At 41.3% G+C, this 72089-nt stretch overlaps 1 long non-coding RNA gene across 2 annotated transcripts; it reads right to left on the bottom strand.

Moving 5' to 3' along the window:
* Positions 1 to 25423: 25423 nt before the first annotated feature.
* Positions 25424 to 55259, bottom strand: LOC109143604. Of its 2 annotated transcripts, none has more exons than XR_005602081.1 (3): positions 55180 to 55259; positions 42763 to 42904; positions 25424 to 26059 (listed from the first exon to the last, which is right to left on the bottom strand). It is a non-coding gene; the product is annotated as an uncharacterized LOC109143604 (long non-coding RNA). The 2 variants fall into 2 exon arrangements; XR_002043877.2 differs by lacking the exon at positions 55180 to 55259 and adding an exon at positions 42996 to 43212.
* Positions 55260 to 72089: the final 16830 nt, after the last annotated feature.

The following is a 72089-nucleotide window of genomic DNA, read 5'->3' as shown; positions in this document are numbered from 1 at the left end:
TACTTTTTGAAGCTCCTGTAGTGCTGACCTCCTGAGCCAGTTCCACAGAGTGCAATTCAGTAGACTACAATGCCAAGGACAGAAGTCAGAAGTTGGGAGAAAAGCAGGGAGAAAAATTACTGAGCATGCTTTAAAACAGACTGCAGTTATATTTAGATATTGCAAAGATCTCTTATATTTTTGTTTGAAATTTAACTGTAGCAGTAATCAAATCTGCTACAGCATAGTTTCTTCATTTCCCTTTCCTTGACCCTTTAGGACTTTCTTTGGGCCATTGGGAGCCACTTTCCTGGAGCTGCCTTGCAAGCACCTGCTTTGCTGCAGTTCAGCCAACAACCTCACCCTTGAAAAATAAAGGAGCAGAAGGGAAGAGCTGTCAAAGATAAAGCTACACTTAATTGTAACTATTGTTTGCAGCTGCTCCTGCAAAGCTAAATAGCATTACTGTTCTGAGGGTGGATACAAAATATAATGTAAAATGCATCCCTTTTTATAGCTGGTTCAAAATTCCCACTGATACTGAGATTCAAATGAAGGAAAGGAGAGAAACTTACTATACATACTCGTTAGTACAGGAGCTGGCAAAATGCCATCATATATTTTAAAAGGAGAAGTCAGAAACACTTAAAAAAGCACGGAGTCAACGTAACACCTCAGAAAACAAGGAGATGACTGTTTGTGAGAGAATGCCAAGTTAGCACACTTGTCCTGAAAAACTCCCCCTGCCCTGCTAAAAACAGCTTCATTCCAGGGTGAACGTGCCATCTTCTCATACAAGAACACAAAGAAAGAGCACAGCAAAGCAAAATAAGAATGCACATTATTTCTAGTCCATGAGAACAAATGTTAAAAGGCAAGAGTTGTGCCAAAAGTCCCTCTTACTGTCACGTAAAGACTTAATGAACAAAGACTGTTTGTCTCCATTAAACTTTTTTTCCTATACCTCGTACTTGGCATGTCAAAAGTTGTTTGGCAGAAAAAAAAACCAAAGCAAAATCATTCAAAGCTTTGGGTTTTTTCTGCTTCCTTTTCATCTTTAGGATGTTGAAAACTCAGGTACTATCTTTGCATACAGCACTATTCATCTTTAATTTAATAAATGATCTCTTCAATGTATTAATGGTTAGCAGCGCATATAAATTAGCATTTATAAAAATCAATTACATTGTCTCATAAGACAGAGGAGAAACCAAGACCTTCATCACTGGATCATTTGTATTTATCTGTTAATTATAAACCTTAATTGTCTCTTCTTATCAGATTCATTTGCATAAATTGCATAAGTTTAACGTTTAACAGGTTTTAATACCAGAATACAATTATTCTTTAAACATTCTTTGTTGAAATATTCATTATTAATTATAGCATTAAAATTAGAAGTTCTGATAATTGACCTTGTCTTCTCCTTGGCTCATCATCATCTGTCCATTGAGGTCATTTATCTCATGATTATGCATGCTTTGTGGCTCCTTATTACTGAGGTACTCAGTTTTAATTGTACTTTATAGCCTGTCAGATTTCTCTGAATTTTGACTTAAAGCAGACTATTATGCAGAGTTCCTCAAAAGTGGACTTTTTATAGTATATTCACCTTCTTAGCATACCTACACGTAATGACATAGTGGGTGGAAGGACTTTTTCTATATCTGGACTATTAGGTACAACTATTTCTGTCCTGGTGAGGAAAGGCTTCTTTTCATCAGACGACTTATGAAGTAAGAGAGACATTTAAGCTCCCAGCTAGCCTTGGAAAAAAAAAGAATTAGCCAGGTATTACATTTGGCAGGGTCATCTTGTTCTTCATAACTGACCAGAAATCTCTAGCTGCCCTTTCCACTTTAAATATTGTCAGGGCTTGAGCCCAGGAAATAATGAAGTAAGAGAAAAGATGACCAAGACCAAATGTTGACAGATGTATTCACCTGAATTTGACTGACTTGAATGCAAAGATTTTTTGAAAAATCATGCAGTGGGTTTTCTCCTCTGTCAGATTATCCACTAAGTTTCACATACAGGGATTTACTGTACTAGATTTTTCTTCCAGTAAAAAGTATTCATGCTATTCACTTAAGTAAATATTTTAGATATCATCAGTAATATGTCCAAGGAGAGAGACTAATATTTAAAAAATATTAAACAATGCTTTTTTATATTGCCCACAGTTGCTATTATTAAAATGCTAGAGGTGCCTCAGATCAATAGCTTATAGTGTATTCTTAAGTGAGTCTAGTAAGGAAACACTGAGTCCAGTCTACTCGAAATTTTCAGTATTTCCTTTGACTTACCTGTGCTCCTTAGTTCAAAGATTCAAAGCTACTGCACTCTTGCCTGAAAAGCATCACCAACATATTTCCAGCCAGTTGGTGGCATCAGGGTTTCCCAATTTCAGTTTTCAAATTCAAGTGAAACCTGAGAGTTACTCTGTGCAAACCATCTTTTTTTTCTTCTGCTGAGATTTCCTATGCAAAAGTGTATCCATGAATCAATGGAAAACAAAAAATCAATAATGGATGTTAGCGTTATTACAAGTGATTTGGTGTATCTTCATCACAACTTACCTGTCCAAGAGGACACAGGTTATGACTTCTACTGATGGGGAGGCTAAGGAGAACTGGTCAGGTTATTATTAGGTCATGCAAAGTAGAAGTAATAGGAAATTGTCGATGCTTCCCCACAGAGTCTTACAGGTGACTAACTGAAGGAATGCACTGATCAATTGTTAGTCAAGTCCATCATCTTTGTAATAACTTGAGGCTGCTACTTGATCCCTAGAAGGAGACCAATATGTGGTACTAATTTGGAGAGCATTACCATTTTTTTTCCTGCTTGAAGGTCAGCTACAATTATCTATTTCATCTCAAAGCCAAGTTCCTAGAAAATGCTTCACTTGATCAACACCTTGATGTCTGATTAACTAGGTGGACATCTTCTATGCAACTACATTAACCACCTTGATTTGCATTTAAAGGAAGGATGGTGGTATCTTGAACATGTTATTCTTCTTCTTGGGAGAAGAGCCTGAAGCAAGAAGTAGACCCCTCTGTTGCCTAAGACATTTTGCAGAAATTCTGCAGGAGAGAGTGCTCAGTGTATGGCAACCAGAAATACCGCAGGGAAGCAGTGCCTTGCATGTGTGCTGGACCCTCTCCAGCCAGGGACTGCAGCTGGGCTCTTGCCACACTTGAGATTTCCTGTTCCTCCACATCTCCTGGCCCAGCTCTCCCCAGGAGCATGATAGCAGCATTTCCTTATGCCAGAGAAGTGGGAACAAACAATATACAGATACCTGCACCTTAAGCATCTGCTGCATCACAGAACAAGAGCTAAAACCCTTAACAATAGTTCCTCCCACATTAATAACTATAAAGTACATCCTTTATTGTGCAGTGGGAACATAAGGATGTCACAGAAATCCGCAGACTGTCAGAGGTTATTTCAAAGAGCAGTTTTCTGTTACTCTCACCCTCTATTTAGTTTTCTTCTGAGGAAACCGATCTAACCACAAGATGATTGTATTCCAGGCAGATCCATTACCACTGCCCAGGACTGCCAAGCATGTGGCAATTCACCATTGTAACATCCACATACTATGGAATTACGGTCAGCCTAGTGGCTGCTGATCTACAGCAGATCTAATCCTACCTCAAATCACATGCTGCAAGATGACAGCCACTCTCTTCAGCTGCAGGCAGCATAAGCAGTTTCAGGTAATCAAGTGTGATATTTCTAGGCTTTTCTATACAAAGTTCACCTAGCAGAAAATCTTTATATGGAGTTTTTTGTTGGGGGGGGAGGGGTTGGGGGGTTTTTTTGTGATTCTGCATAGTGGCTGGCCAGGAATAAGGCAGTTAGTGGTAACAAAATGAAGGTGGGCTGACAGGATAACCCAAGTGCTATATTCTGTTCATGTTCCCTGCGATTTCATGAGCCCTCTGTCAAAGATGTCACGTATAATGGTTTTTTTTCAGACTACAGATTTTTCCTTCTATCTACAAAGAAACTCATTCAGCGGACATTTCAGCTGCTGGGTTCAATGCCTGTAATTTCATTTTAAAAAATGAAGGGGAGAATCCGACACTGGAATGTTTGGCTCTTTTTGTGTTCAGATCAGTCAAATCTAGGTCGCCCAGACTGTCTCCCCTGGGTATGGAATGAGGGTCCAGCCTCTTCCCCTCTGCCAAATACCTCCCTTTAAGTCTGCTGTCCAAGTCCCTCTGCAGCCATTGTGCAGTTCGTGCCAAGGAGTTGCAAATGTACCTCACTTCTACTGAGCTATTTATCTCTCTCTGTATAGTCCCACTTCGTGTGAGTCATATAAGGAGCAGATGAGGGATCTGGGGTTGTTTAGCCAGGAGAAAAGGAGGCTCAGGGGTGACCTTATCACTCTCCACAAGTACCTGAAAGGATGGTGTAGCCAGGTGGGGCTTGGGCTCTTCTCCCAGGCAACCAGTGACAGGACAAGAGGAAATGGCCTCCTGCTGTGACAGGAGAGCTTCAGGTTGGACATTAGGAAGAACTTCTTTACTGAAGGGCTGGACAGACATTGGAATGGGCTGCCCAGGGAAGTGGAGTCACCATCCCTGCAAGGGTTCAAGAAATGACTGGACACAGCACTTAGTGCCATGGTTTAGTTGGTGTGGTGGCGTTTGGTCAAAGGTTGGTCTCCGAGATCTTGGGAGTCTTTTCCAGCCTCAGTGATCTGTCTTTTCTGACTCTACCTCCAGGGTCAGCTGAAACTGAAAGAATCCTTCCAGTCAAATTGCAAACATTTTTTGCTTCCCTTTTCCACTTCGAGGGACCCCTTTCTGCATACCCCTTTAGGCCAGCCTGCCAGAGCTGTTGCCAAGATATTAAAACTACATCATCATTGTAACTTTACACCCACTTGTCAATGCTGCCGGAAACACCAGCTACCAAAATCATTTCCTTTCATCATTGCATCAATTATGTCATCCCCAACCTCATTACTCTGTCCTTCTGCTAGTTTTCTTTCTTAATGGTCTTCAGTTGTGAACATGTCATTCCTACTTGGAGCAGTCAGGAAGATAGAAGGCTACTTTATGCATAGAGCTATCACAGAAGAAAACATGGCCACAATCACATAGCTTTTTTCCTCCCAAAACCTGTACAATGTCATTAATCAGAAATGTAATGTCTTTGAAGCAAGAACTGCACCACACCGTGTATAGTTGTCAGGTCAACCCATGTGGGATATTTCCAAGAACAATCACTGACACCATGATGATCATGCTGACAATGAAGGATAATTCCTCCTGATTTCTTAAGGTTACCATTCACAAATAATCCATCAAAGAGTACACCAATATTAGATCTGCTGCAAAGAAGTCTGGTGTTTTTCTCAGCTGCCACTTTGCAGGAAAAAGCCTCTCACCATGACAATCAAAACTTTGGAGAGGCCTGTTTCAAGAGGTAGAGCAGGTTAAGTCTCCAAACAAACTAGACCCAGGTGACTTTGGCTCTAGACTGTGGAAAACTGAGGTTTACTCCATTGCCAAATCTGAAACACTAGTTCTCAAATTTCCTTGCAGACAAGCAGATGGCATTCATCCCAGTACAACACAGGATGAACAGCATATCTTACTATCCTCAATACTAAGAAGCTTTCCCTCTTTGCCTCTAGAACATACTGACAAATATTAAATCCTTTTTTGTGACTATGTAGAGTCCCATTCATTACGTTTATGGAGGAAAAATCCTGTGCTGACCTCTAAGAAAACTGAGGCCAAGTTTGTTTTCTTAGTATTACATCTATATGACAGAATACTCTGATCCCTTTCTTTTCCTAGAATACAAGCAGGTTTCATGTTTCCCCTGTGTATAATGAAAGTAGTTACCCTTTGGCCGACTCAGATTGTTGTTTCTGAAAATTGTTTTTCTCTCTGGTTTTATTGGGCAATGTAATTATTTGAATTGCAAGAGAACTGTCTGAACAAAATCAGGGATATCAAGCCCATCAATTCACAGACTTCCTAGACAGTCAGGGGCAAATAACAAATCTTGCTATCTTTTTCTTTGCATAACAAGACAATAAAAGTGCAGTTATTTAAAGAACCAGTTTGCAATTTTGAGAGGCGCAATTTAAAACCCAGTAACCCAGTTATGAGGAACTTCAATATTTATTGTGCAGATTAAGTGCACATTTAAAAACTTGTGAATGCATGCAACTCATGCAAGCTGCAGAACATACTTTGCTTTAACACAAGGTCTCTGGCACTTCAGAAGGATGTGAAAGCAGTTTTCTTCAGAAGCAAAGAAAACAGCACTCCTTGGTGACTTTACAATCCTTGCAGCTGACAGGGCTATCAGATTCTTGCTACATCACAAGGTAAGTTTACATTCACCTCCTATAATAGGCTTACCCCTCATTGAGACCCCTAACAAAGAAAACTGTCATCAAGAGAATTATGGACAAAAATGCTTACCAATGAGCAATGGCAGCACTGTCCCCTGCAGCATGTAAAACAGACAACCAGTCTGCATCCTGGTCTAGAAAAGCAGGCAAAGGAAAAAAAAAAAAAAAAAAAAAACAGGTAGAGGAAGGTCCAGAAAAGCCATTAGGTCTTGTTTAAAAGCAGATAATAAATACATCAACGAAACTGGGGCAATGAAGTCACACCCTGCAGCAGGGACAGATATGATATTTGTTTTGCAACAAGGGTCACTGTAAGATATTTATGGGGCACTGATTATTTTGAGCTTCTCTGGTTCCCCCTCAGCTGCCCCTATGCAGAGCTCCTCTACTTAGCAGGAGGCAAAAAAGTCACCTTGTTCCTACTCTTAGCAGTTCCATGTCTAACTAAAGCTTTGATCATTGTGCTCCAGAATACATCACACCTGTGCTGGTTCTTTATACTCACAGCCTGAGTTGAGAACTTGCATAAAACTTCTGAATAAGAAAGGCTAAGAGCTAAATGATGCTGCCCACAGTTTCTGTTCTTAAGTCACTAAGAAATAATTGGTCTAACATTTCCAGGAATCCCACTCCAGGCTCCAGAGAAAGATGAATCTTGTGCATTGTCTTTTTTAATTTAAGAAACAGCTCTTGATTGAGTTAGCTCTGCTTTTTGGTTAAAGTAAAAAAGCAAGTGGAGCAGAGCTTCTCAACAATACTGAACTTTACAATGCATGCAATAATCTAAGAGTGTGCTCAGCATGCATGAAGTAACAAGCATTTCATATTAATGCTGTATCTGAAGTGCACAAATAAAAGATAATTGAGTCAAAAATTTAAAATAAACCCCACAATTCTCCATAGTGCAGAGTTCAAATAGAAGTATTAAAAAGGGGTTGAAAGTTGATTGACATAGCCCTGTCTTTGCAAGTATTGGGTAATAAGCCCCATGAAAGTTAGAATCATGCCAGTGGCTTCGAAGAGGTTACACTGGTTCTAAGCACCCCACAACATTCATGTTTTGACACCCTGTAATAAATATTTGGACTTTGTTGTCCTTCTTAACGCATGAACACTTAGGTCCAGATTAAGAGTATTAAAGTTCCTAATACTTCTGAAATTTTATTGATTTCAGTGGACCCTCAGACACAAGGGTGGAAATCACATGTGCAAATGAGCCTTAGCCAGTTACTACTACATGGCACCTAAAATCCCATTTACAACCAAATGGAATATAAGAAAATGTTACATAAAATGCAGGATGAGAAGAATAGAAAAGGCAATAAGTTGTGTGGCTTTCGTTTAGACTTTTTGTTTGCTTTTAACTAAAAAATTCTAGGGTCCCAGAATGAAGATTACTTTTCCCAAGGATGTCGATATGAGGAAAAGACATTAAATTACATGATGGGACTCTGAAGTCAAGATAGAAATTAGGTTTTCCACAGGCAACCTTTTAAGCAACTATCAGCAACATGGTCCTAGCACCAAGGGTCAGTAATTTTGTATTTAACACACAAGAAAACAAGAGACCATGAAAGAATATTTGCACATCCCATTTCAGTGTGAGACAACTGAAGACACTGAAATCTCTATCAAAATTAGTGACACCCTAGAAGTGGAATTTTCCATTAGCTGCAGGAAAAACCTTTCAGCCGTATTGAATGGCAATAGCTATTATACATGCTTGGATGAGGCAGCTTCATTTCTCCTTTATCAAGCTGGTTTTGTCTTTACTAACAGCCCTCTATCCAAGTGCTCAGAAAGCTACTTTTAAATACTCTTATATTTTCAGAGGCTCATGCTAAGTTTGCCATTTTCATCCAAGACAGTAATTTCAAACTGATGAACCTTTAGCTATGAGGATCTAAAGGTCATTTAGGGAGTGCTGCTTTCCACGTAGCTGATTCTCAACATATACTCAACTTCTATGCAGCTGATTTACTTCTGCACATAACCAATCCGTTCCTTCCTGTCAGAAAACATTTTTATTTTACTCCAATCATTCTCACACCTCACTGACTGCTTGGGCTAAAAATTATTTTTTTAGATGTATTCAGTCTTTCCTTTCTCTGCTGTTACTACTTCAAGTGGAAGAAGATTCCAGTATCTGGGTACTTTAGCACATTCCTAGGGATTCCTCCAGATCACCGCCATCTAGTAGAAACACCAAGGAGGGTGTTGATACAAGTACCACAAGCCACCTGAATTTATCACCACTCTTTCTGAATTCACTAGAGATGTTTTAGCTCTTCCTGCTAGTCTTGAGAATCACGAAGAATTTACTGCCTTAGTGCCATGTTGTAGCTTAAAAGATCTGGAGAGCAAATTAGTTGTTTCAGAAACATTTGTTCCGCTGTTTTCTGAAGCCTAAATGATCTAAGTTCTGTATTTTCACTACTCACATCATTGAAACATAATTCTAACTCTGTAAAAGTGTCTATTAGTCAAATCCCAGGAAAAAAAAAACCCAAACAGAACAAAAAAGAAGTCCCTGAAGTCTCAATTTCTAAACTTCTTATCAGCTTCAAACCATAACTTGTGTTTGGTCTTCATTTTGCAGACTAGAGTTTGTCAAGCACAGTGTTGCTTATGTCATTTCCATGTTCGCATCAGTCATTAACATTTTAAACAATGAAAATATGAGTTTATTATGGGTGTGTTTTGGAAATGAAATGAGTTCTTGTGCTCTCAAAGGAAGGCGTTCTTGGGCTCTCACTCAGCTGGCTGGGCCTTGGAGCCTCTGCTCACGCATACATGGCAATCACCTTACTTGGGTTTAGAGACTTATTCTGATGCTGCAATCCTGCAAATTCTGCTGCTTCTAGTGACATCCAGCAATAGGAGCTGTCAGTGAAGCTGGGAATGCTCCCAGTCACAGAGCAGGAGGTGTAAATGCTCTTCTACCCCAACTCACTAAATACCTTAGGACTTGAGGAAATGAGGGTAAAAGAAAGAGAATCAGATTATTTATTGCATTCCTGACTGAAGTACATCCTCAAGTTCCAGCAGCCAGAAGACTCTATCCATTCTTCTGTGTTCCTTATGGGCACAGGCACCGCTGCCAGAGGCAAGATCTTCCCCTCTCTAAATATTAAATTATAAAGCAACTTGAACCCCAAATCTCAGACTTGCCAGGAAAGTATCCATACCAAATGTTGATGCAAGAGCCTTCCATGTGCCTAACTTGCTGTTTTTAACACACAGGACAGCCTATGCCAATTAAAACTAAATGAAGTCTCTGAGTTTCCTACTAGCTGCGTTTCAGGCCCAAGCAGCTTGACACCCCTCACAGAGTACCAAACCCTTCCATACACACAGAGCACAATTTTGGTATGTTGACTGAATGCAGCACAGTGCTTTTTGCTTTCTCTCTCCAGCTTAAAAATAAATCCCAGAGAAAATCTGGCAAATTTGGTGGACTTCATTTCTACCACTCTTTACATTGAAATCTGCACAGAGTGATAAAATATTTCTCTTCCCAGTGCTGTATGGGGACTTGGGCTAAGGAGCAATTTCTGTTAAGCGCATTTATCCCATTCTTTCCTCTTTTGCTCAGTGGAATTCTTGATAATATGTAACTATTTGGAGGTCATATCAATTATTACAATCTAAGATGCCATTTCTGGACTGAAAGTGAGAGCACCTTCAGTTTATCAAGATTTAATAGAGGTTGTTAAGGGTGTCTGACATTTTTTGACCTTTGCTCTACTCCTTCAGAGTTTGAATAGGTCTGATTTAATTAGGAAGAAACAGTTTAAGAATGAATGCAAATGTAAAGGCTCAGAAGGAAGGATACACGTATAAGAAAAATCACCAATTCAGTATCTTCAAACTGCAACCAAACAAATCACGGTTCACACTGATGAGGACAGAGACAACAGGAGAAATTTTACTGGTTGGAAATTAGGAAGAGATCACAACAGCACCACATTATGGTTCAGGAAAATCTAAACATGAACTCAGCTCATGATTTTTTTTTAGCTGGAAACATAGACAGCCTTTCAAAGTGTCCACACAGAAGCACGAGAATTTTTTCTGCTAGCCACCTCATCCCCCTACACTGGCGGTTGTTTTCCCTCTGAAGGAACGAACCTTTCTCTAAGTGAGCAGGACAAATAACAGATAAATTCAAATAACCAGAAACTCCCAGACTAGCAAAAAGCCTTGGGGTACCACATGTAATCTTTCTCCAGTTTGGTTAGGAACCTGGAAAACGGGCACTGACATCAAGTTAAAAAGCATTTTCTGAAGCTGATAATTTGTGTAAGTGAGCTAAGAGCCAGCTGGGGGTGAGGGGTTCAGAAAACATGTCCTTTTCTCATTGGGTTCATTGTTCCTTACTGGAGTGTTAAGAGGGTAGTTTAGTCCCAAACATGACATTTAGCTTCTGCTTCAAACTGGTACACTCTGTCATGACCCTGGCTTTTATTCTTGTCACCTGGCCTTCTTCCACATATTATTACTACTTCCATTGTCTCATCTCCTAAAAATAAAGAGAAACTGACATAAAAATATTCCTGCTCTGTGCCTAATGGAAACATACAGCACACAGAGTGTCCCCAAAGCTCCATAATGTCAAAGCTTTGAGAGGAAAATTATATTATATCCCAGATCTAGGTTATTCCAACTAATGTAAACAAAACATTACAACTTCTAAAGTTAACTGAGCAGCAGCCCACATCCCACTATCAAATGGCTTATTTATCTGCATTACTTACAATACATCCTTTATCAGAACAGTCATTATAAAACAAGGTCATTCATTATCTTGGGAAAGAAAAAGACATCAGAGTACAGTTGTATAGTTATTTTCAAAAGCTTTATGGAAATCATAACATCATTTAGGCTGTAGAATTGAATCTCCTGAACTAATGACACTCCTGTCTCCAGAGCTGATATGTAGGTCTGCTGATTTACAACATCAATCTGATCTTGTGCAGGTGGGAACAGATGCACATATATGCACATATCTACAGGTAAAGATGGAGTTGATGTAATCGATGGTGGCAGGAATATTTTTTTTTAAAGTAGTTTATATATTAGGGTATTATCTTAAAAGGAAAACCAAAGTATATTTAGACAATGGATAGGGAAAATTTACAAAACAGACAAAGGTAAAAAATATTTCTCTGTAAATTAAGATAGGTGAGAGGCAGGGGAGGGAAGAATAGGAAGCCAGTTACCACAAAACCTCAGCAGATAACAGTGTGGAACTGAAGGATGAAATCTTAGGTAAAGGTAATTAAAATATTTTCTATGGTACATTAGATTTGGACTTCATTATAGTTGGTGTTTTGGAGTCTATATTGATACAAGCTAAAACATACTAGAGATATCCAAAGCAATCAGAATTATCTTTATAACTAAGAAAACAGGTAGTCTAGCTCACATCCACATTCTGAGGCTTTTGCTCTTTTCCACCCTCAACCACACTGGGGTGAGCAGAGAATAACCTGAGAAGAGAAGCCAAGCAAACTGCATACCTGGGAAATGAAGGACTTCTATGATGAAATTAAAATCTATATTAGAAAATGTGAATTACAGTCAAATGAAAAGGTGGGCTTTCTGAAATGAGTAAGGCACATGACATGGATAATGCACCACAGTGCTAGACACTACATAAAATATTTATCATGGGTTCTTCCACACAGATACCCAGGACAAAAGTCGAGCAGAAAACTTTCAATGAGAGTTGTAATGAAAAGTTTACTGCATAACTGAAGAAAATAAGACTGAAAGATAAATAGAGGAGCTTGGCAATAAATCATAATTTGAAAACCAAATGATAGACTTTTGGCCAATAACAAAAAAATGGGGAGTTTATCTTGAACAAGTGGTATGGAATGAGTGCAGTTAAAGTAAAAGAAAGATTCAGGTGCCTTTTGCATGGCTTTGTGCCAAGAGCCAAAAATTCCTGCTGTTCTTTTTATGATACGATATACAGACTTGATTTATTGCAATTCAGCCCACATTTTTTGACAGGAAGTAAAATACTCAAGATATTTGCATTGCTGTCTGCCAGGAACAAAAGTGAGTTTTAGGCAAACTTTTCCTTACCTCTTCTGAGGAAACATCAAAGTGTTGCTGCCAGCAAATTACAGCTCAGGGAACTGGGACTGTGCTTGGTGCACACAGAAGAAAGTGCACTAAAGCTACTGAAACCAAATATTTGGTTTCTTCCAACAGTCATAGGAAGCTGAGACCCTTCAAAGGAAGTGTTGGTCTCAGATGCATCTTCAGCACTGTTTGAAAATTCAGAATTTCTCAAGACCAACAGTTGCCAAGAACGCAGTTTGATATGCTAAAGAATTTTTTTATCATCCATGACCAACTTCTGAAAACTCATGGCTGAAACCAAGTTTCTCCCGGTTTTTTTTTTTCATGCTTTGTCTGAATATTTTCACTGTTTTCCTATTGTAGTAATGAATACAATGCTAATACTTTCCATCTCCCAAAATCCTGCATCAGAGCCATGCAGTAAATATAGACCTTAATTCGTAGTTCTCCGGATGGGTCTCAAGAGCAACAGTTTTCACTTCAGGGGAATTTGATGATCCAGCAGGAAAACCTAACAGAAATTTTGGCTTTATAGCTTCCATAGCTCTAAGGCGTCTTGCAATAGTTTATTTCTGTTCACCACAAGCTCAGTTATTAGCCAAACCCTCTGGCTATTGACCAAATTATCTTGTGCTCCTGGGAAACATGGACATTCACCTCCATTTAATCTTTAGGTGGAAATTAATGAACTAATTTCAGCAATTGAGCACCTACACCACTGCTTATTCCTTCTGAAGAGGCCAATATAGCAATAATGAAACTAAAACTGAAATTTTTGATGCCACGACACAAAGGAGGAAAGCAGAGCTGCTATATGGCAAGTTCTTGGATTCTGAAAGCATCCTGAGAGCTGAAATCGCACAGGATATGGGTGAAAGACCAAAGCAGCAAGCTTCAAAAAGAAAAGTAAACTGCAACTTCAGGCCTTAATCTGCTACCTTTCAGCCATGCAGATAACATTCACTACAAATAACTACTTCATTATGTTGGCTGTATTTTATTTCAGACCAAAAAATGCCCCTCAAATATACCACAACAATTCATACTCCAAAGGAGCCATAGAAGTGGAAGTCAGTATTTGAAAAATAGCATTTCACAACTTAACCAGAGAGTTATCTAGGATGCCCAGTCTGCAAGCCAGTTATTTTGACAAACATGGAAAGGTTTTCTGACCCCTTGAGACAGGCAATATCTCCTATTTTACTCTTTGGCCTTTTGATTTACATATGGAACGAACAAAATACTAAGTGTTACGACCTCCAGGCACAACATTGGAGGGAAAAAGCTACCAAAAACACATTCTGCATCCTGATAGATCTCACAGCTTGGCTTTTAGGTCACCACAGGATTTAGCACTTTGGCACATTTATACATATGAATTGTGCCCAGGATAGACAGCAAGCAACTGACAGTCAAAGGTGATACCATACATACCATACGTAGCTGGGTTCATTGTGTGTTTTTACAGAGGTTTGACATAAAACACCTTAAAGATGTCACTGCTTTTCCTAACATGTCTTAACTTAATCTATATGAACATTTGATGCTAGTGTTCTCCTTACCAAAAGCTATTCCATTTACCTGGAGTCACACCTCATCCAATTTCATTCTCACCCTTCCTGAGAAACAAGATTTCCTCCCTCAGGCTTCACATATAGCAACCATAGGCCAACTTTGCCACATCCACCAGCACAGCATCAAAGGAGGTAAGTGTCTGTTGAAATATTTATAAACTTGACTTCCATGCCACAACACAAACACGATCTTTAAGAAACTTCCTCCTTATACATGAGTTAGATAAGCACCTATTTGAAGAAAAACACCACTAAGCTGTTCTGTGAGGTAGAAGAAGCAAAGTAAATTATTCAGGCCCAATTCAGTCACTCTGAAGCTATTACAAAGGCCAGGACAAGAACATAGGTGTGACAATAGCAGTCAGGAAATTCCCTATCTCGATGGAAACTTCAACAGGCTGATGACTGATCCATCTGGAGGGCTGATCTAAACAAGACCTCTAAAACAAGGGCATTCCTACAGAGGAAGCAAAGAAGTTGGTACTGACACTGTTCACACTCTATAGAAAATGCACCAGTTCCCAGCAGTGCCACACTGGGACTTTTCAGTAACCCTTAGGTAAATATCTATGTATTCAACTACTGCAGGATAGTTTTGCACTTCAGTGCAGGCAGGAATTAAAGGAGTCTCTGTCAGGACACACTGGCATTGTCAGGAGATAGACCAGTATGAAAGGTCTGCTCAGGAGACCCTTACAGGCATTCAGCTGGAGGAATTTCAAATCCAGATTTAGTGAAGAGTGTGTAACAACTAGCATCTTACACAGAGAACCTGTGTTCATCTTGGCAGTGTCCTGCCACCCCTCATGTCTGTCAACACTGCAGCTACATCCATCCTTACCTGACACTGAGTTCCAGAAGACCACGTACACTGACAGAGTTTGGCTTCACGTTAGCTCAAGGCCTTTATCACACCCTTTTGCCACAAACCCTCTGCTCAGATTATGAGGATGTGGCACCTGCAAGAAGCCAGGGATGAGCTCAAGAAGCAGCCTTAGTACAGCAGAGCAACACTCCTGTCAGCTTCTGTTGCCACAACACACAGAATCCTTTGCTGCATTGTGCCAGTTTCAGAGCCAGTTTAATCAAGTAAAAATGGGACTACCAGCATGAGTAATTCCTTTTTCCAGATACTTTTCCCTGTGCTGATTACATCTAGCACAATGAGTACATTCACTTTTCTAGGAGCAAAACAATCTGGGCTAGAACAATTTTAACCCACTGGAATAACAGAAAACCATGAGACAAAAACCTAGACCATCTGAAACCTACACAGTTAGACTAAAAAAACCGCCTGAAGGCATATACTAGCTTTCACACCCTTATGCTTCTTCTGCCTCTCCCCTTTTGGCAAACTCACAGGCACAGATACTCACCATTTAACAATTATTCTTACTCCATTTTCTTTGCTGCTAAAAAAACATTACTTAAGAAAAGACAATTTATGAGCCATTACACAATTAGAAATCCACCCTGGAAAAAAAATGGCTTGATTAAAATAGCTAAAATTCCCTAGTGAGATCAGAGCTTCCTACATGGGATGGGAATCCAGTTTTTAAATGCAGTACTTTGATGAGAGAAATCAGAATGGCACCCACTAAGATACATGTAAAGAAAAATCCAAGTAAGTATTATCCATTCTCTTGGTCAAACTAAACTGAGCTCTAGCAAAGCTTTCAGAAGTGCCTCGTGCAAATTTCAGTGTGTTTTAAGACAGAGTTATAAATTTAGCATAGGTATCAAAGAAAAAGGTACCCACCAATGTCATAGTAAACAGAAACCCCTATTTTTAGCAGTAAATATAGAACAGAATTATGGAATCATCCAGGTTGGAAAAGACCTCTAAAATCATCAAGTCCAACTATTCCAGTAGTGTTAAAGTCCCACAGCTGGGTAAGAGAAACCACCCCCAAAGGTAATCTTATTACTGACGGCAAAATGGATATCCAGATATTTGTATCAGGCACAGAAGCAGTGATGTTCTCATAATATTTATCTAACAAACATAAAATTTAATAATAGCATGGCCACGTATCATCTTATTAATGTGTATAAAAATATGCCACAGCACCTACAGGCTGAAGCCAATATGCCTCAAGAAAGCCATGGAAGTGGTAAAGGATCTAGTGGGATGAGATGACAGCCTGAGAGAAGGAAAAAATACTACAGATGCATACACAATACCTAAAGTCTCCATATGGAAGCTATTTATCTTTCATCATTCTGTCCAGCTGTTAGAAAGACTTTTGCACATCTAGTTAGAAAGGAGTCTGGAAAATATCTGAGGTATAGTGTTGTAGTGCTAGGTTTAGTTCAGCAAGCTGCAGCTTTCCCTGAGAGCTCAGCGGAGCTGCTTAGGGCAGTGTGACCATTATCGCCCTCCCGTAGTCCATTTCGGACGGCTCCGCAGTTTTGCTCCAGCAGCTGTCAGCGCTACAACCAGTGATGGCAAAGGAGGCGAGAAGGGTCCCTCCATGACGGTTTCAGAGGATCTCTAACCTTACATCCTGTCCCGGCGATCCCCAGAGGCAGAGAGACCTCGTAATCCCGGCACAGGGGAGTTTTCTCAGGGGCTCAGGGGTGGTCCATGGGCGGAGCTGGGGTACAGGAACCAGTAGGGAGAGCCCGAGGGAGTGGCCAGGGCTAGGGGCAGGGGAAAACCAGGGGGGAACAATGTGGGATAGGAAAAACAGTGGGTAAACAGATCACCACAGTATAGAGCTGCTCCTTGATTTTATGAGAGTAAGTGTGCAGAAGCGAGGAGAAAGGTGCTGGTGGTAGGAAGGAAGAGTTTAAAAACCAAAACCAAACAAACCACCAACAAGGAAATGACTACTCAAATAGCTTCAGATGAAAAATTTGGGGGAGTGATATCACTGGAGCTTTGTCCTACAAAGTCTCTCAATACAGGTCTTAAAGATGCCTTCTCATTTGGAGCTGCTGTTATTTTAGACCTTTCACAGCAGGGACTCAAGACAGAAAACAAAGAACAAGTTAAGGAAAGACAGACTCCATATGCTTAAGGAAGGTGATCAGAAGTAAAAAATCACTTTAAGAGGCAGTAAAATTCTCAGCTCAGGAGAATAATTTGTTTGGGGAGACCATTCCTAAAGTCTCCACTTGAATCCTCTGAGTCCTCTTCTAGAATGATTTGCAGATGTTTTCCCCACTCACAAAAGCATTATTTTAGATGCATTTTATTGAGGCAACACAGACAGCATGGGTAGGTTTACCATGACAATTTTACAGGAATGACTACATTTGAAGCCAAGTTTCAATGTTTCTGCACTTTAAAAGTTGGTACAGTTGCCTAAATAACAAAAGCAAAATACCCCTCCAGGGAGAAGGAAAAAAAAATGACTACTTATTATCTAGAGAATTGTTTACACTACAGTATTTGTGCTACAAAGGTTGATTAAGTGATGTGAATAGAAGTGGTAAAGGGAATTAATTTTCGGCCATGGACTGCATTAGAGCTTAGGGCAGTCCCTCTCCTTCGCCAAGTGAGAATGCAGATTGGAGGGGATATGGTGCAGAAGCCATGCAAACAACTACTTTTGATCTATGCAGTCACTCAATGTGATTTATTTGCTCAGAAACACAGTAGGTGCAAGACTTCAGGTCCCTTAAGCACAGGTGATAGACACACACACACACAGAGACCTTTAGAAGTTTCATTTCTCAGTCCTCAAAATTTCTCTGAGCTGCTCTGCCAGAGTGAGAATGCCACCAGGTTTCTAGAATAGAACTACTAGTACAGAGCAAGGGGGAATCTTTTCTTCATTAAGAAGATTTCCGACAATACAAATCCCTCTCACATAATTTAAGAATCCCAAAAATAATTCAAAATAACTTTTCACATAGTAATCCTGAAGTAGATTGCTTCAATGCTTCTGCCACAGCTCTGCTTTGGGCACTCTTCTGTGCAATCCTGAACGCTTTTGTTTTCTGCTGCATAATACACCTGAAACTTAATAGAGTGGAAGGCATAAATGTAATTAACACTTTTAAAAGTTAACAGAAGTGTTTTAAGGGGCAAGAATCTAGTTAAATGCATTTCACATCGGCAGACAATTCTAAATATTTATCTCCTTAAAATTACATCACATTCATATGACTTGTGTTAGTAGTATACACAGGAAATATAATTTTAAATAAATACTGTAAGGCTCATGTAGGAAATTTTATAGATACACATCACAACAGAGAAGGAGGAATACCTTACTGGAAGAAGTTAGGAAAGCCTGTTCTCCACACTCCAGTCTAGCTGATTTTTAAGGGGAAAAAAAACAAACAAAAGCCCAGATGTTAACATGTAGCTGCTTTACTGAAAGATCCAACTCCTACAGGGACTGGCCAGTGTAAAGGTCCCACATTGCGTAACAGAATCTCTCCAAGCTGAACTCGGGCAACCCCTGAGGAGAAGGCATGTCAGTCCCTTTTTTCAGTTAATCCTTGGCTTTTTTCCAAAGACCGCTCCAGAAAGGATAATTAATGCTAATTACAGGGTTTGGGGTTTTTTAAATGAAGTACACAAACCTCTGTCTCTATAAAACGGGCCCCTATTAGATACTGAAATAAAGAAATTAAAGACTTCAAAGATTTTTTTTTTACTAATTCTCTGAGCCATTCAGTGCATCTTGCATCAAAAATAAGTTGTATTAATACTAAATTGCTTTTAAAACAGCAGTGGTCTCTTGCTTGTGAGCCAGTCTACAGCTTTGAACTTCTATCAGGGTTCTTAAAGATGGGCAGGAGAAAAAATTGCAAGAGAAATACATTTTTCTAAAAAAAAAATAATAAAAAATGCATTTGTGGAGTTCCTGTTGAATTGCTCTAAACCAGGGATTAAAACAACATAAAACATATGAATGTTCTCTCTTTAAATAAAAAGTCAAAGTCTCGAAGTAGAATCAATTGATAACTTTTGTTTGTACAAGATTGTTCCGGTTTGGCCAAATTTAGAAATATATATATACTCTGAGAGAAGGCACAACCACCCCTCCCCCCACCAGGTTCGGGAAAAAAAAAAAAAAATTTTCCTCGAAGGAAAGTGAAGAAGATAAAACTATTTATTTAACAAGCACACGGGAAAGGAAAATAATGTTAAATGGTAAAATCTTTCGCTGTAGAGGAAAAACCTGGGAAAGTGTTAGAGTCCTCCCTTTGGTCTCCTCAGAGCTGGGGCTTGGGCCGGGGCCAGGCCCTCTGTGCCCGGTGGAAAGTCCTCCCGATGTGCTCTGATGTTACAGCAATCAGGCAGTCCAGTAGAAAAGGGAGAAAATCCGAAATTCCAGAGAAGGAAAAGTTCAGCTCTCAGCCTCTCTCCAGAGAACAAGGAACTGCCGAAAAAAAACTGGCCAAAAGCTGACTGGAAAAAACTGCCAGCCTGGGTGCTTCCTCGCTCCCCTGCCCCAGCTGGAAAAAAAAACCTGCTATCTTTATGTGACCTTGAACAAGTTTCAAACTGCTTTGAGAAAGTTTTGCTCAGTTTTTTCTTCCCCCTCTCAGGCTCAGTTCAGAGGCATAGAAAGGCCAATAATTAATTTCTGGGCATAGGTAGCGATATGGGATACACATCATAAGGTCACCCCAAGACAAAGATGCACAAATATAGCAATGTATTTACTTATTCTAATGCTGTACCCCACCTTAATTTTTTCTTTTTATTTATACAACAGTCATAAACATTTCATCTCATTCTCCCTTTCTTCCTTTCTGACAGATGACTCGTGTATTAAGCTTTCCTTTGCACTGTGCAAAAGGAAAAATGTTCTGGCATCAATGATGGTATCCTGGGGTTGCCCAAGGTGAGGATTTGGTACATCCTGGCCATATTTTCAAGAGTTCCTTTAGGTAGCAACAGTGGATAAATGAGTATGGCGGTTCCTGCTACTACATTTTATTTGCACCGTTGTAGCTGCTGGATACCTGTCAGGTGGAAGCATCCTATTGTGACACACACTTAAGGGCACATGAGTAAAAGTTGTTCCTTCCTCAAAATGTCTACATCCAGGCAAGACTGTAATGGGAGAAAGAGTTGGATGTAAGGAAGCCAGAATCCCCAACAGAGCTGTCTTCAGTCAAAGGGATGAGAGAAGTACAACGTGCAATACTGTAAAGAGTTGGAAAAGTCAGGGGGAAAAGGTCAACTCAAACAATTTCTGCCACTTTATATAATTTTTCAAGTCCACTACAGAAGAGAATGCAAGAGTTCTGCTCTGAATTATTAGCAATCCTTTTGTTTCAATTTCTTGTCCTGAAAATGCAGTCCACAGGAAGGTCAAAGCAGCAGGGTGGTGGATTTTCCCCTCCCAATAGTCCAATCTCCTCTTCAACTAAACGGATTTGGGTAACAAAACAACTTGAACATAAAGCTCAGATCACTTCTTGCATACATTGTGCATGAGGAAAACCAGCAACTGATGTCAGTGGAAGCAAACTGAAGCAGTGCCAGGTTAAGTTGCACCAAAAGCCCATGTACCATATTGCAGAGAGGGTTTTTGCTAAACCTTCCTCAAATCTTGTCCAATCTCTTCCAATGCCAAACCCAGCATCTGAGTCATAGAGAACCATCAGAAATAAATCAAACTAGTCCTCGGGCTATCCACAGCAGAAGTAGGTCAGGTTCTGATGTGCATTTGAAACATGGAGACTTAGACATCCTTTCAAAACAGCAGCTCTTCTCTCATAAAATGATCAGTAAAAAGAGAGACAACATGTTTATTTTCACTTTTTCCTTCTACTTCATCCATTGAAGAAGACACCTGAGCAAACAATTCTGTCTTTTTTTAATGAAATTCACCCAAAAAATGTAAATATGCATTTTTGATGACCTACACCTGAGCACTCATTTAAAAGCTCATATTATATTTCTTTTTTCATATAATGTTCATATAAAATGCATTATGCATTTTCCTGACTCACTTCCAAATACTCTGAGAACAAAGAGGAATCTTTCACATCACTCAAACAGCCAGAAATTTACTACATGACGCTGCTTCAGAGGTTAAGAAAAGCCTTTTAGCTTCAGCTGAATGCTATTCATTTCTGAAGGCAGAATTACTACTCTTGGTAATCTTTGTTACTTTATCTTTGAGGAAACCTTGTAATGAGATTATAATGCAATATTACTAATTTCATAGATTGCATGGTACTCAGGGTCAAAAGCAAACAATTCATTCAATTCTTAATGTAGACTTTATCTTTCTCCTTCTCATAAGCTCTTGAACATCCCTAAGTTATCTACATTTACTCCCAGTTCCCCATCACAGCTGTTTGCACTTACACCAAGTGAAGCTGATGCGCATGGAAAATTTAACCACTGTGTATGGCAAACATGTTTATTTTGGCACCTATACGTGACATGAGGGACAAAGGCAAATACTGAAAAATTACTGCTTCTCCCCACCACATCTCTGTGTGCTTCCACAGCCTCTTGACTATCTCCTGTGCTTCCCTGTGAGCAAGATCAGCTCCTCTTTCTAATCCTGGCAACTACCTTGTCTTCTTCAGCTTGAGTAAGCTTAGACCTCCTTGAGCTGCTTTCCTGACAGAGTTCACATAAATTGCAGAGACAGCAAGGGTAAGATTTATACCTTTCCTCCTAAGGAAATTATTTGCTTTTCACATTTGTACTCATAGCTCAAGAGGCCAACCTAATCCTGCTTTCTATCTTGGTTCTCCAAATGAATGCAAAAATAAGATAATCTACTACTGCTATTTTAGCATAGAGTATTTTTCTGCATGACACTTACCACCACTTGCATTCATAAAGTTTCTTCTCTGTTCCCCACACTGCACACCTGACCCCTGATCAGATCATTTCCTCAACATTATGAAACCTTTTTATTATGTACAAATTAATCTTTACTCCTGTCCAAAGGTTTACTAATATTGTATTTTAAAATGTTGGTTCTTCTCTGCTCTTTATTATAATCCACTTTAGGAAGTGACTCCATGAACTTAGATAACTTTGTTACTTGCCAAGATGATTAATGAGGTGATCTTAAGTATCAATAGAGCAACCACCAGCATTTTGAAAAACTATTTATATTACACAGCAAAAAAGCGATTTGTAACTTCCAGATAAAACAACTCCAGAATGGAGATGTTTCCTTCAGTTAAGTCTTTATTTATCTTAACCATGACAAAAGCAGACCCTGTTACTCTAGGTTGCATGCACTCCAACATGGAGTGGTTTATATTCACTGGTTTCAGCACATAAACACAGAATGTTATCCTGTGAAATGAAGATGTGGCTCTGTGGAACTAACTTCTGTATTTATAAATTAAGCTTGTAAATGAAGAAACATTCCTGGAAGAGATCAAGACACTGGAGTGTTCCTTTCCTAAACATGGTTCGGTATTGTACAAATCAAAGCTGGAATGTTAATGGGTTGCATATAAAGCTTAAGACAAGCTGATTACAATGAAGTCTGCTTTCAACAGCTACCATCCTAACACTGACAACACATTGTACTCCACCACCAGGTTTCTTCCTCCAGCAGTTTGTATTTCTACTAAACACATAAGGAAATTTCTTCATATAAAGAGGGAATTAAGCTGTAGCTTCACCTGTCCAAAACACTAAAAGAATAAAGCTGGCAGAAATAAAAAGCTAGGGTAAGAAAGAGGGGTTTATAGCTTCACCTGTCTGTTTTGCAGCTTCTGTTCTTCTGTCCTTCCAGGGCAAGCTATGGTCAGAAATAGAAAATTACATGCCACAAAGAATGTCTTATCAGAAATCCAAGCTATGCTGAAAGTAGCAAGTGTCAAAACCACAGCAAAAGCCTTTCTTGTGAGATGTCTCAGCTTAAACACCTTGAGCAGTTCAGATAAGGTTTACCAAAGCCTCTGGATATGATTTTCCAAGCTTCTCTAACTGTCCATTCTCAACCATGTGGATTACACTAGCTTGTTCAGCAGTCATTTTCCATCCTTTCTGCTGGGAGTTGACAGTTATATGAACATTCAGCTTTCCCAAAAGCAATCCTCAGCTTGCCAGGAGTAGCCAAGCCTCCTAAGTATGGCACCCAGGGCAGCCTCACCTTCCTACTTGACCAAGGAGGTTGGGGAGGGCAGTGCCAGGAGGCCTGAACAGCCCTGGATGTGAGCAAAAGCAAGCCAGCAAGAGCACTAGGGAGCAGACAGACGGACAGTAACACGCAGGATTCCTGTTAGCCCAGACACTGCTGAGCTGCTGGCACAGCTACCCCAATGCTCCCCCATTCTTGTGGCACTGCCAACACCTATGTATGACAGGGGCCAACCCAGACCTTCTATCACATCACAAAAAAGACTTGATGGTAGAGACTATTTAAGATGCACCAGGATACAAATATTGCAAACTGATGAGCTCTTCAGCATTCATTGCCTCTTCTTCATTAATAGCTACAGTACTTGCATGCCTTCTCTTACCCCCTCCTGCAGCAAAGTCCCAGCAATCACAGAAAAGAAATACAATCTATACACACTGGTCATTAGTATCCAGACCACATTTTGGATAAAAAATATTCCTTCCTAAAACATGCACATCTATTTCACTAATATCAACAGCAACTTTCAAATTTGAAGTGTTAAGAAAGACTGTACAAGTTCACCAGAGGAACAGATGAGAGGTGCAATGAATAGAATTTTAGTGATGTTCTTTGTCCTAATTACAGTGAATAATACTTTGGCAGAAAGACCAGAGTCCTGATTTTTCCAGGAACTTCCAACAATCAACAGACTATTACCTCACTTATTTACACCAGAGACCTGATCTTCCAGTCACATGAAGCACGTAGCATGGGCTTTAAACACATGAACAGCCTAATTGACTTGTTTGGCACAACTGCAGTGCTGAGGAATGAACCTGAGACTGTAGCACAGGTTCTCCTGCTAAAGGCTTTCTCACTGCTCTGCATACTGAAATCACTCCAGCCTCCATTTCTTTTCCCCTCTAAAACATCTGTGATATAATCCCTGATGTCCTGCCACCCACCACATTGGCACAATTTGATTTGAACATTCAGTTTACTGATGGCTTACTTGCACAAGAGCCCAGTGGAGTTAAAAGGCACAAGCGAGTACCCCAGTCACTGAGGAATGGCTGGAGAAGATTGAAAGGTTTGGCTTTGTTTGCTGCAGTTACAAAGGTGGTAGCTACATGAAAGCAGACTCATGAAGTTCAACCCCCTGCTTTCGCCTGCACTGAGAACATACATCCAAATGCAAGACTTTAAAAAGGGTAGGAAATTTTTTAATTCCAGGTCTCCAAAAATAAATTTCCTTTGATTCATGGGTTGTCTAGGGCAGTGAAAGCTAACAAGGAATAAACCTAGAATTGGAAATCAATTAATCCTATTTAATTTTATGGTTGTTGACACAACTTGTTACATGTGTTTCCTACCAGAATAAATGAAATCATAGTCATCTGATTTCCAAATTACCATATCTATTGTTTCAGAAATACAGGGTGTAAATAATTGCAGTGCAATCGCCTATGTCTGGACCTCTCTCATCCGGAACCGTTATCAGGATTAGCATAAATTACGGTGCCATCTAATAATGAAATCACTGAACACTGATTGTGCCAGCTATTTAAACCTGTAATTATTGCTCATTAGAAACGTGTTTCACATTATTTGCCCCTTGCAGGCCCAAAGTTGTTGTCTAAAGGCTTCTGCAAAGAATTCTACAGAGAAGACTGTGGAGAAATTTGAAACAATGGGCACGAATTTCAGCTGCAAATACTGTCTGTTGGAAGAAACACGTTGTGGGCACCATTCATCCAGCCTGAAAGACATTTGGATCTGTTACTGCAAAGGAAAGTTGCAACAGGTAAGAAAGGAACACTCTGGTATCATTCAGATAGGTATGAAGAATATGTCGTTTTCTGCTTAAGTGGACTGCTCATAGTGTTTGTTATCATAGTACACAATTAGCATAACACAGACTCTAAATGCAATAAGCTCCTGACCTAGCCAGAGGGAAGGCCTTTTGGCAGCTCTTGTCATGGCTAGGTAAGGATAGACAGCTACCTGGGACACCACACCAAAGGCAGTTAAGGACAGATGCCAGAACTAAAGCAAAAATTACTATAACCTTTGCATGCTCCTCTGTAAAGGGTTTGCAGAAGACAGTTGATTAAGACCTGTCAGTTGCCCTTCTGGATCAAGCTGTTTAGAAGATGAAATGGCTAAGAGGCTCAGATAAGTGCTCTTCAGTCCTAATACATATTTTTAATCCATTTTCCTTGACAGAGTGAAACCAATTTATTTTTTTGCCATCTTCTTCCCACTGCACATGCAAAAACTTTTACAGAAGATAAAATAATAGCTGTTACCACTTTCAGAAGCAAAATGGTACAAAAGCAAGAGAGGACAGACAAGTATATATCATTTTGAAAGACACACCTTAGTGCAAAGATCTCAGCTGACAGTGAGCCTATTCACCTTCACTGATGACTTCTTCCTCCAACAGCTGATTCAAGCCACAGTTTAGAGTTCCATTCCTGTGGTGAGTGGGTTCCATAGACACACAAACAACTCAGCTGCCAAGGTACACATCCCCTGCAGGCTGCAGACCCTCATAGCAACTGCAAGCACACCTATGAAGGCTTGAGCACTCTTAAAAGTTTAGCATGTATTAGTGCTTCACAGAATTGTAGGAACCCATCTCCACTTCAGCCAGGATGCAGAAGGCTCAGAGTCTGCCCATTCTCTGAACAGAAGGCCCTTATTTTACTTACCATGGGCTCTGCAACAGGGAGAGTCTCCAGCCTTCTAATAATTGAGTGATTCTGCCCAGCTTCCAGCCACTTGCACCAACATATTGCCATGATGCAAGGTCAACAAACCTAATGATTGGATGGGGCATTTAACTAATGGGTTCTGTATCTTTAAATTTCCTACCATCACCTGGCAGGCCTTACCAGAGGCTGTAACTTGATATATGCAGAATATAAGAGAAACTGTATCCTTACATGGTGAGAGTGCAGCTCTTTGTTTTCACATTCAACAACTGGCAGCTTCTGAAAAAGAAGAAAATGTTTTGTTGAATCTGTGAGACATAACATGTTCAAAAAGTAAGCCACAACTGTTCTGTTGACAGGTGTTTGCAAATAAAATGAAATATTCCGGGCAAAGCCAATCTAAGCTTTTTGTACCAATGTGATGCTACCTGCAGGTATTTGCCCTCAGATAAAGCTTTGCATTAACTGAATATTGCCTTACTTACACCTGTAGTCTGTGATGTTACTACTGCAAATATTTGAAATTCAATGTCTGATGGAAATAATAAGCTGACTTGGGTAAAAAAAATATTTTAGGCAGTTCTTTTGTACCACTATTAGCTCTAGTTGTCTGCATCAGTACTCACTATGGTGAATATCCTTGGAGAACTGTTAGTTAACACTCCCCCTTTCAAAAAAAAAGAGCCATTCTTGGCTGTTCCGATCTGTATCTGTGAATGATGTAGAGCCCAAGGGTATTTTCTTTTTTATTACCAAATAGTCTTCTCCAATAATTTGCTGGGCACTAAGCCAGATTCCGTTTTTTGGTCCTTCTCTACAACTTTTTGGCTTTGTCAGATCTTGCAGGTTTATTATTTATGTTTCTGGAGAGAAATATCTCTAGGAGATTGTTTATTAAAAAGAAAATAAGCAGTTTGATAATTTGTCAGTCAGTAGCCTTCAACCTAGACTGTGTGGACAGCACTGGTTTCTATTGCACAGGATGATGGATACACCAAATGGAGGAAAAAAACCCCATCTTACACAGAATTTTTAAACTTCATTAAAACTGTTGAAATCTTTAAATGACTTGCAGTTTATAAAATAAATTGGTATTCTTTAACACCAAACAGGATAAACTGCAATTCTATTCAAATTATTGTTCTGCTTTTTCATTTTGACAGTAGAAACCAGGAATTTTCTTTCCATTTGACTGTAATATTACATTTGGTGCATTTATTCTGTTTTCTTCAAATAGAAGTGGTGATGTGTGGTGACAAGAAGACAGACCTCATACTACCATATATTTATACTCTGGAGAAGGAATGATGGTACATTAATAGGTTTATTAAAGAACGCTGCTGTCCTTTAGGCACTTAAAAGGACAAGGCATCAACCAGTTTCACAATTATCAACCCACTACCTATTTGTTTACCCAATTTAACATACCGAGAAGTAATCAAAGAGGAGAGATTGGGGAAAGAGGAGAGTTTAAAATAGCAGCAGTTAGCAAATACATCATTGGAGAGCTGAGAGATTTGTACACCTTGGACAAGATACCACAGCTCTGAAGTGATTTCACCATCTTAATATGGATTAATTGGTTTGGTCATATTTCATTGCAAGGTTGTGTTAAAGCTTTGATTATCTTAGCATAGCTCTGACCAAGGGAGAAAAAGGAGCACTGCTACTTCTGTTGGTACAAGAGCAAACCAACAGTCAGTCATTCAGAGGAACTGTGTTAATGATACAAAACATATGGTTTGTACTATTTTGTGTATTTCATACCTGCTTTCATCTCCTTACCATCTCATACAAGATAATAGCTAAAGAAAACTCTAAAGAAAAATTAGGTAAAAATTTCCCAATTCCCTACTCGTACGATTACATATAAAAGTAAGGTTACTGGGAAACATTATTATAAATATGAAGGGAAAACCAGTAAGTCATAAAATACCTGAGATACTAGATCTTAAATGAATCACTTCTCAATGGCCTGAAATAGCAGAAAGAGCCTCAGAGGAGGTAGAATATGGAGTCAAATGCCTCTGGGTAGTCAGTAGTATACACTGAACACAGTTTGGCATAGGTCAGATAAAAATGCTATTATCACATTTAATAAGTGTGAGTATATAGGGTTTGTTGAGAGATGTATAAATATTTTCCCATTACAACGTGCATGTGTTCACATGCAGGTATGTTTAAATATGATATAATGTACTGGTAGAAAGAAAATTGGGAGTTGAAATCTTAGTGTGGTTATGTCTCCCTAAAAGCCTGCCTAATAGCTCCAGGTCAGCGAGCCCTCAGCAACAGATGGCCTAGCTCCAAGCTGTAAGCAAAGCAGTATGGTTCTAAACTGAAAAAAAAACCACTAAAAAATTGCACCCTGAGAACTGGCTTTATAAATAAAGGAGATGATAGCCTGGTTGCTGAGAAGTCATTTCTCTCCACACAAGAGGGTAAGATCTTTCTGGTATTTCTACATGTAAATTCTGAGTCTTAACCTCTCTGGGAGAGATAAATGTGATACCAGACTCTGGAGCATTACATATTCTCTCTGTCTCTGTCCCTTTCTCTCTGTATATATTAATTTTATAGATCTTTTTATTGTCTCAACTATACTGGTTGCGTGAGAAGCAGAACAATAGGCCAAGTACTTCCATTTCACACATGCCACCTCCATAATTCAACAAAGAATAGTAAAGAAGATCTATAAACTTGTTATAAATCAGTGCCCTAAACTAAATTAACCATTGAAATAGATTACCATAAAAATAATGTCATAAAAATATTCTTCACCTTTCTAGCCCATGTATGTGTGTGTGTGCTTGTGTGTGCCCACACTCGGGCCACTATCCCAGCACCAAGGCCAGTGGTCATACTAACCATGTGGCAGGATGCCTTCCACAGCCTTGGAGGAGATACCAGGCAGGCCTGTGAGGATGAGCTTTAATATCTCTGTGTCTGGGAAAGTAACTCATAAACAGATCTCCTAAAATCTAATTACTCTACATAACTCACCTTTAGTAGTAGTGAGTCAGCCCTGCTTTCTTATTAGCAGTGAAGCACTAGTCTTTTTGGCTATATTTCCGTATAACCAAAGGAGCACTTTTGGAAAAAAGATAAAACCCAATTAAGCTGCAGGCTAAAGGATACGGCAATTTACACAATACACAGCCTCTTCCAAGACTGGGTCCTGCTGTCCCTACACACCCACTCCCCCAGTATTTGACCTTTATGTACATCAAGCTGCATGAGAAAGGCATGTGTAAATACATGAAGAGTTTACAGAGATGACTGGATGAAGTTCATTACTGGACTGATAAGGCAGTAGTTCAAGAGCTGGTAGGAGTTTTTCTGTCCAGCTGACAATCACTCTTTAAAAAGACACAAGAACAGCAAAGCCCAAGGTGGTTCTCCTGCAGTTGGCGCTTTCCTTACCCACCTCCAGCAGTGTTTTCTCCCGAGCTCACTTGTTGCTATCATTTAGTTCAGTCATAACATGGGAGCACACCTGTATGACTCAGTTATTGTCTAACTTTAGCAATCAAAACGGCTTTTTAAAATCTGGAAGTGCCACACTTCCAGACACAGCAACAACCACCCCTGAGAACCAGCGGCACCAAGGTAAGAGGAACTTAGCCCCTACACTGGCCTCCCTCTACAGCCGGCCATTCCTGATAGATTTTCTCAATCTGTACTTTGACAAGGCGATTCTCTCAACAAAAGTGAACTGTGAAATCTTCCAGTAAGGCAATTCAGCTGCTTGAAATGGTAGAATTGGGCAGCAGGCACCTGGCACAACCAGGGGTCTCATCAGCACTGAGAAGCATTGCCTTCAGTAAAAAATGGGAATGGAGCACAAAGAACAACTATGTCCAGCCAATAAAATGGGTTAAAACCCTAGAAAACTGCTCTCTTTCCTGCTAGTGAGATGGAGAGGAGAACATGGAGAGCAACAACCACCTCATGAATAAGAAAGAGAAAGCCTGGGGGAAATATGTGAAGTCTGAACTGAAGGAGAGGGAGTTGTGATACATGAGAGAACCGAAAACAGCTGTTTGGGAGGTATCAGTCATTGTCTCAGCCCCGTTGAAAGGGCTGGTCACCACTCCAGGAAGAGCCTATGAGGTATTTCCTAACTGGGGATTTTAGAACTGGACAGGAAACATGGATCACACTGAGGAAATGGAATTATTTCTCTCTTCTCACTGGGTTCACAGGTATATAGCTTGGGTTTTCCACAACCAAATGCTGGTGCACTGTGTGTACAAGTCTTTATTTTGTTTTGGTATAGGACATAGTGTTGCTGTAAAGAGTCAAGCAGATCACTGTCAACTAAAGTTTCCTTCATTTGAAATTAGCTCTATCTTTATCTCAAATGAGCAAAGAACAGTCTGTCATTACTGGGGCTAGGGCTGAGAGAGTAGGTGCTGAACTAGGATGGAAGTAAATTAAAGCAGCCGTACAGAGGTGTAACATGAATTTTCTAACGTAACTGGCACTGAAGTTAATTCAAACTGTGCAGCAATTCCCTTTTTCATACACTGTGGGAAACAACGGGGTTCAAAGCATCAATGGCCCTGAAGAGGAAGGGCTGTACTTTTTGTTTTTAAATGCCTCAGTCTGGTAGATAAGATAAATTCATCCTTCAAGATAGAACAGTCTTCATGCCATTCCAAATAATCATTGCTAGAAACACACTGAACTGCTAGGCCAGTTAATAACGACATCACATTTTATTTATATGGCTCCCATCTGCTAAAGCCTTCTAGGCAGCTCACAATGGGTTTGATTTTTGGCCAGAATTTAGCATAGCTTCTGTTTATATGGATGCAAATAACAGCAGTTGGATGGCTGTGTGCATAAACAGGTCTGACTACTAATCTTTGTGGCCACGATGCATGGTTTTACTCTTTCATGCAACAACAAAATGTCCATCTGAAAAATCCCTCTGACAAAGAATACAAAGTGGGAAAAAGAACTAGGTTTTTTCTGAGTTTAAATGGTTTCAAAGAATCCAGCACTGGCCTTGGCAGCCCCCACCACCATGAAAGGGGCATCACCACTATGCCCACTGCTCAGTGAGGACCCCAGACTTCACATTCCCTGGGATGGGGCACAGCCCTACAAAGAAGAACTAGATGTTAATTTCCTCCTCCCATCACCTCCTCTCTCACTCATCAAAATACCTTCCCCACTGTCAGCCAGCCCTAACTCCCTTTCTCACCCAACTCTGCAGGCATCTCTCTGCCAGTGTCCTTTCCCTCTTCCTTGCCTTCTTTCCGAGCTTTGTTTTGGCTCTTTTCATGCTCCTCACAGTCTGTTTTCCAACTCAGGGTACTGACTTCTCCAATGGCCCCTTCCTACACCACCCACTGCTGCCACTGCCATGTGCACTGATGTCCACGCCTGAGCAGCCCTTGCTTGGCGCTGCCTTCCACATGTCCTTCACCAACACGTTTCACCAGTGGATGACTGGCCTCTCTCTTAGGTGTCTGCGTAGGACAGATTTCCTCTTTTTGCCTTTCATGCTGGAAAAAGATGGAAATCTGAATACCCTGTCAAGTTCAGTGCTTATTGCTTGGAGTGCTTCTATCAACTTGATGGCAGTGAGCACAGTGCCTGGCAGTGCTCACTGAGCTGGGCCTTTGGATAATGGGGATATTTATAGTATATGCATTGCTTATGTACCGATAGCTGCCAAAGTAGTAAACAAACAAATGCTCTCCATAAAACAATGAGAAAGTAGGATCATAATCTTTGATCGATGAATGAGGATGACAGGTTTAAAAAGGCTTCCTCACTCTTTTATGCAGATTGTTTTCCAACTGCCTGAATCTCAGCCAGCATGAGGAGGCTGAAAGTCTGGAAATGGATTGGGAAGAACAATTCCACACTCTGCAATCTGCCCACCCTTGGAGAAGGATGTGAGTGTGTGTCTAGCACTGACCCTACAGGGCAAGAGATGCAAGAAGACAGACTCTCCAGGTGCCAAGAGTGACAGCCCAGAGCCACACCACAAGACGTGCACCAAGCAATCTTTACCTGCAGGAGCCCAGCAGGGACATCCCAGATTGGTGGAGACTTCAATGGGTGTAAGAATGATCTTCTACAGAAGCCGTTCTGAAGAGCGTTTCATTGAGATTTCCAACCTGAATCTGCTCTGGGAGGACGAGTCTAGGCATGGTTCATCCAACAAGTCCCCCAACAGGATGTATTAGAAAGACATGTTAAAACTAAGATCCATATATTGCTCTGGGTTTAAGTTTTAAATCAGTATCAGATCTGCCTGCAAACTCTAAATTTGCATTTGCATTTCCCTCCATACACCCACATCAAAATGAAGATATGCTCAGTGCAACCTCATTTATGTTTAAAATCTGATATAAACTAACCAATCTGTGTGTCTCAGCATGGCTCCATACACTGTCCTGGAAGTCCAGAGAGATTTAAAATCAGTGATCTTGATCAAGGCATATAACAAAATAAATTCCATGAATAACTGATTAAATTCCATTTAGATGTTTGTTTAGGTGCTACTTCCTCAGTAAATTGCAATATGTATGGTTTAAAAAGCAGCTTAACTGAAAATGTGGGACAGTTGTACCACACTTCATGGTGGTTTTGAACTCCTAGATGTGAATGGCCTGATTTCCAGATTGCCATGCAGTGATAACTACAAGTTACATCAGTGGGTGTTCCCATCTTTGAAAAACAGGCCATTAGAGACATTCACCTTGAAATTATATTACAAACATTAAAATACAATATTTGTCTGGATCCACTAAAATACTATTATGAAAGATCTGTATTACCTGAATAAGAAGCATTATTTGTTGATTGAAATACTGAATAAAATTAATGTTGATGACTCAACTAATAACTTCGTATTTAAACAACAAGTTTCAAGCAAAGCTTCCTCAGGCATTATGGAGATGGGAAGCATAACATGCCATTGCAATTTTAGGTAGGCAGAATGCAATTATCCAAATTGGATTCTGGCCAGAACAATGGGCACTACCCCCTCCTATTCTTGTTTTTAGAAAAGCTCCCTGACAAAAGCAGCAACAGCTGTTACAAGAGAGGAATCCATCAGTTGCTCACACCGCCCACACACTTGATTTAAACATCCTGAATTCTTACCACAGACAAACAGCAAAGAAACTGGCCAATCACCTACACATGGAAAGTTGCATGCTAATATTCTCCTTCCTCTTGGACTTTATGCAGGAAAAATTCAAATTTTTTACTTGAACTGCTTTAATTTTTCCTGGAAGATGGGTGTCCAGAGCTGCTTTGAGTGGGCTGAACCTGCTGGAAGGCCCTGTTGGCCAAGACATACTGAGAGATGCAGGGGAAAAAATGGGTGTCTCCTCAACCATCCCATACCCCTGCCACTCTCCTGTAGGCATAACATTTTTAACACATGTGCTGCTACATCTTCCCTATTGCTCTCTGCACTCTAAGTCACATGGGTCTTTCCTGAGGAATGGACTTTGCAGATACAGATGGTAATTAGCTTTATGCCCACTGAGATGAGCATGAAGACCACAGCTCAGAGGAATTCTCCCTGTACCAAGATGGGACTGCAGAGCAGTGATCCCTTCTGGCATCTATTCCACAATATTACTAGACCCAAAATAAATATTCTCAAAAGACAAGTGTTCTCCCTACAGTTTCTCCTTGAATTACAAGGCATTACATAGTCTCTCTGGGATTCAAGTATCATCACAATCACAGAACAACCTCTAATGGCCATTTAGGATTCACAAAAGTCCTGTTTCAGTGGAGCACTCAAGCCTGGCTCCAGATGATCAAAAACTGCAGGTCAGGAAAGCACTAACCTCCTGGAAAAATGGCAGAACTGAGGTACATGTCTAAATCCCCCCTGGACAGAGACGAGGTCATTCACACTTAAAAGTGCTTTACTTTTTTGGGGTTCAAGATTCCCAGAAGAATTGCACTGGACCAGTATTGAACCCTGCCAAAAAAACAACCAACCAGCATTATCTCTGTCCCTTTCCTCCTGAAATGCTTCCAGAGCTGTTAGCAGACCAAGGCTATTCTAGAACTAAAAAGGGAAATTTATTCAACAAGCACTATAGCAGGTGGCAGCTGCTAAACAATCTGCCACCAATCAGCAGTTTATGAAAGAGAGTAAAGAATCCAATAATAACTCACAGTTGGGGAGGGAGACACCAAGCCTGCAGTTACTGAGGGAAGCTCATAACTACACAGAGTCAACTCTTCAGCAAAATTATTTCTTCTAAAATCTGCTTAATTGCTGAAGTTGGCACTCCCCAGCTCCTGCAGTTAGGACACCCACAGCTGACCCACCACGAAATAAGCTGTAGGTTAGAGCCAGGAGGCTTCTTAGGAGGGCCAAGTTGGTAAAAATTGAGCCTAGTGGAAAACCCAAATAATTTTATCTCTGTTCTTTTACCCATTTCCTTCTCCTGGAGAAAGTCTTTCCTTATGCAAGAGCCCTGGATTTTTAGGGCATTCAGCCCTTTCCAAGATGTAAGTATGCAGATCAGTCAATGGCACGATTTTCTCCAAAATCTTCATGGTGCCAGTCATGGTGAGGTGGGGCTCAGGCTGTACAAAGTATGAGGAAGATGGTGAAGGTAGTATGCCAGGGCACCTGAGTCCATCTGCAGGTTCCTGTACCTCTTCATCTCCAATGAGCTGAGTTTGCTGTGGTCACTTAGAACTCAAAATCCTGCAGGTATGAAATTAAGCAAAATTGATCTGAGCTCAGCTTCTGAGGACTAAGACAACTCCATCCAGCCTCATAGTAAATCTGGTTTTTTCAGTTATATTACAGCACCATCTACAGGCCTTTTCTGATGGAAACCTTGCCTCAGACAGGTTGTTTCACTATCTGTGTATAAATATTTTGTGGCTTCAGAAGCATGTCTAGTGCAGTGACAGACTGCACGGTCCAGCTTAGTGTAGATGGGTCAAAATGCCATTAGACTGGGCTGACAAAATAGTTGGGTAACAGATGACAGACAGGTTTGCTTCTTCACAAGAAGTAGCTAATTAGTGAGTGGCCTTGGATTTCAATTGCTTGGCTCTAAAGCACCATGTAGGGTTAATCAATTCACTTTTATTTTAAATATTCAACTAAAATTGCATTTTAGTTATACAGTTCTGTTTAGAACAGTTGAACCAGAACTGCAAGAGAGAAAAGTAAAAATGCAGAAATCAGATTTCAGCTAAAAATTGAACAATAGATTTTTACTGCTGTAGTATAGGATTAAAATGCTACTGTCCATGTAGGAGCACATATGTGAAAGTAGTAAGAAAAGTTGATCCACCAGGATCCTTATTCTTATCTTAGCTGTTTGACACAGGTAGAACTCTCTACAAGACATAACCTGGCTCATCTCTGGAGACTATTATTTGCTAAATTACATGACAGAACAAAAGAAATTTAATTGCTGCTGTGCATTTATAAGGTCCTGGGATAAGCACTGGTTCCATGTGAAGAGGGGTGTGGTAAAGCAAACCTCCATGACAGCAATTATTTGTAGTAAAATAGCATCTCTTCATGCAAAATTTATCTGCTGTAAAAAAGTGCTTCTGCCTTCATCTGAAGCATCAAACCACAAACACAATGTAGATTGGTCATTTCTGGCACCAAATGCAGTCCCTCAAAATCCAGAAGTGAGATACAAACAAAATGGGAAGCTAAATGGGAATCAAAAACTCCAAAGCTGGGGGGGGGGGAGGGGGTGTGTGGAATAAAGGCTGGGAAAATTTTACCTTCCTCCTAATGTTTTTTGGCTCTTGGGAGGGGAAATGGTATTTCAAGCTGTTCTCTGCAGTTAGGAGAGAAATGGACTTTTCTTTTTTGATAGGAAACTTGAGATTCAAACAATCACATGTAGAGAAAACCTGAAGCTTTAGGACAGAATATTAACTATCACAAGGCTTGTGATAACATCACAAGTGCTGGCAGCACTTTGTGAATCAGCACACAAAGTCTACTGGAAATTTCCAGTCTTTGAACCTCTGCCATGAAAATAATTTAGCTCTAATATCTGTGTCATGTAGGGACCACATGCATAAATGCCTTTTAAATGGCATTCTCCCTCTTATTCCTAAATGGAGAAAAGGTAAGTGGACGGGGGATATGCACATGTCACAGTTACCACCTGTGCAAGGATTTTGTTGTCTTAAATGCGGTTGTCTTGAATACTACACGTCTTATGGAATTAAAAGTAATAAAGTTGCTGTCTTATTGATGTGTAACAGCACAGAGTGCACACCAACCACTTCGGATTAATTGCACATATAAAAACAGATTTCTTTTTTAGAAGTCTGCATGCAGAGAAGAATCATTAATTTCCCTTGAAGTGATTCCCAAACAGGATATGGAGCCTCTAACAGCCCTTTGGGTTGTGCCAATTGTTTTGTGCAGGTGTTTAATCCAAGTGCTCAACCGCACGTAGGGAACAGTCATTCTGCAAGCACCGGGTGGAGTGGGAGCTGCATGGTGGTGTCACATAACTGCAAGGGGTTGATTCCTCAAAATCAGCAGAAACCTTGGGAAGCTGCTAATTCTTGTAAACAAGAGCCTGGGCTTTATGGAGCAAAATGGAGCATAAAACACTGAAGTACATGAGAACCAAATCCCTTCTGCGAAAGCCTCTTTTATTATTGTAGTGAAGCACTAAAACCTGCCATAAACAAGCTGATTGCTCATTTCAGCCTCTCTCTCTGCAGTCAGGAAAAGCAGCAGCAACCACAGACTGAGTTGAATGGCTAGAATAGGAAACATCTCTTGAAGGTCAATGCTCCTTGTATTTTTAGGTTTCGTTAGAACTTCCTCATTCACACGGACTTGAAAAAAATATATACATATATAGGATAAAAGCTGAACTGCAGTTGTTGTATGTACAATACATCCCACCCTTTTCCCTCTCTTTGTAGCACTGCAGTTTGATACCAGGCTGCAGAAAGATTGCATGGCTCTGAGGTGAAGGAAGGGGAGAGGTCCCAAGGCATCACAAACAATTTTTGAACCTACCACATCTGATTGTGAGGAGTCTGATGAAAAGAGAAGCTCCTTAAAAGGCAGTATGGCATCTAGTGAAACAGATTGCTTGCCTACCTCTGACTTGCAGGAAAGCAGCCCTGCTGCAGGAACCAGGTTGAGTCATTGGCAGTGTCTTGGGAGGATGTAGAGAAAGAAGGGGAGGAGAAAGACGAGCAGGATGCGGGAAGGCTGCACCCCACAGCCTTGCACAATCAAAATATGTTTCTAAAGGGACAGTGACTGCAAAGCTTTGTGCAAGACTATCTGTGCAGTCTGAGTCACAGTCTCAAACCTCTTTGTACTTTTTGTCCTATTCTCTTTCTCAGAGGACACCTGCCACAGCTCTTCCTTCTCTAAGTGACTCAAGCAGGTCCTCAAAGTGATTCCCATACAACAGATCTGAAATTAATTCCAGGCAGTTTCAGTTTAGTAGCTTCTAGAGATGTGGAATCAGGACCTCAAGGAAAAAAAAAAAAAGAAAACTGTGAAATGGGTATAAAGGTTAGAGAGGATGCTGTGATCAAAACCCAGAAAGCCCAGGAGTTCAGCCCTTAAAAGTGGAACGTAGTCCCATGATAATCTGCACTCCAGCCTGCCTTGATCCAGAATTAGCAGTAGCTTTCACTCAACCCTATTCAAAAATCAAGTTGCTTTAAGTATTGTCAAATATTGTCAAATACCCAAACTTACTGAAGCAGTTGAAGTGCAGAAATGAAGCCATGGCAGCTGTGACACTCACAATGCCCAGCGTGCCTGGGACATGCGGCCACAGAGAACGCAAAATGCAATGAGTGCTCCCCAGCCTGTCTTCAAAACATCCCAGCAGCCAGCACCTGCTGCTTGGGGGGCCAGCAGCTGGCCCTGCCCCACATGAGCATCACACTCTTTCCAGCACATGAACTGGAAAACAACTTCTTCCACCAAATGGAATGGATGGTTGGTGCTATGGGCAGGCTGGAAGGGAGCACATGAGCTCAGGCTGGGTTTCACCAATGAAATGTACCTGGCATAAAGCAAGTGCATTCACTAATGAATTATTCCAAGGTAATTAACAGTCTGAGGGAGACATTTGCAACAGTTTAATGCTTACTGTCAAGGGAAGCTAGTACCAAGCTCAGCACTGCCTCACCACTTACAAAAGGAAACAAAGCAAAAATAGAAGGGAGTGAAACATCAATGAAAAAAATATGGCATCTGTGAGCTGTTAATTACAAAGGTGCACATGTTAGAGTTACAAGGATGCTAATAGAGTTTCATTAGTAGACAAGCGATCTGGTTTTGGTAGCTTTATAAAAGAGCCAGCACCCAGTGGGCCCAACACTGGGCTGGTGCAAACAGCATTTCACTAAAGCCCATGCAGATCTGACTTTGGCACTCGACACTGTTTGCATCTCCCAGCTCCCTGGTAAAACTGCCTGCAAGGTGCACAGGGAGCCATGGGGTTCTGTAGCTTTTCACACACTAGGTGGTTGTATGCCTGGTCTTTGACATACATTTGCATCTTTCAAGCTGTAAAAAGTGTTTGTTTTTCAGCCTGAATACTGGCTCGAAGTGTAACACTCAGCCCACTAAGATGCTGGGCAGTTGAAGCCCTAAACACAGGCAGAGCGCCAGCTAGCACACACTGCCTCTGCAGGGAAGACACCCACAGGAGATTAGTAGCTTACCCACATATAACAGGGATAAATAAATGGCAAATAATCTGATATCAATCTTACAGTGTGCTTTTTTTTCTTTTTACTATGCTCAAGGCAACATAACTCAAATGCTTCTGTGCAGTCATTATGCACAGAGCCAACATGAGCTCCCACTTATTAAAGTATATTTAGCACCCTTACTCTGAAGCTCTCAGATCAATGGAGTCCACAGTCTTAATCTCACGTTGCTCTTGCTAACAATGTGGTTACTGTAGTGTTGGCCCCGATTCTCAAAGGAAAGAGGATATTAGAGCAGAAACCTCTGGTAATGAAATCTTGTGTAATGAAAGACTGTTTACAGTGAAATGTTCACATGTTGCCAGCAAATCAGAGCCTTACAAGGTGATTTCTGAAAGCCTTTATAATTATACAAGTGCCACAACGTGCAGTTGGGTAGCAGGCAGGTTATTTAACATTTATTGTTACCACATAACACACTATAACTCTGCAAGCAAAAAGGGTGTGAGGGATAGCATACTTCACAAAATACACACAACACAATTAAGAATCACAGGCTTGGAACATTTATAAGTGCTTTCAGTATATGTTACTCCTTATTAAAAATGAACTGTATGCAGCTCAAGAGAAAGTCTTTTACCTGTAGATAGCAAGAAACCACACTGAAGAAATCCTTCCAGTGGATGGTAAAAGAGTGCAGCAGCCATATAATGAAGGAGCATGTGAAAAAAATTAAGCATAGTAGGGAGAAAGCCTGTGTCCTATGGAAGTGCTGTCCTGTGGGACAAGGTGTTTCAGCCTACCTCATAACTGGTGACAGGTGAATCAAAGCAATCTTCTTCTCACCAGTGGTATGAAAAGACTGGAATCCTCACAGTGCTCTAGGTGTGAACAAAGGCTGTGCATCTGCAAATCCTGTGTATGTGATGATACTTCAACACAGAAAGGTTATCCGTGTTGTGAAGGGTTGCAGGATTAGGCCCTCAAGGTAAGAATTGAAGCAAAGGGGAGCAGAGTGATTTACATACCCAGGTGCTTCCCCTTGTATCAAGAAACAGTTAAGACATTTGCTTTTCTCTTGTCCTCTGAGTCAAAGCTAACTGTAAGTAAAACCAGCTTCACCTCTTGCAGATCTAATGCCCATCCTGACATTCAGCAGGACTTCAGCAACCCTCATTCTGCTACCAAAATAGTAGAACTTTCTGTTTCATAAAACTTTATATTTCAAACATCCTTTCAGAATGTTCTCAGCAATATCAGCAGCTTTCAGGAAGATGTACCCATGTAATCATCAACCAGTTGATCATCTACCTTTTACAGTATCCCACACTAGTTACTCTCTCCACAACCAAAAGGTCCACAAAAAGACCCTGGTGTTTGGCTCCTTGTTATCAATTGAATTTCAGAGGTGGTGTAGGGGTTAATAGATCAGGTACTAAGAAAGCCAGGAAGCCATATGTCTCCTCTGCATGAACAAGCACACTAGAAATATGTCTGTCTGCTTGGCCAGCTCTGCCAAGATCATCTTCCATCAAGATCACTCTTTCAGGATAGCACAGGTGCAGCCTGTGAATCCAGTATATTCATCAGCAGAGCCTGAAAACTCTATTACAAATTGGAGCTCATTTGATCTAGACATGTGTTGATGCATTAGAGACAGGTCCTAACATGGGATATTCAGTGTCTGAACAATAAGGCAGACAAAGACTGGGAGGGAAAGAGACAGCACAACTCCCCCATGATCATAAAATAAAGGAAGAACCAGGAAAAGAAGTGCTGTAGCCTACCCCATCTGCTGTGCTGCTCAAGGACCTTTTACTTTCTGTTCATTACTTGTTAATTATTTCTGAATGCTGGAGAAGGCAAAAAAAAGCTAAAGACAAGCCCCCATAGAGTTAGAAAAACATCCCTGCTGTAAGGCAGACTCAAACTGGTTGAGTTTGAAGCCAAAAGCATTCCCAGGAGAGGGAGCAGAGCTTGCTGCTACAAGAAAAGGCCCAGTTGGTTTCTGAAGCCCATGGACATATAAACAGAGATAAAGCTTGAGACAGAAACTTGGAGAAAATTGCACAGTGGAAGCTGCACACTCATGAGCAAGCTGTGTCTTTCAGAGGATGGGAATGTGCACTAGCAGGCTGCCACGTGCAAGCATGTGATGACTGGGACACAAATGTGCCACAGTAAACCTGGCTCCTTTGGCACAGGGTTGCCCCAGTCCCACACTCTGCTGCAGCTCCACAGGTTTTAAACACGAGGTGGCTGGGTCACTCCAACCCTGTGTCCCTGTAAGATAACCTGCAGATGAAAAACCATCTCGGTGCCACTAAAATCCCACTTTTCTGTACTGAGGAGCAAATGTCCAGTGGACTGGGTGTGCACTTTGGGGGACAGCATTCCAAATTATTTGAACACTGAAGTGTGGGCATGTACATATTACCAAAGGTACTCTGGCTCAACGTAGATGCTGTAGATACTTATGCAATTTGCACAATAAACTCACCTCAGACACCAAGCTCCAGAAAGTATCTTCCATTTTGAGGTTTTATGTCTCATCAAGTCAAAAGTCAATAAAAATTAAAATATGACAGCTGTACAGAATTTTATAGCAACAACATGAAAATTGTGATTTACAGAAATTTTTTTTCTTTTTTTTAGACAAAATATGAGGGGCAATCTCTTGTCTGTAAAGACATATCCTTCAGTAAAGCTATCATAAAGAATTTAAAACCCTGATAATGATAAGGGCAAGGTTTAATTTTTCAGTACTTGCAGTACCTATGCCAATGCAAATATTCTCTATGGCTTTGCTCAACATTTAATCTTTCCCTTTTTTTCCCCCTTAAAAAAATTCTCAGGTAAATTTCTAACATATCCAGAGATATTTTAAGATAAAGTTGTTTTTTGAAAAGCTTTTGTATGAGCTAATTACCAAGTATAAGAGAAATGAGCAACAGTTTTCTTTGTCAGAGTTAACTGTAATGTTGGGTCAAGCAGCAGAGCCCAACTTTAGAGCTGTTTGCAGCATTTATTACAACAGTGATTAAATAAGCAATCTGGAGCTGCCTGCTTTTACTTCTTGCCTCAGCTCTGCCCTTTCCATGGTGAATTCTGCTATGACTGATGGGAACTGATAGCCACTCCTCATCCGTGTGCCCCGTGACCTGCTGAGCACAGCAGCAGAGGGAAGTGGGCAGGCAGACATGAACACCACTGACAGCAGTAGGTCCTCAGGACAGGAGTGATCTGATGGGGCTGGGGCAGGCAGCTGCTGGATCCCCAACTACCACCTCTGCTCCTGAGGATGGGTAGTGAGGAACTTCTGCACTCAGAAGCAGCATTAATCTCACTGCACTTGACAACCAGCAGTTGACCTACCCCTCTAAAAGAGTGTCCTAATCTTTTTTTGAGCCCATTTAAAACCTTGTTCTCTAGTCAGGTTAAAAAAATAAGTGCACAATTCAATTAGGAGCTGTACAAAACAAGAAGTTTCTTTTATTTCCTGGCTGAAAGGTTGACAGGTTACTCAAATGAAGCTACAGCACTGCTGAGCACTTTCATGTCCCATTGGCTTCAAACAACTCCATGAACTCCAAAAACCAAGTCCAGTATAAACACATAACTTAAATTACATGAACATTTCCTTTCTCATTCATCTTTCTCTACTCTACAGAAAGGTTGACTTTCCTAATGATGTTTTAGACATATTGGGAAAGTGTATAACCCATTACATAGCCATAAATATAACTATGGAATTACACTAGTTTTCTGATTGTCTAAAGAATTAATAGGGATATGAATGCCCCAGCTTGCAAAATCAATTTGCATATTCAACTTAGATGTTTATGCTTCAAAACATTTTAATTTCCAGTTCAAATCATTATCATCAGTTCTGCTCTGATCTTGCCACACATGTAACTCAAGTAACAAAAATCTGAGAAAAAGCTATAAAGGAAGTCAGTGAAAGTTCTGTGATGACAAGGTCAAAATACTGTTCAAATTTGAAAGAGAGGCAGTGGTGTTTATGCCAATACAGAGTCTGTATTACTCATTGCTTTTCCCCAGCTGGGTAGCTTTGCCAAGCATCATATTCTGCTGGGTTTCAGCTATACTTGTGTGGATGTTGCTCCACAGATAAAAGACAACCATAAGAGAAGGAGTCATATACATATACATATACATATGCAATGTGCTCCTACACCATTGATTTGGTCGCAGAGCTATAACAGTTGCTATGCCATCACTAATCCTCTCTTTCCTGATCAGCTTTTATATGTTACGGCTGAGACTGTACTTACTTCTTTTTAGTGACTTGGTAATGCAGATAATACTTCACACAGGTCTCTTATTCACACCGATGCTGGCAAAGTACAGGCGTGCTTTAGAAATGCCACCACAGCTTCACAGAGCACAGATGACAGACGCACAAATTCACGGACCCTGTAAGGCATGGGCAATGAAAGCGGTGATGGAGAGCTTCCACTGGTAAAACATGGTCCAAATAAAATTCAGAAAGGTTTAACATACTCACTGCAGATGACTAGGATCCTGAATAATTGCTCCAGGGAGTGTGTGCAGTGTACAGCCATTTCACTGTAGTAAATCAGGTGATTTGGTTTGAATGTCTCCCTATCACCACTCCAGCATTGATCATGCTGCCAGACCCCAGGTAAAGTGTCTACCAACAGCCTCAAGAAGCCAGAGAGGGATTGGTTACGTCCTGGCCACGAGTGGGGTGGAAAGTTTCTCTCTCCACAGCAATGCCTTCATGTGAAAGAGAATGTGAAGAGTTGTAAGCAGGTTGTTTGCAGGCAACACACATTTAATCTGTCTGCCTCTAAGCATGCACTGTCCAGAACTGCAATTAATTTGCAGATCAATCTGTCACATCCAGACTCCCTCTAGTTCCCTCCGCAATGCTTTCTAACAGGTCTTTGTTATGAACATGATTGTGGATGGAGATACAAACAAAGAAATAAAATGGGTAGGAATAAGATCTGAAGTCCATCAGCAATTTGATTCAGTTTGTAACCATGAACATTAATGTCTGTAGTAATATCCCTAGTTTTAAACAGCTTCTGCTATGGAAAACTGGAAAACCACAATAATTGGAATCAACCTGATGAATTTAGTACTAGGACACAACATTTTGGAGGGGGATTCATGTAAGTTCTGTTGGTTTCCACAGATCAGCTCTAGTGTATGGCAACTCTAATGTCAGGTAAAAGACGTTGATGTGTCTTTAGTATAATGTTATTCAATCATACTACTTCTAATTTATTTGTAAATTTTGAGCAGAAAATAGAAGTCTGGAATTTGTTTCAGCAGACATCTGATAAACGTCTCATAAATCTACAATTCCCTCCATTTTGTCCTACCCATTACCTTTTGCACGGCAGTTCTGTTTGAGGGTTCTTTTCTTGGTTGGTTTTGAGGGTTTTTTTGAGAAGGGGATACAATGAATTTTTTTTTAAGGTAGAGTTGCACCTGCTGCATATTCAGTATACCTGTACAGGAAGGCTAATCTAAATCCTCCTTACTTGTCATTTTCCTAGGTTACAGTCATGTTTCTTGCAAAATGAGATGTGTTTTCAGTTCACAGGATCCAGATACAATTCACAGAATTTCCAAAGGTTGATTCTCAGCGTTGATCTGACAGCATTTCCTTTAACAATGACCTTCCACTTGCCAGCAGTGTGGAGAGGACAAACTAGCACAAAGCACTTTTGAACCTACCCTGAGCACACTAAACAGAAAATTACTTTTTTAATGATCATCCTTCTACTTTCTGTGATAACTTCTTTACTCACTCTTATTCTACTATTTTTGTGTGGTTATCACATGGGTCTCATACCTTCAGAAATGGGTCTCTTTTCTCAACTCTAGACACTTATTTGATCTAATGCAAAATTTGCTTTCTTTTCCTTTCCTTCACATTTTTTGCCTCTCAATGAGCTCCACAAAATAACTTTTCTAGTCTTGCCATATAAGGCTTATTTCCTCTGAAGGCACATTGGTAACTTTTATCAAAGCACACTTCCCCATGTATTTTGTGACCTCCGCTCTCAAAATCTCTAGGAACTTGACTGCAACTGAAGTTCAATTTACTAGCCCTTTATTTCCTATTACCATACTGCTTCTTTCATAGACTAAGGTAATGTTAGTTTCCTTTGTGTCCATTTACACCCCTCTACCTCCCTATAGAACTATTAAATATTCATTAATAATGCATTTAGTATTCTCCTACAGTGACGAAACTCAGCATGCTCCTATCTCTCCCGCTTGCCAAAGACCAGCCAGCAAGCAACTCATCTGAGACCACAGATGCTAAAATTTATAGATGTGGCCTCTTTTTTGTCATTTCCCAAAATAGCACAGGCTTTCTCAGGATTGCATTTGAATTAAATAATAGCTTTTTAGAAACATACAATCTAGGTTTTAAGAATTACTACTGCTGAGAAACCCACTGCAACCTATATGAATTTGATTTGAATTTGGCTAACTTCAATTTTCTTTTGTAAACTGCAAACAAGTCAACCCTAAACTTTCTTTTAATGGAGTTAATCAGATGCTTGCATATGTGGTTCATTGATGAACCTATTTATGTTGTTACAACCTTTTTGGGTGGTAGACCTCGGCAGGGGACAGACCCTCCATCACATGGGGTCTGGTAGAGGGACAGTGCCACCAGCCTGGTCCTACCTTGCCTTCTGCAGCGGGAGCACTGGTCTGTGCCACAGTGTTGCTTTAGGACCTTATGTTACACAGACTATTCATTGCTGTTCCTGAAGCTTTGCCCACAATCTGAGCCAACAGAAAGTGAAAAAAATCCATCAGCTGAGCATCCAAATCTTCTTTCTCAGATTTTCTTTTAACTTTCTGCTCCAGGTTTCCATAAGTCAGTAAAATCTTCATTCTTAGCAGCAAGAAGCTACCTTTTCCATGAAAGGTAGTTTCAGCAGCCAACCTTATGACAAAGGAGTGAGTAGCTCATTAGCTGTGAGGAAAACTCAGGTGTCTTGCAAATGTCCCTAGCCAGGAGATGTGAAGGCATGAAAATGTTCGGGACCACACATAACAATTCACACACGTAATTGTGTAAGCTACACCTTGTAGATAAAAGTGGTTTTTTTAGAAGGGAGGGGACTGGGGGTTAGAGGTGTAGGTATTCTTCAAACAGCAGTGAGGATGGTATAAACACTGAGTAAGATGAAACCTCTTCTACAACGTTTATTCGCAAAAGGCAGACTGAAGTGTTTCTGCTCCCCACAGCAGAGTGCAGGAACCCCTCTGGCTAGCCACATGTTTAGAGGCAATGCCACTATAAGGGGGAAAAAACCCAGAGATAATTTGCAAAGTTCTGGCCTTCCAATATCCTTTCCAAGAGTGTAACGGAAGTGCAAAGCAGACCTCAGCACCTAACCTGCCCTCTCCCACTCTATAAGGCGTAAGGAAATGAATCACACTTGCAGGAAAGCAACACAGCTGATGCGGTCGTTAATAAAACACTTTTTCTGGGGTTTTATTCTATTCTGGTGTTATGCTCCTTCAGCTCAGCTCTCAGCATCTTCCAACAGGATCAGCAGCCATCTGTGATGCTGTAGCTGCTGGGGATGCCACCCGTGTGGCAGAGGCTGCACACTGGGACGAGGAGTCCACAGCCACTCCCATTTCTTGGCCACAAATTCTTTTCCTGGGTCAGGCTCTTGAATAAATTTGCTGTTACTGCCTTGATGAGCAAACACAAAGTATTCCAGACCCTGTAGCACCACCCTGAGAAATTTCTCCCTTTTCCTGTAATCAGATTTTTCCACAGGCAGACAAGCTTGGGAAGGTCTTCTGGCAAATCCCTCCCCAGAGCATTTCTTTGGAGCCAGCCTTATGACATGAGAGCGAGTAGCTCATTAGCTGCGAGGAAAACTCAGGTGGCCTTGCAAATTCCCCTTGCCAGGAGATGTGAAGGCAGGGGCTCCAGGGCCTGCCAGCAGCTCCATGTGCCTTTGCATGGGCCAGCAGTGCCTGGGGGGCTGGGAGGAGGCTGGTGTGGGCTTCCTTGACTGGCAGGATATGGCAAAACAACAGTGGTGTAACAGAGCTTAAGCCATGAATCATTTCTAAACACAAGAACTGGTCTGCCAGTCCTAAGTCTGTCCTGAAACTCTGTGGGTTTCCCAAACAAAGGGAAAAAAGGTGAAATAAAGCAAATCTCTCATGGGCTAAGCCACCGACTATGTCCAACCCCTCCCCACTTGTACTGACCCTAGCAAGTCTAGGTGATATTCTTTGTATCCAAAAGAGCAAAAGCAATATCAAATTAACCATTAGTTTCGATTTATGACAAATCCTTTACTGAACTTAAATATTTTATGCAAAGAGAGATGTTTGCATGTAGACTTTTGGTGCATGTACCTTTTTGGGTATTTCATTAGAGGCTGTTTTTGCTAAGTTGCATGCCTAGTAGGAAGCCTGGCTCTTACCCATCTTTCTCCTAAAACACAACCAAAGTAACAGGCCTCATGCAATCAGCTGCAATGGGTCTGATCCTTAAAAACAACATTTGAGGAAGCAGGTGTCTTCCAGCGAGCCCCGCGCTCCGCAGATGGGCCGGGCAATTAAGTGCCGCGGGAAGAGCTGCCTGGCGCGGCAGAAGCCATACCAACAGCTTGGTAATGGCGCTGTTCTCGTGAGAAAAGCAGGGTCATTATTAAATGGATGGAAACTGTTGTTTGTAAAAGGCGTTTATACAAACATAAACCCTTCTTTACTGCCATATTAAATTTATCACAATGCAAAGAACTGTCAGTAAGAGGGTGCTCCGTCTTCCCCATCCACCACAAGCCCATTTAAAGCAGATAACTTCATCACCGGTGTGTTAATCCAAAACAGTATGTTCAAAAATGGATCAAAATACTAATCCTCCTCAAATCCTTTGCATTCCTGGCAGAATCCCTTTCATTCCTGTTCAAGGTAAAGTTAGTTACTGATTGCATGAAATACTGGGAGCAATGCCTATATAGGGTACTTAACACCTTTCCTTATAAAAGAGAGCGACAGAAAGAGAGAGAGAAATCATTCTTCCTGAATAAATTTTTATGCAGCTATTACTCGCAGTAGACCTATGACATTTGATTTGAAGAATAATGCCTTTACTTTCTTTCATAAAATTTCACTTGTGCTTTGCTTGGCCAACAGCTGAGAAGCAAAACCTCTCTTCTCTGGCTTACATTTTCTGAGGAATAGCAGCTCCACAAGCAAATGCATAAGCAACAAGCAAGCAGCACAATTTTTTGCTGGAAATCCAAGAAATTGCTGCAGCACTTGGAAAAGCAGAAGGGAGACAAAGAGGCTGACTGTTACCCAGCTACATGGTCTGTGTAGCTTACACCCCACCAACACCCAGAGACAGCAGAAGCACTCTCAGAAATATGAAAAAACAGGAAAAAAAGGCTGCCATAATCTTTCCTCACTCTGCTGAACATCACCAAGATCCAACAAGTAACTTTTACAGTCCTATCCATCACTGGGATAACAGGATCTCCTGCTATCATTAGTTTTCAGTTCAAGTGGTAGTAGTCTCTGCTGAAATGCTTAAGGAGATGGATGAAAATCCTATAGGTGACAGGGAAAAGGCAATTCATAGCATCATACAGGACTCAGTTTAACTGTTTTTCTTTAAGTAAGTCCTGGTTTAAAAACAATGCTTTGCTTTTTAAAGCGATGCTTTGGTTTTTAAAAAATCTTTTCAGATTCAAGCACTGTGAAATATCATTTCTTCCCGAAATGCATCCCCATATGGCACACGTAAGGGACACAGTCATGGACTAGAATTTCTCCACAGAAACCTGTCTCAGTCAATGTACAGATTGAAAAATTAAAATCAGAGCAGCAACCAAAGCCTTCTTCAACAAAGGCCGGCTGGGTTCTGAATGTAAAATTAGTAATTATGCATAATTAAGAAAAAAAAAATCAAAACACCCAGCAGTTTTCTACAAAGGAAGTCAATTTCAGTTAGTTATTCTTAAAAATATTTTCCCCAAAAAGAAATGAACAGGGGGATACAGACTGACCTTGAAGTGTTACACCATTATCTTCTGTGAAATCCAGCAGAAAAAAACCCCCACAAATTATTTTATAGGCACCTGGCTCATTATGTCTTACAAATTAAATCCTCATTTATCTATATGCACCTAACAGTACCTATTCATCGCCTTCACTTAAAAACACATTGCCCTTCTTTCTAGCCTTGTTAATTTCCACATGCTAATTAAATTTAAACTCATAAATGTATCTGTTTAGCATGCATGACTAGATCATCCCTCAATATCCATTATCCACTGTACATTCCAACATGTTTACCTACTGCTTTTGTTTTGGTTTGTTTTGTTTGGATCCATTTCCATCAGTTTAAAGGAGGGAGCTTATGAATTTAAGTTTCCTATTTTGATGCTGAGTGGCTGGATTCTCAGGCTTAGTGCTTTTGTAAACACCTTTGTCTCAACTGACTGTGAGGCAGAGGTATTTTCAGATTATACCATCAGAATACGGAAGAGCAGAATGGGAGAAAAAAATCCTTCTGCAAAGCAGCATATGGAGCATTTCAGCAAAGGTAGAAATTCTTTTTTTCCCCCAGTCCTTCCCATCGCAAAGTCTGGCTAAATACGTTTTCTGGATTCCCTGCTCCACTCGGTTCAAGCAGCAGAGCCCAAACTCATCAGGAAGGGACTGGGACTGTCATGATGGAAAACAGCACCTGAGTTCCAGCCTGACTCCTCTGGCAGGTTTGCAGGATCCAGTCAGGCGGATGACCTGGCAGCCCAGCTGAGCACCACCCTGGTGACCTGACAGGCAGGTAGGTGACCTTCAACTTCTGTACTTGACCCAGCACAGAGCCTTGAAGACAAGTCTCAAATGGAGAAAACCTGAAAGGTCTCTAGAGCCCTGTCCCTGCTCTTGTCCCACACGCTGCCACTGCATCTGCCCAGACTTGCAGCACTGGCCAGCAGCACCCTGGCCTTCTCTGGCTGTCCCTGCAACTGGTTCCCAGACCTCCCCAGCCACCATCTGGCTCTTAGGGGAAGGACAACAAAACACTATTCAAAAAAGCTATTTCTTCTTTGTTTCTGAGCATGTACTAACACCCTGATCTCAGAGCCTGGTCCACTCCACACTCTCCATTTTTGTGTGTTTTGAACTTTTTTGGAATCAACTAAGGTCATCAACTTTGGTCTGCAACTTAGTGACTGGGATTTGTTGTCATGGAGGATACTTGTTTATAAAAAATCCTAAGATTTCAACAAACGTTTCTATTTCAAAATAGGAATAAAAATCTGATTTTTAGCAGTGGAGAGCATTATGGGAAAAAATCTGCAAGTTTTGTTTCTCTTCTCTCTCCCTTACTAATATTTCCTTACTGAAATCTGATTTTTTTATACTGAATTACATCAGCCAGGGAGGAGTTCAACCCAGTTTGACATTTCATAGTGCAGGCTGCATATCAACAGTGTTCCCTGCCCTTCACTGAAATTAAGCCTCAGATCTGTCTTAGACTCCTAAAAATCTCATTCCAGGCTGCTCCTTCTCCCCTACCATGCTCTGTGCCCCAGCATGACCACAAAAACCATGACTTCCAGCATAGCTCTTTCAGTCAGAAAGTCAAACTTCCACTAGCAGTGGTCATTGCAGCACTTTTTAGAACACAGATGAATGTTGATTCAATCCAAAAGCTACACAATTTGATTGACATCAAGTACATGTTGAATTACACCAGTTCAATGCGAAACAGAACCTACCCTCCATTTTCTCTACAAAAAACATGACTGTGCAAAGCCTACTTTTTTCTGCTAAGAAAATGTAGTGAAACACTCCCAGTGCAGAACTGGTACATGTGAAACTGTGATGCTTATTTGGGCAGAACTCAAAAACTTAGGTTTAGCACGCCCCTAATGCATGTCCCCAAAACTACCAAAATATATCACTGCTCACACCAACTTAATGGAAAAGATTCTTGCAAAGAATTCGGGAATATTTCAAGAAGGATGGCTTGACTGATGCATTTAGCTTTGAAGATTACAGGAATGGCCTAGCAGGAAGAAAAGAGCAAATACAGTTCTTGTCAGATGGGCTGGTTTTTCTGCTGGTAAAGTGAGGAGACTCCCACTGTAAGAAATACCTGAGACTCCGTTTGCTGCAAAAGCAGAGGCAGACAATGAAGGCTTCTGGTTCACTTACACGCCACCAATTCAGTGATTTGCTTCGGCACAGGATCTGCAGTGATATTTCATTCACTCTAACACAGACAATCATTATCTGCATGTGGGTGCTGAGAGGACAAGGCACGAGTGTGGAAATCAAGGTCAAGGAAGCACGGAGAACTCCCTAGTTTATCCCAGGGAACAGTTATTCCATTCTGCAATAATGCAGGTTAACAAATAATGTAATAAAGATTGGCGTGCTGCCAGGATGACTGAATTGATTCCTACACAGCACAGCACAAATCTTTTGATCTCCCCATAAAGAATGGGAAATTATAGCCACAGTGTGTACCTTGCAGGAAAAGCAAATAAAAATGAAATGAACATTTCTAGCAGTTTTGACCTTGCTTTGGGGAATACTGCTTTAAATTTGATTGCCCTGCCCACTTATTATTTCACAAGAAGACACAAGCAAGTCACAAAGACAGTTTTTAGTATTCCCTTTGGTGAGGTAAAAAACTGGATTGTCTTCTCCCACCCACTTTTTTTTTTTCCTTCATTCTTATACTCAACAGAAAAGATCTTATCCAGGCTTTGATTTGATTTTCAAGATTTCTGGTGGGAAATTCTTACAGCAGATATTTTGCTTCCATTGGGGTTTATGGTGCTATTCTGTCTAATTATTTCTGGCATTTTGCCCATCAAATTGTGAGTTTCTTCAAAGGAACGAAATGACAGGAGGCCTCCTTTAGAGCAATCATGGATCGGGTTTGAATTTTGTTGTCTTGGAAACAAGCTAGTTCTTGTCATTGAATATATTCATAAAATAATGGTTGAAACATCACTGATAATAATGGGCTCTTTCCTTGTCAAAATTCATGTTCTGGGGACTTTGTTGCAAGAGGCTCTGTCAAAGAGTTTTTGCAGATGTTGAAGCTAATTTCAACACTTCCATTTAAAATCTCCGGCTCAGGATTCCCGTCTCTCCACACCTGCGGCCAGCTCTGCTCATGGGAGGGGTCAGCAGGGGTTGGGAAATCCCCAGCATTCCTCCACAGCCCAAGGAGCATCACCTAAATGCATCCCTACAACCAAGACACCAAGGCATGAACTCTCCTGGCCCCATTTGTCAGCAACAGATCCAAATCATCTGCGATGAGCACCCAGTATGAATAACTTAGTCTGCATTGTGCCAATTAGGTAGAAAAAAGTGTTTTTTCCCCTTGCTTGCTGATATAAGTCCCAAGGTTCAGGGTATTTACACTCTCTGCCAGGGGTCTTACCAGCTTTTTAGCAGGTTCGTCACTTTTCAAACAGATGTATATTGACTGATGAGTAAAACCCGGAGACAGAGGCGCTGTTCTTCAGGAAGACTATTCAAATCAGGAACCCACTGTCTCTCTTTGAGCTTCTGTATCAGTTAATCTGCCTTTGGTTTCAGTTTTTCATATTTCCCTTGGTTTTAAAACCAAGGGAAGAAGAGCCCTTGCATCAAGATGCTGATGATTTCTGAGCAGTGTGAATTAAGCTGAAAACTGTGCAGGACTTGACAAACTCCTATGTTTCCCTGAGATGACTTCTGTGTGTGTCTGTGTGGATGTGCATGTGCATGGGTGTATGTGCATAAGTGTGGCACACAAATATGGAGGAAGAGGGGGTGAAGCTTTAAAAGCCACCAGTGGGGACAGATCATAAAAAACTTCTATTCTGCCAACTTGTCCGTGAAGCATTTGGCTGGATATAGTAAACCTGTGGGACGCTTGAGGAAATTAAAACTCTAAATTATTACGAGTGAGAGTAGCCATAATAGATCTGCTGTGAGAATCTTACTAGCAGTTTTATGATTTTTTTCTGTCCTTCTCAAATCACTACATAATGGCACTCAATACTCAAATGTCTAACAAGGCCATTTAATGTAGCCTGCAGAAGAGGATTCTCCTGTGAAATTTTACTACAGCCTCTTTAGCACAAAGCTTTCTCAGATTATTAGTAATTTGCATTAGGTCTATTTAATTTTGAGGAGTGCCAGTTCAGTGACCACATGCATATTAGAGCTTAGCAAGTGCATGTGTCTAAAAAGTTACCAAAAGGTCATAGGAATTCTACAAGGCATTTGGGATTTTCAAGTTTTCTCTTCATTGCTGCAAGAGAAACCAGCATGAACCTTTTCATGAGGCCAGAGCCTCTCATCTGAGACATGATGAGTTGCAATGCTGTGCAATGCTCATGTCCCTGCAGCAGAATCCTTTTCTTTATATATACTATACAACAGTCTTTTAGCCAAACTTTCCCATTTCACTGTGGAAGAATAGCCTGATGATGGAGGAAATTCCTCCCAAGAACTCTGAGGGAAAAGCACAGCTTTCCTTGCAAGAACTGGTAAGAGCCCACTCTTTCCAAGCAAGAAACACATGGACTGCTGGTATGACACATACGCTGTCATGGAGTTAGGGGTCATTACAGAAACTCTGTAGCACTTGAAGACAGGGCTAACAGAACAATCAAATAACAAAGGATAGCAGCAAATAAAAGCAATATAAAGAAAGGTCAGTTTTATTTCACAAAGACATTCCTACTTTCTCCTTTTAAAACATCCAGCTTCACGCTTTAAGTTGCTCCCAAAGCTTACGAGAAGTGTAACACCCAAAGGAACAGGCATGATAAACCTTTCTTGAGAACCCAGTTGCTTGGTAGCTGTGTTTCAGCAGAAAGGCCACATCCTGCACCCAGCTTTAAGGTCATGCCTCAGTGGATGTAACAATTGGTCTCAGAGCCATGTAGTCTCGTGACACAAATGCCAGATGATAACTGCTTCTTCACCTTGGTGAGATGGAAAAAAGCCCTGGGAGTGTCTGCTGTCCTGTGCACCAAGGGCACATAAGCTGTACATAGCCTCACCACTTTGTGAGGAATTTTTATGCCTTGACTATTTTACACGCATGCAATATTTCAGACTCCTATCACAGCCACCTGAACACCAGAAAAAATATGATTATACTGGCTCAAGAAAGCAGGAACTTGCCAACAAAATTAGCTCATCCTTGTGAGTCAGACACTCCAATCAAGATTATAGAGTCTGCTACAGTAGGTCTGAGAGAAACACAACTTTACAAGGACAGAGCATTTCAGGCTGTCCCACATCAAGATTCAAAAGGAATTGGTATTATGAGTTGTACTATTGCATTAGTCTGAATGCACACTGAAGCCTGGGAAGGTGAGGAGCAGACGGAAAGGAGAAAACTCTGCAATCTGTTCTTCGTAAGTGAATGATTATGAATCAGTTATCTAATGAAGCAGTAATAGGAATGATGACTAAGTAAAGTAGCTAATAAAGCTAATTTATGTGAAGTTGAAATTTTTAGTACTGTGCATTAAAATAAGCATGATGTCTCAGCATAGTAGGGACAATATTAGTGCTGTTTATACCAAGCACTTGCATTGCTTCAAGATGGTAATACAACCAGATATGCTGAGCTTCTGCACGTCTGATTAAAAGCTTGGTTCTTCAGCACAGACCAGCCTACTGGCCATTCCATGCCATCCACATTCAGAAGTCCTGGGTGCCAGCGTATCTTCTCAGCCCCACCAGGAAATAGAAGAAACAAATGAAGAGCCTGAGAAGGCAGTTGTTTTTCCTATTACCAGTGTCTCCATTTACCACTTACTTTGCTTTTTTCTTTTTGCCGTTTTTTTTTTTTTTTTTTTTAACTTGAAACCAAACACGAGCATCTTACTAACCTTGACTGGAATGAACCTGACACTCTGCAACACATATAGTGGGCAATAAACTATGGCACATGTAGCATCCCAATACTGCATTTCCATTTTAACTGCTCAGCTATGAGAGTATTTCACTCATACTGTAACTCAAATGATTACAGATTACTTTAATGCAATTTGCTCTTTTTTTGCTTTCATGGACTTTGGAAAATTAATAGACATTAACAAGCTTGCCAGGAAGTTTGAAGGCAGAAACAAATGAAAGTCTTGGGAGTCCAAAACACAAGCTACTTAGCTACTCAAACTATACCCTTCTGAGAGAGGAAATGTGTAGCGTGATATATTTGTTTGCTGTCACCGGCAGGAAGGCCTGCCAGGATATCATCACTGTTCTGGCACATCGTCAAGTTCTCTCGCCACACACAAAGTCAAACCAAAGCCAGAGGCACAAGGACACTCCAAGGCTCTCACTACCTTTGGCTGAGAACACTTTTCCTAGAGAAAAGATAGCTGAGATGATTCAAAAACTAATATTTGAGATAAGACTTCACAGTTCAAGTTCCTAAGCAAAGAATCTGAATCTACCCATCAAGCCATCAGTTCATCCCAGCACCAGAGGTGAAGGGCTCAGCAGTGGGTGCACAGAGAGATTGCATTACTGGCACCCCAAAGGGGCACAGCAGCTGGCAGCTCCCAGCACCAAGACACAGAGGAGCATGTCCAAGAGCCCTGGCCAGACAAAATAGCCCATTTCATCACTAAAGCACACTTTGCATCATCTGCCCCAGAGGGACCAGTGCTTACCATACAGAGTTCCCATGATGCTGAGCACACCAAGGTGCTCGTGCACAGCTGCCTGCAACCCGATGTCCTCGCCACCCTGAAATGACAGCAGGAACTTTAAAAGTTGATTTTTTGTACTGGTATCAAAAGACAGATGATACTTTATTAAGATGCAATTTGTGGGCAAGAAAGATCAACCAAAGGCAGTAGCCAAAGGGGCAATATTTCTGAACACAGGCGTTTTATTGCTTATCATTTCTCCTAACCATTCTCTCTCCCTCTCTGAGCCTCCGCCCATGAAATTGAAAGATTTCTAGTAGAAATGCCTTTGTTGTATCAGCTTTGGAAATATGGATTACACTATTCTGTGAAAAACATTTATTACTCTGAACTGTGACTTGGACATTGTTGCATTTCTAGGGTTATAGATTTTCTTTCAGCTAAACTAAGGCTGTAAGTCACAGTGACAGTTGTAATGTGTGTAATACCACAGTACCAGATTCTATTACATACATATTTTTGCTAGAGGTTTATGATGTTAAAAATATTTCTTTTTTTTCCCGATACCTTTCCCTACCTGTTGTGTAAATATATTGGAACCTATAACAGTGAAGTCAATTTCCAGATGAAATGTGCATGAGAACTAGTAGTTTTTCCTTTTTCAAAAACAACACCCAAGGATGGGGGGAAGGGTATACTGCATAAAACCTAATTATATTCAAGTACAATATTGAATTGTAATAAAAGATGAATGAGAGAAAGTGTGTGTCATTGTGAGGAATGAGGAAGGTTACAGAAAACTGAGACTAGGGAAGGATTTATCATGTGTGATGCTTTAGGCATTGTGTTGAAAGATCTGCAGACTTATTTGCAAGAGTGTTTTACGGGAAAAATAGAGCAGTCTACATAGGAAAGGATTACTATAGATTTTTATCTTTTATATGAGACAAAGATACAAAGATAAAACACTGTTTCTGTTAAAAAAAAAATCTATGGAAGAAGTCCCAGTTGCAATACAGAGGGGGAAACCTTTCAAACTGAGCTCTGAGGCCATCAACTGCATAAATTCAGGGAACAGACAGTTGTTAAAATACAGCTGATCCATAATTTTTAATGTAAGCACAAAAGTGTGCTGGGTTTAAAAAAAAAAACCACAACTGCAACAACTAGAAAGCTTTCCAGTTTTGCTTGCAAAATCTCAGTGCACATATACATGCAAACAAACCTTTTGCCTGGTTGTTAGAATTCAGTTCTAGTACAGTCATAACACAGCTGTGGAAGCTGGAAAAATAATGGCATTCGGGTTGTATTAGTATGCAAATGGGCATGCCAACACTTCCATTTCACTTCCAGAATTCATCCAGTCTGCACATGTCATGTTTCAAACCAAATAGGGCTGGAAACCAGGAGGGTCAAGTACACCTGACATTCCTCTTCAGCCGTTCCTCCTTAACCTAGCACCCAGTTGGGGCAGTGCAAGGCTGCTCCACCGCCTCTCCCAGCAGAGGTGGGAATAAGATGCTCTAACACCATTCCTAGCAAGCATGAACCTCCTGTTGACATTATGTTTAACAGCTACAGAAAGGCTCTGGTTGGGCTGGCCTGTGCACCAGACCCACAGAGTGCATTGGGAGACTAAACTCCCTACTGAGAAGCATGCTTTGCTCTTCCATTGTGCTTCCAACCACAAAGGCCTCTAAAACAGGCATATCTAAATTAAGCTTCAGGAGGTGTTTACCCAGCTCACAAGGGTATTCTGCTCTCTATTTTACAAAAGGAAAAACTGGGTGACTGAGAGGTTAAGTAACTTGCCCACGGTCATTGTGCTGAATCAATTTCAAAACTAGGATTAGACAGAAATTCATTCTGAGCATCTGATCACAGCAACACAGACAGCATCAACTATTTTTTTCCCAAAAGAAGCTACTTATATGCTAAGCTATTTAGGGTTGAAAGGCAGAAGTAAAGAGCTTATTTGAGAAATGAAGGGATTTGTTTTTAAGGAGTTTAAATTCGAGGGAAAAAAAAACAGGAAGCCACTGTACAACATCCCCTTCAGAGGTGGAGCCTCCCCTTGGGTACCCACCAGCTAGCTAATGTAGTCCTTAACCCCGAGGGCTGCACACATTGTCCACGTGTCAAAGTCCAAACTATAGCACCCTAAAAACAGCCACTGTAGTAGGAAGGACAGGTTCCACCTCTCAGGGCTCTGCATCCCCACACATCCCAGTGAAGGGAAGAATGGGGCCATGACATCCAGCCTCCACCTCCAGCTCCCACACAGCAGCTTCCCCAATGGCACTGGGCAGGTTGGAGCAATGCCAGCAGCCTCCCAGCCCATGACAGCTAAGAGCCAGGATGGAGAATCTCCCCTCACCCTCTCTCCCCACCCCATCACAGCTGTTCGAATGGCATGGGGGCACTGACATTTCAGTCCCCTTCTGGAAACTCCACTGCATTCTGATTTTTCTGTGTGGAATTAAAAATAACATTAGGAAAGAAGGCTTACCAACCACAGAAACTCAATTAATGGGGCTGTCAAAGCTCTGGCAGACTTCAGTGCCACCAGGATTTCAGATGCAATCCCCATGACAACTTTAGCCTGACCCTTCTGTACATATGAGCTATGATAATGTCTACACAGCTTTAAAAATACTTCCTTGTTTTAACCACAGGCAAGTGCATCCGGGCCCTTTCCCACAATGGATCACATTAAAGGGGATGTAGCACACCCTTCTGAGCTGCTACACAGCCTTTTATCTCATCTGCAGTCTCAGAGAATCCAAAGCTTCAGCTGGGATTGAATGAGTTGCATGAGCTATTAGGGGAAGAGAAGATAAGGGTCACTAGAACAACAAATGCCCACTATGTTCTGCTGCTAGTAAATTCATGTCTATTAATTGCAATAAAGTATCGGGTTATACGAGCAAAGTGACACACAAGAAGTTCTCAGAAAAATAGGTAATGACAGGAAAAACAATCAGGCTACAGGTTTTGTTTGCCACTCCCCCGGAGACTATGTAAATTGAAGCATTTTTTCTTATGCACAGAGTGGCACCATGTAAAGAACAGAATTTGCAAAACTGCTGAGAGTCATATGGAGTATGAACACGCACTACAATTACAGAACCAACTTTTAACTGCCAGCAACAGGAGTGACTCCAACAGCAACACCAGCAAATGCAGTGATGCCTTGAGGCCTGGCTGCGACCAGCATCCCATCATCCCCATTCATGTATGCCCACAGAAGGACATTCTTAATCTAAACAGCATCTCATCCAAAGATACATTCAGAGATCTACCCTCTTCTGCTGGAGTGCTTTGAGAAATACCAGTGTTAACAAACACCTAACAGACAGGAGCTGGCTTGCTTTATGTATTCTGGAAAACATGTGGGAACTTTTTGAAAACTTTAGTCCCTAAAGTGAAACTTCCCATATGTTTAATTTGTTCTTAGGCAGACTTTACTTTGTGTTTTGCAAAACTCTTTTGGAATTACAGAAAAGCGAAGTACCTTACCATTTTTCTGTGCAAGTAGTGTTTTAGATATTGGCCTATGTGCAGTTCAAAAAGGGGCTGTGAGATTACAGGCTGAGCTCCACAGGTTAACTAACAGGTTTAATAGCTCAGCTGTAATGTTACATTAACATTGGTTTTTGCACTTAACAGCCTACTGAAGTCTAGAGCACTGGCACAAATTCATTCAATTTTCCTTTTGTCACAGAAAATCTCCCAGTTTCACCCCCTTCTGCTGGCTTTGCCTATGTGGCCATCACCACCACTCTGCTTGCTCCAAAAGAGAAATCCATGCACATCATGGTTCAGCTGTGCTGCTACCAGCATTGGCCAGGCTGGTGCCATGAAGGTGTCTCCCTGGTGATGGCAGCACAAATGCTGTCTGAGAGTGTAATTTAGAGTGGTGTTACATCCTTTGTGCAGCTCCTGACCACAGCACACAGGAACAGACCAAATAACTTGTTCAAGGTCACACTAAGAAGCAGTGACGTGGCCAGGACTGACCCTAATGCAGAGCTTCAGGTGGTCCCCCCAAAGGCCTAGACCACCTTCATGCTGCCCTTTGAGGTGCCCACACAGGCCAACCTCTGCCTTCACCCATTTATTTGGGGAACAAATGGCAGAGAGGATGTTTTCCAAACCAGACATCTTGAAAAGAGCTTTCTTCTGGATCCTAAGAGCCAGCCCCAGGAGTCAATCCAGATCAATAAGTCTAACAAGCTTTTGGAAGCCTTTTCTTCCAACAAAAGGCTTTCGGCAAGGGAGGAGACAAGACACACACAAAAACAACACAGAAGTCATACGTGCTCAACAGAAAAGAGCAGAAAGAAATTGCACAGCACTAGGCAAGAGAGACCAACTGTGAGGAGATCAGAGTGTGCCATGGTGCTCCCCAGCAGTCATGCGTAGCTGGACTGGTTAAATTCACTTTCCGTAACAGGGTGTTATTTGTGAAAGCTTTCAGCGGGGAGTGATCTGCAGACACCTTATTATAAACTTCTGCAGAGGTGAAGTCAGTGTTGAAAAGCACTTCTCGTTCTGTCTTCTTCCTGCCTGCCTTGTTCCTCACATATCATTTTCTTTTATCAAAATGGATAGCAGTATCAAAATTGAAAGGAAGTAGAAGCTGTGAAAATAACAGACCCAGGAAAAGAATTTTTAATTTTGCCTCAATTTCTTTGATGATGAAACCAGTGTTGAATATTAAACAAGTCCTGAGAGTTGAACATCAAGAATAGCTGGAAGTTTTGCTTCTGTCAGAAATGTGAACAGAATTCCTCTATGGCCTACTTCAGCTTGTTATTCACATACAGATAAAACTCTCCTCAGCTTCCCTGGACAGATCCTGCTGTGCTGTGTCCATGCCCCCATCCTTGGACTTCCCTGTGGCATCAGTTTTTCGGTGTTTTAACCAGAAAGGGTAGGGGGTTTTCCTCCATTTAAAACCAGGGTAGATTTTTATTCCAATACTTAAAAATAATTTTGAGAAATTTATTCAGTAAATGAAAAAAACCTTTAAAAATACTATGATAATGATTATTCTATCATTCTGTTTGGCTTATAAGAACTTAAATTACACTTTAAGGCCTAAGGGCAAAGGAAAACAAATAACATTTTTCTTTTTGACAAAACCCAAAACCATAGTGGAAGACGTTTTCCAAACTAGATTACAGTAATGGTCTCTTCTAGTCCTAAAAACCTCTGAGTCTCCCTTGATGTGATTAATAATAAAATTGTATCTAGGGCAAACAAAACAAAAAGCTCCACTTTGCCAGCCCTGTGCAGGGATGGTAGCAATTTATGAAACCTGAAGCGGAAACACTACCAGAGGCAAAGTGACTGCTTCCCAGGAGTGTGGCAGGATCCTGCTGGACAGGCAAGCTGCTTCTCCCAGCATGGAGCAGGGGCAGCAAGGGGAGACACGGACGTCACTTGGTCCTGGGATGGGTACGGAGCCACTCACTGATGGTGGGTGAGGAGAGGACTTAGTTGGACGTCCCACATGCTTCCCAACACAAGGGGTTTGAAATTACAGAACCTGTCTTATTTTTTGCTTTTCTTTTTTCTTTTTAAGTTGGAAGGTTTACAGTAACATCAATGTCTCATTACTGAATCTAACTCTGGAAATTTAATGCTTTCTCTTTTATAGGCACTTCCAAAGACTAGAGAAAACTTTAGATGAGAACACTGGGCTCCTCACAGATTGTGTCAGTGCAGCCTGGCTTGCCTAAGGATGATAAACTCTAGTTTATTCTAGTTCTAACAATCTCTCTTTTGATTTTATCTTTCCACACACAAGAAACAGATAAAACTATTTTCTCCTATTTAAAAACAGAATAGTGTTTCTTTGTTATTCAATAGACAAGCTCTTTGTCATAAAAAAACCCAGCACAAATCTTAACTTTTCTGCATTGCTTGATTATCGCAAATAACCAGAGAAAAACCTACTGGCCTCCTATCACCTTGAACATTAGGTTTCATCTTTGCCAATATTTCCGGTTGCATTGCATGTTAAGGGTCTTAATAAAAACATCACTTATTCATTTTTAATCCAACTTCCTGAAGCGATGCAGTTGATATGACTGTGCTGCCTGAATTTCCAAGTTCTACTTCCTTCCAGTAATGTCAAACCTGTTGTCCAGTTTTAACCAAATCTGACAAGAGCGTACTGCTTCTGCTAGAACAAATTTCTAGTGGGAACAAAACTATCACTGGATGTCAGAAAATCTACACTGGAGATATTTTATACATGCTGTAACTACAGGACAAGTTTTGATCAATCTCTGCACTCCGTTGGACAGGATAGAGCCTCACCATGAGATGCAAATGAAGTGCAACAAATTCCACTGCTCACTGACCTCGCAACACAAGGACTGCAATGGAGAGTCCCACTCTACTCCCCCTGTGCAGGTGGGAAGCACCCAGGAGGCACCAAGTCCTCCTCTTCTCACCATCCAACCTGTTCAGGGTCAGAAGATCCTATTTACCAACATTCTCTCCACTGCCATCAGAAAGGCTTTTTAGTCTCATGCAGGGCTTTTCAGATGTCACTGTTAAGAAATACAAAGACTGGGCAGGGACTTCTATGGACAATTAAAATCTGACCACGTTTGGTTGTGTTCACCAGCAGGAGTGATGGTGAGATGTGTGCCCAGCACTCACCAGAAACATCTGCAGCACTCAGGAGCAAAGGCAAGCGAAACAAATAACCCAAGGACCATGCTGCCAGGGGAAATCACACAGGCCAGCTGCAGGCGATCGTGGCCGACCCCAGTGGTCCCTCTGTGGAAAGCAGCCCATGACTCAGGACCAAAGCCCAGCCAGGCTCTCTCCAGCATGGCCCAGTGACCCACACTGCAGAGGTTGAGGAGCCAGAGCCATCAGGATGAGCCTACTGCCTCTGTCCAAAGTCCCTTTTTTAGCTTTCCCTCTCTCCCTGAACTGCTGACTTTCCTGTGCATCCTGCCAGGCACCAAACCATCTTGCTGGCTGCTCTGTGCTGTGAGCAGGAGAGAAAGCAGCAGCATGACCACCACGCTTTTCCACTGGCAGTGCCCACATGGTACAGCACATTAACCAAGCAGCAGTAAGCCAGGGCCTGCAACAACAAACATCCTTTGACAAGGAGATGGGGATCAGTGGATATCAGAGGCAGGGTGGCCCAGAGGCAGCAGGTGGGCAACAGCTCAGGAGAAAGCTGCCTGCAATCCTCATGCAGATGCAGAAACTGAACAAGTGAGAAGGCTCTCAACAAGCTTGTACAAGGGAATTAGATGAGGAGGATCTCAGCAAGTCTCCTGCCCTAATTCTATTTCAGTCTCTGGAGAGCACTGGGATAGTGTCATGGTTTAACCCCATACAGCAACCAAGCCCTGTGCAGCCACCTTCTCACTCCCCTGCCAGCAAGACTGGGGAGAGAATTGGCAGGGTAAAAGCTAGGAAACTTGTGGATTGAGATAAAGACAGTTTAACAGAAGACTAAAAACTATGCAGACAAGCAAAGAAAAACAAGGAATTTATTCACTACTTCCCACAGGTGCGGGCAGGCAGATGTTCAGCCATCTCCAGGAGAGCAGGGCCCCATCACACATAACGGTGACTTGGGAAGCCAAATCGCATCACTCCAAATGTCTCTCCCTTCCTCCTTCTTCCCCTCATTTTATATAGTGAGCATGATGTTTTATGTTTTGGAATATCCATTTGGTCAGTTTGTGTCACCTGTCCCAGCTGTGTCTCCTCCCAGCCTGCCATGTACCCCCAGCCCCCTTGCCAGCATGGCAGAAAAGGCCTTGGCTCTGTGTAAGCCCTGCTTAGCAAAAACAAAAACATCTCTATATTATCAACCCTGTGTTCAGCACAAATCCAAAACACAGCCCCATACCAGCCACTGTGAAGAAAGTTAACTCCACCCCATCTGAAACTAGCACAGATGGCTGCCCTGCCTTTGACACAGCCACTTTGTCGCAGAGCACTACTAAATCATCCCATTGCAAAACTGGAGAAGACACTTCTCCACTGTCTTGCATCAAGTGTGGCAGGGGCTAAAACAGAAAAACCAAATGCTGTCAGAGCTGCTCCCCCACTTCTCCTCACCAGTTCTCACACCTTTACCCTTGCACCAGTGTCCCACTGTACCAATAGGCTTTGGCCACTCTTTGGGACCCAACACAACTGTTTCGAGCAATTGTGCTTACTGTAAGTTCATTTGCCAAATACCTTCCATTTCGGCTGTGACTAGAGGAAACAAAATCCCAGACAACCAAGCCTCCTGATGACACGGCACGGGAGCACTGGCCAGGAGCTCGGCAGGACAGACAGTCTCTAAAGCAGCACGTCGGCACCAGTACAAGTTCTCCACCCAAATAACAAACTGCTGGTGAGAAAACAGGCAACTCCAGTGCACCCAAAGGACACGCAGGAGCAGCTGATGAAGGGGGTTTTGCACAATACATAATCAGAGCACAAAGGAGACTGATCCTTGCGCTAGAATATAGCCTGACAGTCCCCAAACCGTGTGCACAATTTTGGCCTTTGTTGTCAGAAACAGTTATTTAAAGGGCTGACAGACCAGCTTGAGTTGTGCTGGATTGCCCCCTGCAGCCCACGGGTTGCATCGTCCTCAGCACAGGGCTGGCCTCACATTATGGCACGGTGCATAAAATTAATCCCCGACAAAAGGCTCTGCAATCATTTTAATAACATTTTCCTTCCTGGCTGTAACCACAGAAAGCTGGTTTGCTTGTTTGTTTCCATATGATTCTATTTGATTGCAAGGGGAGCTTGGCAAAAGAAATTACCTTTTAAGAAACACTACAGCCTCATGTAGTCTTTTCTTCTGCTTGTGGACAGCGAACACCTTTTCCTAGGTATTTCCTCTCTTTTCACAACATGAAAAGTTGTGGAAAGAGAGGGGAAAAGAGGAAGGAGACAAAGAATAGGTGATAAAATATTTTCTAATTCCCCCAAGCAAATGAAACAGCAGAGCAAAGGAGATGTCGAAAGAAGGTGCTATTTCCCTCTCCACACACTTCAAAGATACTTACCCTTGTTTAAAAGATACAGTACAGGCAGCCAGAGACAACTTTGAAGAGTGCACAGAGCACAGATGTGGAGAAAACCAGGGTAGGCTCTATTTAGCTTAGCAGCAAAAGCAGTACCAGATAATCAGTTATTTTACTCATGTACTTATGTCTCTGCCTCACCACACTGCTGCGAAACTTTTGAAGTATCGTGGTTTACTTGCTAGTAAATGCTGGACTTCAAAGGAATAGGAAATGGATGCTGAATGGCAAAGTGACCTTTTATTACTCCAGCTACAGTTTGTAACCTGGAACGTGACAGAACATTTTTCATTCTACTTTAACAAAAAAAATCCCACAAAGGATCGCACCTTCAAAGCAGCTTCAGTCCAAACATTACAGAGCAGTTTTGACAAGATACCAAAGTATATTTTCTAGTTCTAGTCACGCAGCATGGACTGGGGTGACAGGAGGTTACAGCTCATTGAAGAAGTCTCTTTCTGGCTTCATTAGCTGTCATTATAGGCTCTTTTCTGGCCTCAGATATTGCCCTCTCACTGTCTCCAGATGTTTTCACTGGCAGAAGCAATCTTCAATTTCTGTAGGTAAGTGGCTGCCACTGTGCAAGGTGGGTAACAGGTCTCCTCTAATTTCAATCTTCACAACCCAGTGGTACCTATCAAAATTTGGTGGCCATTTTGGAAATGTGATGAATGATATTGTCTCTTAGGAATAGTCTCACCATGAGAATAGCCACCATTATAACATCTTTTGTTCATGTGTTTCGTGAATTTCCCTTCGGCTTTGTAATGCAAAAAGGTTCTGGCAGAGACTTGAGATGAGCTATTTAGTTGAGGCTTCACAGTCCTACCAAATGAAAGCAAAAGAGTAGCCTCAGATTGCAAAACAGGGTTCATAAGGTATACCAAGTCACCAATATTTATATTTATACAATATTTATATTACCTTGGGCACTGATTAGCCTGGAAAGTAATATAGGGTCTATCAGTGCATCAATGCAACCCAGGAAGGACAGTGACGATTTGTGCTAATACACCCAAACTATGTTGGTTAAAAAGCACTAACAGGGAAGATCCCATCACTACTTAGACTTGGGTTCCTGGCTCTAAGTCTTGGCAGAATTTCTAGTCTGGGCAAAACAAAATGAACAGATGTGATGCTTATCACATCACCATCACTTACATGATATTAAAATACAGCACTCTTGCCCTGTTTTGGCATGCTTGGGTGTCCCTAGGCAGCAAGAGCTAAAGAAAGGCAGGGGATTCAGGTCCCCATGTCATACCCAGCACAGTCAATCCTGGCATCTCTCCTTGCAGGTCCCTGTTCACAGAGGCTGGGACTCCCCAAAACCTCCCCCAGGCTCAGATGAGATCTTTGATCCACCTTCACCTCCTACCACTCACCCCCGCTCCAGCCATTTCTTTATCTTTGAGATAAAGGCTGCAGGGCCTGATCAAATCCTCTTATGCCAAGGATGCAGAGGGAATGAAAATGTATTCAGCAGCAAAGTAAGTGTGGAAGGACTTTGGAGAACAGGAAGAGTGAACTGCAGCATCTATATGATAACAAGCAAGGCCAAGCTGATGAAACACATTGGCAAAGAGTAGTCAGGACACAGGAAATAAAAGAAAGAGAAAGAGAAAAGCTGAAGAAGGAGAAGTGAAAAAATATTAGAACTAAAAGGGAAAATATTCAGCCATTTGAAAATGAAGAGGAACCTAACTGGAAAGAAACATATGCTAGGAATAGGTGAGAGAAACAGGAAAAATGGATAAAAGATCACAATCAGAAATTTACACAAATTCCATAGCGAAGTGGGAGACTGAATGAAATACTCAACAAAGCAAAATATTAACAATACTGGCACCATATCCTATAACCATCTCAGGTGTATTATGATGTGACCGAATGAGGGCCTATTTCCTTCTGCTTTTCCAGAAACTGAGAAAAATACATGATAGTGCGGACAGACACTCCTGACCAGGCAGAAAAGAAAACCCAATGCTTAGGAGGATGAGTCAGGACAGGTAACTTTACCATGTTCTTTTCCTCATCCGTAACAAATGGATTTAGCACAGAAAGGAAAATGGAAAGATAATATAATTGGGTGAAAGGAAAGGCAGGGGGATCTAGAAAAAGAAAAGTATGGCTAAAAGAACGGGGCAAGAACTACTCAGGATAGACATAATGGATTTTAAATCCTATCAACATTTCAATATGGCACTTTAGAAAAAAACACTGAGTTTAATAATCCCATCTGTGAATTTCATTTCCCTTAGCTTGAGAGGTTCAAAAGTTCCTCAAAGGTTGCTCTGATGATATCCTTGCTTGACCCTGAAACATCTCAGCTTCCTCCCAACTGGATCTAAGGGTCTCCATCATCCTTGAGAGGGAGGTGGGTACATACCTAGTGACAAAAAAGTTGCATGGGTAGTTTTAAAAAATTCCAGATGAGCTACTCAAAGAGAAGAGCTGGAGAAACCCACCTCCCTGATGCAGAGAAATAAGAGAAGGTCACACTGCCTACACCACCTACAAGCTGAAACCAAAGAGTAGAAACTCCACTCCCCACTTAGTCTGTGTTTTCTAGAGAAATAAATTTTAAAGTGTATTTCTCTCCACCTGGTGAGGAATAAAGCCAGCATTTTGGCTGAACGTCAGAAAATTTGTAAACGCAAGCATGGAGCCTCCATAACCAGCTTAAACCAAGGTTTTCTTCCAAGCATGCTGATACAGAGAGTGTGTGGGAGACAAATTTAGACATCAAACAAGGGCCTGCACAGTAGAAATCCATCTGGCTACACTCAAAAATGGGCATTCACTGACTCAGACGTGCTTTTACATTATATACTAAGCCATTTGGATGACAGTAAAACTGAGCCAGTCAGAAACATCATCATGTTTATATCTGCCAGTTCTGCCAGGACAAAGTTGGTACATCATTTATGAGCGTTCAGCATTCTGCAGGGCTCACAATATGGGAAATTTATCTACGGCCTCCTGTACATAAATAAATATTGCATTATCTCCTACGCTGGTACTACTGATATTGTGTGAGAACAGATTTTGTCTTCCATCAGCAGACTGGTGGAATTTAATAACATTTGTGGTCATCCCATCCAACTGAAAAGACACATCACACCCATCAAACTGAATGGCTCATCATCAGCTGTATATATAAATCTGAGAGAGCCGCAAACAGCAAAAGAGGGACGGAATCTTTTATTGAACAGGGATACATTTTTCTCTGACAAATGGGAGTTTCCAGGGACTTAGAATTTGTCAGTTGTGCACCAATAGTGTGCTCAGTATTGCACATGATTCAATGAGAAGATGGGCCTGATGAGTGTGCAATCCAAGGTACTGAATTTTGGAAATGCTCTGGTTGAAATATTCACAGGCATAAAATTAATATGAGGTGTCTGGTGTATTGGGTGATGTCTAATGTCCATGGAGATATAAAGCAAGTGGAACATAACATGAAATTCAGAAGAACTACCATCATGGTTTTGCAGTCTGGAGGCTTCTCTAATAGCAACTGATACCAGCAGCAGGTAACTAGCTGTCATCAGATACGCAGCAGCAGTCAGTGTCTCCAAGGCTTTCTTTCAGTGTATATGACGACTTTTTTCCCCTCAGTAACTAACAAGTCCTTCCTCTACAGGACAAACTATATTGGCCAAAAGACTGCAAACCAGTTCATGGCGCTCTGCCTAGGACTATGTGGCCATTAGACATTACCTAAAGTTTGTGGCAAGTTCCTGCTTCCCACATGTAGGTTCAAACATTTTAGCCCTGGAGCTTCCAAGTAGTACCTCAGCTGTGGTATTTCCCCACTACTTCCATGTAGCATTTTAAGACATCTCAAATACTCCCACGACTGCACATTCTGGTTTAGATGGCAGCACCATTTCTCTTTGAATGTCTTCCCCAACACTCCTCAGAAGGGGACAGTACCTGCTGTGTTCCCACCTTCTCTCTCTCTCATCAGGGACTGAATTTGGTCCTAACCCAGGTCTGGGATCCCTGGGAAGCCAGAGGGACAGTTACTCTTCCATGAGATCCCACTGAGGTACTCACATTTGGCCAAAGTCTCACCAAATCTCTCCCTTAATATTTTCTTGATTCTAGGTCCACTTTCAGCCATCCAAAGACTTGTCTTTTGCCTCCTGCTTCTTTGCTGTAGGCCACTGCCTATAAGAGGAAACTCAGAAGCAGAAAATGTGGTAGAGGTTCTGCCATAGAGCCTGAGAGGTTCCTAGGGCCAGAAGAACAGTGCCATGGAAATAGCCAAAGCACAGCCAGCAGCTGCCTGTGCATGGGGAGCAGAAACCAGAATGAGGGAAGGAGACCAGAAGATGTAAAAGTGATGCAGAGCTTTAGGAAACACCCAGTCCTAAGAAAATCCCTGACCAGGCATCCTTTGAGTTCAGAGGAAGTATGATTTCACTCCAGTTGCCACTCTGGCACATGACTGCAAAAGATACTGTGCTCCCTTCCTCTGCAGCGAAATCTCACCTATTAGAACTACTCTGAAGAGCTGCTCTATTTACCCTGCTCTGGGTGCTGTGCCTTATTTTGATCTCTGTTCTTTGCATGAAGAGTAGAGTACAGTACCGTAGAAATGAAGTCTGTGTAAAGTCTAAGGTGTTACAATAAAAGCAGAGCACATCTCAGGTGTAAGAACCTGTTCGTAGCTGATGCAAACTAATAGGAGCCAGGTAAACTTCCAGCAGTTTCCCCACAATCCTCCAACTCTCTTCTGCAGTTATGTGAAGATATCAGAAAGGCTGCTGAAATTTGATAATACAATAAATCTGTTTTTAAAAGAGGCTGAGTTCTGGGATCATCCCCATTTCCTTTGGAAATCCCATGTGTTATTTCTGAACCTCCAGACACCATTATGTTTTTTTTAATTTAATTAACTTCCAATAAAGCTGCTTATACTGGAAACAATAAAATTCTTTCTACCATGTCACTCTCCCTTCTTTAACACACACACAAAACACACAGAAGCCTCAAGAAAGAGCCAGGCACTCTAAGAATAAAAGAAATAACCAAATACCACCAAATATTTAATTTTCTATGCCGGAAATGAGAAACAGGTGTAATTAAAATAACACTTTTTAAATTAAGTGACCTCTCTTGACCAACCATCTGTGAATAATTCAGATTTTTTTTCCCATTATTACTGCAAAATTAAAACTAGGGCATATAAATGACGAGATCCTCTTTAACTATCTTTAAGCACCAGCAATATATATTTTCCACCAGTTAAAATCCTTAATGATACCAAAAATCTGTCAAGCATAACTCCCCCAATTCATTTGCCTGAAACCATCAATATTTTATCATGCATTTGCAGTTGGCTTTAATTTAACAGTCCAGGTTACTAATCAAACAAAACACCCAAGTCATTAAAAGTTAGCGTGCCATTTAGAAAGTGCATTTCACGTTTATTAAAATATCTTTCATGGAGCCATTAGAAGGCTAAAGTTTTAATTACAATCAGATATTTAGTTCTACTTCAGTTATGCTTTTGGCACTCTCTTGCAACTGCCTTGATTAATCTTCCAGACAGAGCTCATCCATTACCTCCTGAAATTATTTTCCTCTTAACTTCTTCATAATTCATCTTTTTTCTTCCCCCCTCCAAACATGTAAGATGCATTAAAAAGGTGTGCACAATACCTGCCTGAAAGATAAGTCATTAGAAAGATTCCATTTCAAATGCAATTTATTCTCAAAAGTACCAAATAGCCATAATTCAAACAGATGTATTGAAATTGAAATGTAGGTTTTCTTGTCTTTGTTGTCATTTTAACTATTTTCCTACAAATGAGAGACTAATCTGTGCCATTCTTTCTCCTGTCTCAGGTTTTGAAATATACAGTTCAGCTGAATTTTGCCTGAGTAATTCTGGGGGCACCTCAAGCTCACACACAGTCTCTGTCATAGAAAATTTTCCATTTTTTTTCCTCCTCTTTAATATAATGGTCATAGTGCAATACATTTTACCAAACTTCTGTGCTGAGACCATTTCAATGGCTCTTTTCTATCCATTTTAACTAACATCATGTGGGACCTCAGTCAGCAGTAATGAGAAAATACTCTCACGTTGATTGATATTTTAGAGCTACAACAGACACCTACACTATGTTTTGCAAAGTTTCACCCTAAATGGATGTAAAATTTCAAGGACTGAGGAAACAAATTTGGAGGAACGAATCGGGCCTAGAGATCCCTCTCATCTCCAGCTGAGCTTTCACATTTCCCCTGGATCTGGAGTAGACAGATTCAAATCATCTAAACTCTACATTTCTCATTCTGCATGCTTTTTTTGCTGGAGGTATAGACATATTTGGATTACACACACAAAAGCAAAGCCTTGAAGAAACCCAAATGGACAGCTGAAGATCAGGTTTGTCACCCACTGCTTTAGATTCTTAGGTACATTGGATACTACAGCCCCTTCTCCAGGGCTCAACCTCATCCTTGGATTGAACAGGAGCAGAGAATGGTCTTCTCAGACTCTGTTATGCATCATCATCCTTTAATTTATCCATAGCTGCAGTAAGTCTACTGAGATACAGACTGGAGAGATCTTGCCAGACCTCAAACAGCTGTTTCCTCCCCCACAGCTGCCCACTGCCTACTTCCAGGAGTCTCCTGGGGAGAACAGGCTGGCCTAACCCCATGCCCAGAGCCAGACCAGGAGCCAGATATCATCGGGGAGAGGTTTAGCCATGCTCCCAGCAGAAGGCTCACAACAGCACCACATAAACCCTTAATATGTCTCTCCTCCTTCACCAGCTGGATCCAGGGTCACATCGACCTGCATGAGGAAAACCTCTATGACCATGTTGGTCTGAACCAAACACAAGTCGACATCTCTCCTACAACAGCATCTCACTACAACGTTGAAGCCTGGTATTTCACACCAGCAGAAATCATATGGTGGGAGGCAGGGAATAGAAGGGATTCAAATAAAAGCCTCTACCCTCATTCATGTGGTCATCAGAATTGGCTCCAAGCAGACTTGGGAAGAGAGCAGCAGAAGCATTTCAAGACAAATCTCAAGCACTTAGGCAGCAAAATGGGAGATGCTTCAAGAGTCTCTCTACATGGCCCTTGTACAGCACTGTCTGTGTTGTACTGAAAAGCCTGCCTTCATTGTCTTCTGTGCTGGAGATTATTGATTTCTTTCTTTTGAACCTATCCAATCCATTTTTTAATTGAAAAATACAGCAAATTGCTTTAAGCAGATCTGTTTAAAGCAGGTTTAAAGGGGTTTTGAAAATTTAAGTTAAGAAATGGGAGCATATACGGAGCAGGGAGGGAGATGGGGAATTACAGGAACAGATTAATGGGATACTGTGGTTACCAGTAACCGCAGGTCTCTGATGCCTGTCACATACTCCACATGGACCAAGGAATTACAGGAAGAGCAGAGCTATTTCCAAAAGAAAAGGAAACAAGTAGATTGGGCTGAACGATGTCCAGGTTTGGAACAGACCCTGCACAAAACTGCTCATGTTTAGAATTAGAAAAGGGTCTTTCTGCTGTCCCCATGTTTCAGTGTGAGATGGATGCGTTGGAGAGAGCAGCAGGCTGACGCTGCCGGAGTGTTCCGAAGCGAAGCCCGGTGCCGCAGCACCATCTAGTGCCAGCTGTGAAAAGCAGGGAGGAGACGCAGTCATTTTCCAAGCTGCCCAGAGAGAGCCGTGTTCCCTAAAGCCAGACCCTGCTGAAGAATGAGCCTGTAGATCAATTTAGGCATGCGACTTCCAGGTGAGCCAAGCAAAATTCTGGCTCAGGATGTGGAGCACGGGGCTCCAGCAAGAGAAACACTAGAAAACCTAGGGCCCTTTG

Source organism: Corvus cornix, chromosome 5, assembly GCF_000738735.6.
Source record: "Corvus cornix cornix isolate S_Up_H32 chromosome 5, ASM73873v5, whole genome shotgun sequence".
NCBI lineage: Eukaryota > Metazoa > Chordata > Aves > Passeriformes > Corvidae > Corvus > Corvus cornix.
This window is presented reverse-complemented; position numbering and strand designations above follow the sequence as displayed.